Below are 72,089 nucleotides of genomic sequence, written 5' to 3'. Positions count from 1 at the left end.
TCATTTAGATTTTACACACACAGGCACACACACACACACACACACACACACCCTGCAGGCTTTATGTGAATTATATTGAATTAATGTCTTTATAATACTGAATGTTATCTCTATAATTTCTTTGAATTTTTTTTCATTTTGTTTTTAAAGATTTATTTATTTATTGAAAGTCAGAGTTACACAGAGAGAGGAGAGGTAGAGAGAGAGAGAGAGAGAGAGAGAGAGAGAGGTGTCTTCCATCTGATGGTTCACTCCCCAACTGGCCACAATGGCCGGAGCTGAGCCAATACTAAGCCAGGAGCCAGGATCTTCTTCCAGGTCTCCCATGTAGGTACAGGGGCCCAAGGACTTTGGCCATCTTCTACTGCTTTCCCAGGCCATAGCAGAGAGCTAGATCAGAAGTGGAGCAGCCAGGTCTCGAACCGGTGCCCATATGGGATGCCGGTGCTTCAGGCCAGGGCATTAACCCACTGCACCACAGCGCTGGCCCCATTTGTTTGAATTTTCATTCCACTTTCATAATATCTTACAACTTTCTGTAGAGATTTTTCTTGTATAAGTTTTTTTTTTAACTTATTCATTTGAGACATGGAGAGATGCTGGGATATGGACAAATTTTGAGAACTCCCAGTCCTTGGTTTACTCTCCAAATGTCCCAACCACCTAGGGCTGGGACAGGCTCAAGCTAGGAGCCTGGTACTCAAGCCAGGTTTACCACCTGGGTGCCAGGAACCCAGTCACTAGAGCCATCACCACTGCCTTAAGGCAACACACTTTGATGCTATTGCATGTGCTGTCTTTATGAATTTACTTCAATTGCTAATTCTAATTATTTATATGGAAAGATACATGTTGACTTCGTATCTGGCAAAAATGTTCCTTTCTTTTGTTCATAATGATCATTGTGGATTATATGGGATTCTACATAACAATTACATTATCTGAAAAATAGTACCTGTTAACTTTTCTTACCAATTGTCACAGCTTTTAGTTCTTTCTCATGTATTACTACACTGCTATTCCCACCTGTATCACGTTAAATAGCGGAGAAGAAAATGGGCATCAACCTCCCCATTACACTGCTACACAGTTAAGTAGGAAGTTGCTGTAAATTTTTGTAAATAACCTTTACCTGATTGAGAATCTCCATTATTTTAACTTACTTAAGAGATAGAGCTCTAATGCTACTTCAATCCTGAAACCAGGCCCAACAATATAGACAACAGGGACCCAACTACTTGCAGCATCATTACAGTCTCTCAGAGCGTATATTAGCAGGAGGTTAGAGTCATGAGTTTCAGCTAGGTAGCAAACTCAGGCACTGATGGGCGGAATGCTATGCCTTAACCAGAATCTTATATCACTAGCATAAATACTCAACCCAGAAATTCTTTCTTATCCTTGGACATTTTTTTGAGAGGCAGAAAGATAGAGACAGCTCCCCTTTGCTGATCCACTCCCTCAAATACCCACAACAGCCAGGACTGTGCCAGGCCAAAACTGGGAGTTGGAAACTCAATCTAAGACTCTCACATGGGCAGCAGGAGCTCAATTACTTGAGCCAGCATTGCTGCCTACGATGCTCTGTGCTGGCAGGAAACTGGAGTCAGTAGTCAAAGCAGGTACTATGGTACAGAACATGCATCTTTTTTTTTTTTTTAAGGGAAAGAGTTTATTCGGGGAAACCCAACAGACTGGAGGGAAGGGGCAAAGAAGGAAAAGAGAGAGGAGACTGTAAGAGAAACAGAGACAGAGACAGAGGTCAGGAGATGGAGAGGAAGAGAGAGAGAGACAGAGATCAGGAGATGGGGTGGGGGGAGTGTGAGAGAGAGAGCCATGTGTTCAGGAGCAGATCCTTTTAAAACTTCGCTGTGGGTGGGGGACGGGCAGGGAAGTAGGAGCAGTTAATCCCATTAGGATGAAGGTGGGACTAACACCAGTGGTTGGGCCATGTGGCTACCTGGCTTCCAGCAATGGTGGCAGGGGCTATGGCCTAGGATGGTGTCAGGGTGTAGATCGTTCCATAGATAAGACTGCACCATTTACTAACATTCTCCCCTTTTGTTTTTTATAAAGTAGGAGTTGTATGGGATTACATTAGTCCCAAAAGTTGAGGAGGGGTAGAGGGACAAGGTAGAGTACCTTGTTACATCCCTGTGACAAGGTACACTCTGCTGGCATGGGGCTATGTCTCAAGCTGCTGTCTCCTGGGTGGGGAGCCAAGTATATCCCTGTAGCAGCATTTGGTTGACCACCTGGTTGCTGAAGGCCTTGGTTTCTTCCATTATCACCTCCTGTAAACACTTAAGCAGACACAGTAGTATAAAAGGGTGAAAAATAGCAACCAATGATCATTAACCAGGTAATGAGAGGATTTCATGAGTAGAGAAAATGAGGTGGGGGGGGAGGGAGTCTCTGGACCCTTGTGAGGACTGTTTGATGGACGTGGTTTAAAGCTGATCCCAGGGGCCAGCGCCGTGGTGCAGTAGGTTGATCCTCCGCCTGCAGTGCCAGCATCCCATATGGGTGCCGGTTCTAATCCCAGCTGCTCCTCTTCCAATCCAGCTCTCTGCTGTGGCCTGGGAAATGAGTGGAAGATGGCCCAAGTCCTTGGGCCCCTGCACCCACATGGGAGACCGGGAAGAAGCACCTGGCTCTTGGCTTCGGATCAGTGCAGCTCTGGCCGATGTGGCCATTGGGGGAGTGAACCAACGGAGGGAGGCCCTTTCTCTCTGTTTCTCACTCTCACTGTCTGTAACTCTACCTCTCAAATAAATAAATAAAATCTTTAAAAAGAAAAAAAGCTGATCCAAACCAAGACCGGGAGAAAGGCCCCTCAATTTTTGCAAGTAGAGGGGTTTGTCCATGGAGAAAATCCTGAACAATAATACAACATTAAGTGGGGGAGAGGACCATCAATACATACAGCTTGGGAGTAGAGCCATTGAAGTTAGAGTAGAGGCTATGATTACAAAGGAATGAGGCCCCAAATGGGCTAGACATGGTCTAGAACAAAGGACAGAGTTATTACTAAAGGACCTAAGAAAGGTGCTATCTCAGCCAAATAGAAACAGACAGAAGGGGCCTGATAACAATCTGGTGGGCATTAAGACCTTGCCAGTTATGAGGCCCAGATCTATCTATCTCTTCACATGGGGTACATCCTAAAGGAGGTGTGACCCTCTTTGGGGAAGGGATTCTGTTGACTTCCATTATCTAGCTGGCTTGGGAGGAGAACTGGCCAGGTAAAGGCAGGTGGCAACTCTAATAGGAAATTTACAGTTCTGCCTGCAATGTTACTGACCCTACTTGGCCGTCCCCCCAGCAGCAGTGGTCACCTTGGAAGCTGGGCCAAGTGAAGAGCTTTTCAGCTTGGAGCCAGCAAGATCTGTGGCTCTGACCTGGGCATCCTTTGACTCCAGGGCAGTTCCATTTCCAGTGATCCAACTCTTGGCTGGCAGAGATGCCAGGGCTCTTCATAAGCTGACTTCTGCTGAACCCCTAGATTTTCACATCGAAAACCAATGCAGTGGACTGGCCTGTTGGGTCTCCTTGATGGCAGATCACTGTACAGAGTTGCCTTTAATAGGCCTGCCACCTATATTTACATTTCTTCTGATGCCTAGCTTTCTTTTCCTCCTGTTTTTTGTTAAAGAAGACCAAAGGATGCAAGTCAATGGGGTGCTCAAGTCTTATCTCTAATCTTTGGTGGCCTAAACCAGAAGTCTATAGTCACAGGCATGTCCTGCTAGTGGTTTTTTCTGATGTAGACAATGCCCATGAGGAAATCCATGTCCTCACTTTAAAACTTTCTCTCCCTTTGTTTGGTCTGAAAGGGAGGTTTTGCCTGTTTACTGTGCCAATGGTGAAGTACGTCTAGCTGTGAAATTATAATTTAAGCTTTCATTTTGGCTATACTATTACAGAAAATGTTAGCTACCCCTTTTATAAGATTTGAAGATTAAATGTTGCATCTTGGAGAGTCCTTCGGAATAGAATTAGTTTCCTACCTCAAAGAGGACAGAGAAATGAAAGAACAAGTTGGGCTTAGAATAGAAAAATGAGGGAGCAAGTGCCAGATTGCTTACTGACAATAGCAATATCAAATGAAAACTTAGCAAGTGATTTCAACCATTAGATAACAATTTAGGAAAACATTTACCAGGAGGTCCAATGCTTTCTATAAATTTTAAGAATACACGTATTTAGAAACATCTCTTAAATATCTAACATGGTGTAGCTTGTTTAACCAGCAAATTCAAGCACAAGAATATAAAACATTTTTAGTTTCTTTCTGCCAACAGATTTAAAACATCTGATAAAGAGATTCAGGTCACATGAATCAAAATATATCTTTGATTAATTTTAGCAGTTTAAATCGATGAGCAATCTTTTATCTATAGGCCAATTAAAATAAAACTCTTAATAAATTTTCCCATGTATACATACAATATGTATACCCATATAACATAACATACAAGATAGAACAATAAAGCAGTTTCAGTAATAGCTTTTTTAAAATTTTAACTCCTTTTTGTAAATTACCAATTGATTTGAATTACTTTCTGCTCTTAGTAATGTCATACCATACTTTCTCTCAGTTGGTACCTGTAATACATTATTGGCTTCATCTGTTTACAGAGCCATCCCAAAGTACTGAATACAATAGATGTGGCTGGAAAAAGTCTATCAGAACCTATACAAAACTGTGGATGACAAAAGACTTTAAATAGCCATATTTAAAATGATAAATTCATTAACCAACAAGAGGCATTTGCTTACTTCACAGTATTTTTAAAAGCACCTGTAGAATTTACAAATAATTTAACCCTTTTAGGCCTTTAGGGCTTTCTCATTAAGGTAACCATCATGTGTAGTAATACAAGATCATTAGACTTTTTAACTTTCAGTAAGTTCTGTCAGTAGCATTTTATATTATAAAAACTTAAAATTTAGCACCATTTCACATCTTCACAGTACTTCTAACATAATCCAAATAGCCTGATTAGTTGGTATCTCTACAAGATGAGAGACATATATCCTTTGATTTTTCCAGTTGGGCCCAAACTGGAAAAATCAAAGTCCAAATTTACTGGAAATTTCAGAGTCCAACTTGTTTGGAATTTTGATTTTTTTCGGTCAAGGATGCCAAGAAAGCTTAAAGTGTCTGGTTGAAATATGATCCCTTAACGTCATAACATAATAAGGACCAAATTTGATCATTGTTACAAGGTGATTATTCAAATGTTTTAGAATAAGCATATATTTAAATGACCCTAACTCTTAATAAAAAACTCAACTGTTTTTAAACAATCAGAATTTAACATAGACATCAAGAGAACATAATAAATTACTTTAACTTATTGCTTTAACAGAGAATCAGATTCTAATTCTATGTCATAGGGAAATAGATTAATAACTTTTGTATCCAAGATTTCTTTCTTTCATAACTTTCTGTGACTTCCACACACCCTCTTCAACTTACTTAAAACATTCCATCATTTCCATCCCAGTCTAGAATAAACTAGCCATCAGGATGAAGTCATTCTTTCAAACCATGTCCTTTCTTTATTCAAAAAAACTCATTCCTTTTTAACCTTCCTTACCAAGAACACTTTCCTTCTTAACCTTTCTTACCAAGCACACATTTCTATACTTGTGATGTTTTCCATTTGCCAATTTTCTTGATTTACATTTTGAAATAACCTGTTAAAAAATCTCCAAATTAAGACAACATTTTTAAATAAGGTAACACATCAAATTTCAGCCTGAGTTACTTTAGGCAGTGTTGAACTATTTTTATGGACAGTTATTTGTTAAACCAACCCAAATAGTTTTTCTATAGAATATAACATACTGAGAGTAGCAAAGTTTACATTTAGACACATTTATTTCATTTGCCTTTACCCAATTTAAATTAGCAGCTACATCTAAATGACTTAAGATGCTGATATTATGGGCTGGCACCGTGGCTTAATAGGCTAATCCTCCGCCTTGCGGTACTGGCACACCGGGTTTTAGTCCTGGTCGGGGTGCCGGATTCTGTCCCGGTTGCCCCTCTTCCAGGCCAGCTCTCTGCTGTAGCCAGGGAGTGCAGTGGAGGATGGCCCAAGTCCTTGGGCCCTACACCCCATGGGAGACCAGGAGAAGCACCTGGCTCCTGCCTTCGGATCAGCACGGTGTGCTGGCCGCAGCACACCAGCCGCGGCGGCCATTGGAGGGTGAACCAACGGCAAAGGAAGACCTTTCTCTCTGTTTCTCTCTCTCACTGTCCACTCTGCCTGTCAAAAAAAAAAAAAAAAGATGCTGATATTATATCTCTATCTAAATTCAATTAAAATTAAAATTTCATTCATCTAAAACAAGTACTAATTACCCATTGCTGTTTCATTGAGTACTGATTCCTCTGAAACCTGTTAAATTGCAAAATAAATTTAACAAGTTACAAAACACCAAGTACAAAAAGTGAAGGTCAAAAGACCTGATTTTCCTGTTTGCCTTGCTCATGATAAAGCAAAAGAGCCATCAGAGGGGTGGGATACCTAATTTGTCTCTCAATAAGCAGGAGCTCAAAAGGATGGGATTACCACTCCCTTGCTATTCTTATGGTAAAACTGGAACAAGAGAGGGAGGGGCAAAAGACCATTTGGAGGACAAGGGCTGGAGAGTGAAAGCATGGAGACAGCCATTCCCAAACTTGCAGAAATCACTGATAAAGACAGGGAGAGTAGACTTTGGACAAGGCCTGGCTCTAAGATAAAGTCAGAATTTCTGGGTGGGAGGGGGAGGTATAGTGAGCTGAGATAGTGAAAAGTTGGGGCCACAAACATGGAAGGCAGAGGTTTCAGCTCAGGCGTTTGACCTCTAGTGGAAACTTTGGAGGCCAATAGCACCTGGGCCAGAGAGTAGTGCACATAGAAGGTTTAGATCAAAGATAGAAAACTTGAACATGTGGGATCTCCTTCCATTTTCCCGAACACTCACAGAAGTGATAAAGATCTTGAATGATATCAGGGTCAAACCACTCTGACTTTGGGCCAATCCTTCAGGGCCAAATGTGCCACCATGGAGGGGCCACTTTGGTTGACTGTTAAGGTCATACATGGGCCATGCTCGATTACAGAGAAAGATGAGGCATCGATGTTTGAGGGCTAGAGCCAATTTGAGAGGGACTTAGGAGGCTACCAAGAGGAAAATTGGTTGGAACACGGTTAGAGAAATTTCCCATGGCAACTTGATAGATCAGATTGGTGGATGTCAAGCATCCTTGAAATCCCGGTCATCTGACTAATGAGAGGATATGGGAGCAGAGGGCAGGGTCATCACCCAAGCACCCACTAGAGCCCAGGGCTTAGCCTGTAGAAAGGAAACACCCACCATTGCCCAGACACAGCATCTGTAGAGACTAAAAGCCTTTAGGAATTGTGGTTGGCACCCAATGCTAGGACTTTCAGATGAGCAGATGAGAGTAAAACCACAACTCAAAGTAGAAGTCACCATGAGAATTTCCTATTCCGCGTCTTACCTCAGAATTTGGAAGATTGGTGTGTGGATGGAGGTCACGGAGCATTCAGTGGTGTGGAAGGAGTTCCGGGGATGTGTTCTTTGACTGGCAGAAACCCAGAACCCCAGAGCAGCTCAGGGATCCCCGAAGGGAGAGCAAAGTCACTGGGGGGCCTGGGTCCAAGTCACGGCACCAATGTAAGGCCACCACAAAACACACCAAACACCAGAGTAAGGGAAAGAGTTTATTGGGGGAAAGCCAACAGACTGAAGGGAAGGGGCAAAGAAGGAAAAGAAGGAGGAGAGCATAAGAGAAAGGGAGAGACAGAGACAGAAGTCAGGAGATGGAGAGGAAGAGAGAGAGAGCTGGAACATGCATCTTAACCACTAGGTGAAAGCCCATGCCTTATCCTGGTTTTGACTATAAGTGAATGTTCAAAATACCACAAACAGATGTCCTACTATAAATATATATATATAAACTTTTTTTCACATCTACCTAGATGATCATATTGTTTTATCCTTGTCTTTCTACAAAGCATTAAAAACAGTCTAGATCAACACTGGTACCCAGACTGCATTTTGGAGCCACTGATCCAATACAAACCTGCTCTGATATCTCAGGATATGCTCTAACATTCCTGTCCCAGTATCAATCCTCAATTCCCTCAGCATGACTGGTACTTACAGCTCTCCTCCCTCAGAAATGGAAGGATCACTTCCTCCTGGGTATTACCACACTGTTTGTGAACAAGATTATCTTCATGCCTAAATGATAATGTTCCTGTTGACATGTCTCTCATTGCAATTCTTAGAAAGAAGTTTATGAGACACAATGTTTGCTAAGCAAATACTTCCTATCTTTGTAGATTTCCACATCACCAGACACATGAATATGAGGAAATATTATTGTATACAGGACAAAGAAAATATGCAAATAAAAGTCATACTTCTTAATTATTGCACTTTTCTGTGTATAAGGTTATTTGAAAATGGATCATAGTGGAGAATGGGACTGGCAAGGGGAGAGGAAGAAGGAGTTGTGGAGTGTGGTTGGGAAGGCAGATATGGTGGGAAGAATCACTATATTCCTAAATTCGTACTTATGAAATGCATGAAGTTTGTATTCCTTAAATAAAAGGTTTCTTTGGGAAAAACAAATAAATGAATAGTTATGCTTCCTACAATAGTTTATTTTGCACTTTACTTTCCCAGATTTGGGGCACACCTTAATTCAGTGGCATACCATAGTTTGTATTTCATATTGAGAATAATAGTGCATTTTATCACTAGCATTATAGCTTCCATGAAAAATGCCAGTTCTGAAATTAGCAAAGAAATGCTACATTTGAATAGGAACTTCACACAATCATAAACATGTGAGATCAACATGTGCAATCCCCAACATCAGGGACATTGAGCAAACCACTTCATCCCTCTGAACTTCACATTTCACATCTGTAAATTGTATGTACCAAGCTCCACCTCACTAGAAAGTTGTAAGGGTAAAATGGCAACAGCAAACAAGGATTTATGCAAACATGTGCAAGGCAGGATGATCAACATGAAAACCTCAGAAACTTTGACTTCTCTTTCCAATACTGTCAGCAGCTTCCCTCAGCGGAGAAACCCAGCTCAGACAACACATAGGATCATGGTCCATATTTCTCATAAGGCCAACTGCTATGTACTGAGGGATACTAGCACACTGCATGGCATGAAAATTCGGGAGATAGTTGTTAAGGAAGGAAAGACTGTTGAAGCATCTACTATTGCAAGAATAGAATTTAAGTAGCTCTAAAACCAGAGTCCAGGGGGCTGGTGTTATGGTGTAGCAGGTAAAGACACCGCCTGGGACACCAGTGTCCCAAAAGAGCACCAGGTCATGTCCCAGCTGCTGTATCTCCAGTCCAGCTCCCTGCTAATGGCCTAAGAGAGCAGTCGAAGATGGCCCAAGTGCTTGGGCCCCGCCACCCACGTGGGAGACCCAGATGAAGCTCCTGGCTGTTAGCTTCAGCCTAGCCCGGCCCTGGCCATTATAGCCATCTGTAGAGTATACCAGCAGAAGGAAAAGGAAGATCTCTCTCTCTCTCTCTCTCTCTCTCTCTCTCTCTCTCTCTTCCTCTCTTTCTGAAACTGTGACTTTGAAATGAATAAATAAATATTTTTTAGTAAACAAAACCAGGGGCTGCTAGGGATATAGTGACTGAAATGCAACTGTTGATATTCTAGGAGATTCTGCAATGTTTCAGAGCTAAATTCCAGCGATCGGTATTTGTATGTTTTGAACTTCTCCTCTCTCTTTGGTATAGATATTCAAAGCAAGATACAAACCACGTTAAAGGTACACTTGGGATCAAGGACAGCTCCTTTGGAGAGCAAGCTTCTGACCACATCACTCCCTTTTCCAAACCCTCTCAGGGAACGTTCTTTCCTTTAAATACTCATGCACCAGCAGACCAGTGAGAGGGAGAATGTTTTCTATTGACAACTCATTGGCAGTTCACCCAGACCCAGTCTAGACTCTCGTCTACTTCCAGAGATCCCTTCTTTGGGAGATGTGGGTTAATTTGAAAAATCACGTGCTCTTGGTAAAGCCTGCAAAGCCTGTACCTTTCTCTTTTGTGGCCTTTGTTCCTGTTCTGGCCGCCCCACATCAGGACACCTTTCCTCTTTTGGAGAGATCTTTCCTACACCCCACATGATGGAAGACCTGGAGGGAGGCAGAGCCCGGCCTAGAGGAAGCTGAAGGGACCTGGTTCTCCCTCACATCCCCTCTAGCTGCCCGTAGTACAGAGAGATAGCCTGGATTTGGACAATCTGATGTTGCAGCCTGTATGCTGAACCATGAGCTGGAGAAGGCAGGTCAGAGAGTTCAGCCATTGCAACAGTAGAGGCAGCGTCAGCAGTCCATCAGCAACCTCAGAGTCTGATGGTCATGGTGGCCACAGCATCCTCCTGGCTAGGCGGGTCCTGTGGCCCATCCATGGTGACACCCCTGCTCCTCATCCTCCTGTGAGCTCCAGTCCCTTCACCAAGCCTAGGACCCCAACCTTCTCATTGGTTACAGAATACCTGGAGTTTGTTTAATAGATTCCTGTCTGCTTCAGTGGACTGTGAAGGAGGGTGGGTGCCTGCACACAGGCGCTAGAGAATGAGACACACAGAGGCAGTCAGGGAGAGATAGAAGATAGCTAAATGAGAGGGTAAAAAGTTAAGATCTCCCCATTGGACAATATTTCCAGTCAAAATTCTATGGAAAATTGGACCAAAAAAGTGAGTCTTCTGCCCAACCTGAACATCTTCATTACATAGTCATTTTCCAACATATAAACCCTGATTTTAGAGAAAGATTTTATTTTTTTGTTTTATTTTTTTCCTTCTTTTTTTTAAGATTCATTTTTATGTATTTGAAAGTGAGAGTTAGCAAGAGAGAGGTTATTTTCTATCCCCAGTCCACCCCCAAAATGGCCACAATGAAGCCAGGAACTTCATGTGGGTCTCCCACAAGGGTACAGGGGCCCAAGTGCTTGGGCCAACTTCTGCTGCTTTCCAAGGCAAATTAGCAGGGAGTTGAATTGAAAGTGGAGCAGCCGGGACTCAAACCAGGGCCCTTATGGGATGCTGGCGTTGCAGACAGCAGCTTAACCCATTATGCCATAGCGCCGGGCCTGAAAGAAGGAATCTAACAAACCTGTGGATGCCCAAAGAGCCACAGCTGGGCTTAAAATGACACAGCAAAGGGAGGTCTTCCTGTGCTGCTGACAGCTGCGGACACAGCGGCTGAGAAGAAAATCAACCAAGGATGTGTGATGCAAGTCACTACCCCATGCTTTGTTTCCTGAAGAACACACTTTTCCTGCTTGAGTCACGCCCGGTACACACCATCACTGGGCCCACATCACGGTGCCCAGTGGTGGCACAAAAGCTGACACTGTTTGCCCCCTAGATGAACTGGCAAGGACAAAATAGCAACTACATAGGATTCCCACCTTAAAAGTTTATGTTTATCGGCCGGTGCCTTGGCTCACTAGGCTAATCCTCCGCCTTGCGGCGCCGGAACACTGGGTTCTAGTCCTGGTTGGGGCGCCGGATTCTGTCCTGGTTGCCCCTCTTCCAGGCCAGCTCTCTGCTGTGGCCTGGAAGTGCAGTGGAGGATGGCCCAAGTCCTTGGGTCCTGCACCCCATGGGAAACCAGGATAAGCACCTTAATCCTGCCATCGGATCAGCGCAGCGCGCCAGCCGCGGCGGCCATTGGAGAGTGAACCAACGGCAAAGGAAGACCTTTCTGTCTCTCTCTCTCACTGTCCACTCTGCCTGTTAAAAAAAATTTTTTTTAATTTAAAAAATGAATAAAAGTTTATGTTTATCCTGTAACCTTAATGCAAAGCCCAGAAAATGCTAACTGAGAATCCTTCTGCCAAGCAACAGTCTTTCCAGACTCTTCAGCCTTGACAACAACACTGAAGACCCAAACACCTGATTTACTTTTCTAGATTAAAAGAGCTATAGGCATGTGACAAATGACTGAAAGTGTGATTCTTTATTGAATCAAAGAAAAGGCTATAAAGGGGCCGGCGCCGTGGCTCACTAGGCTAATCCTCTGTCTACAGTGCTGGCACACCAGGTTCTGCTCCTGGTTGGGGTGCCGGATTCTGTCCCGGTTGCTCCTCTTCTAGGTCAGCTCTCTGCTGTGGCCCAGGAAGGCAGTGGAGGATGGCCCAAGTGCTTGGGCCCTGCACCTGCATGGGAGACCAGGAGAAGCACCTGGCTCCTGGCTTCGGATTGGCATGGTGCGCTGGCCGCAGCACGCCGGCTGTAGCAGCCATTTGGGAGGTGAACCAACGGAAGGAAGACCTTTCTCTCTGTCTCTCTCTCTCTCTCTCTCACTAACTCTGTCAAAAAAAAAAAAGGCTATAAAGGATATCAGTGGGCTGACTCGTGGAATTTAACATGAGAAATGTATTGGAAAACAGTATTAATGTAAGGATTCCTGTGTAGTGTCTGTAGGGTACAGGAGATGCAGGTTGAAATAATTCACTGTGGGGCTGGCACTGTGGCGTAGTAGGTTAAGCCTCCACGTGCAGTGCTGGGATCCTATATGGGTTCCAGTTCATGTTCTGGCTGCTCCACTTCCTATCCAGATCTCTGCTTATGGCCTGGAAAAGCAGTGGAAGATGTCCCAAGAACTTGGTGCCCTGCACCTGTGTGGGAGACGTGGAAGAAGCTCCTGGCTTCAGATCAGCGCAACTCCAGCCATTGTGGTCAATTTGTGGAGTGAACCAGCTGATGGAAGACCTCTCCCTCTGTCTCTCCCTCTCTCTCTGACTCTACCTCTCAAATAAATAAATAAATAAATTTTTTAAATCCTCATTCCTTCAGAATTTAAAGAAAAAGAAATAATTCGAGGTAAAGTGTCACATCTGCAACTTATTCAATGAGCTAAAAATTGTGTGTGTGTGTGTGTGAGAGAGAGAGAGAGAGAGAAGGAGGGAGGAAGAGAGAGAAAAATCTGTGACAACACATCTAAGTGAAGGTACTCCTGGTCTGGTTTTTTTTTACAGGCAGAGTGGACAGTGAGAGAGAGAGAGACAGAGAGAAAGGTCTTTCTTTGCCATTGGTTCACCCTCCAATGGCCACCACGGCCAGCACGCTGCGGCCAGCGCACCGCGCTGATCCGATGGCAGGAGCCAGGAGCCAGGTGCTTTTCCTGGTCTCCCATGGGGTGCAGGGCCCAAGCTCTTGGGCCATCCTCCACTGCACTCCCTGGCCACAGCAGAGAGCTGGCCTGGAAGAGGGGCGCCGGGACAGAACCGGCGCCCCGACCAGGACTAGAACCCGGTGTGCCGGCGCCGCAAGGCGGAGGATTAGCCTGTTGAGCCACGGCGCCGGCCCCATCCTGGTCTGTTTTTTACACTTTGTTTCCTGTCCCTGATGTTAACAAACAAACCTAGGAGCTTAAAGGTAAATACAATGTCTTGCAGTTTTGCAGGGCAGAAATTCAAAATCAATCCAAAGGGCCTAAAGGGTATGTGCAGAGCTGTGCTTCTCCTTGGTACTCCAGGAAAGATGCTCCTTGCCTTTCCCAGTTTTTACTGGCTGCCCAGGTATGTTGGCTCAGGGTGTAATTCCATCTTAACTAATGACATCTACAAAAGCCCTATTTCCAAATAAGATCACGTGTATACAACCCTAGGATTAGAACTGCAACAAAGCTTCGGTGGTGCTGGGGATAAGGGGGTGTTATGGTGCAGCAGGTTGAGTCACTACTTGGGATGCCAACATCTCATATCAGAGGGACACAGCTTCCAACTAATATGCCAGGAAAGGCAGTGAAAGCCCAAGAACTTGAGCCCCTGCCACCCAAGTGGGAGACCAGGCAGAGTTCTCAGCCGGTTTCAGCCTTTCTCTCTCTCTTTCTCTCTCTCTCTCTCTCTCTCTCTCTCTCTTTTTCTCTGTCACTCTGCCTTCCATATAAGGGACCAACATTGTGGCAAAGTGGGTAAAGCCACTGCCTAAAACACTGGCATTCCATATGGATGCTGCTTTGTATCCCGGCTGCTCCACTTCTGATCCAGTTCCCTGCTAATGGCCTGGAAAAAGCAGAAGATGATGACCCAAGTACTTAGCCCCTACACCCACATGGGAAACCCACATGAAGATCCTGGCTCCTGGCTTCAGCCTAGTTCAGGTTCAGCCATTATGGCCATCTGGTGAGTGAACCAGCTGACGGAAGATCTCTCTTTCTCTTCCCCTCTGGTTCTCCCTCTCTCTCTCTGTAACTCAGGACTTTCAAATAAGTAAGCAAATAAATATTTAAATATATATATCCTCAACAAAATCCTAGCCAATCAAATCCAACAACACATCAGAAAGATCATTCACCCAAACCAAGTGGGATTTATTCCTGGTATGCAGGGATAGTTCAACATTCACAAATCAATCAATGTGATACATCACATTGACTAACTGAAGAACAAAAACCATATGATTATTTCAAGATGCAGAGAAAGCATTTGATAAAATACACCTTTCATGATGAAAACTCGAAGCAAATTGGATATGGAAGGATCCTTCCTTAACACAATCATGGCAATTTATGACAAATCCATGGCCAGTGTCCTATTGAATGGAGAAAAGTTGAAAGCATTCCCACTGAGATCTGGTACCAGACAAGGATGCCCACTTTCACCATTGCTATTCAATATAGTCCTGGAAGTTCTAGCCAGAGCCATTAGGCAAGAAAAAGAAATCAAAGATACACAAATTGGGAATTAGGAAGTCAAACTATCCCTATTTGCAGATGATATGATTTGACATACAGGGAATCCAAAAGACTCCACCAAGGGACTATTGGAACTCATAGAAGAGTTTGGAGCAGAGACTAGATCTCTTTAAAATTGAATCTTTCTATACAACTGAAAGTGTTTGGTAACCACTATTCCACTTTGAACTTCTATGAGTTTTAACTGAGATGTTTTCAGTTTGAGAAATGAAAATTTTTAGATGCTTCACTACATGGCATTTGCATATCAATTGAAATAATTGTACTTATCATTCTTGTGGACTTCATTCTTCAATTGTGCTGCTTCTATACTCTTCCGGTATTGACTCTGTGGACAAGAGGATAACAGTCATCTGCAGTGGTTCCATCCTTAGCATCACCAAAATGCTAACCTTAGTTCTCCTTTTTGGGATCTTACTTTATCTTTATATCCCAAGGGGCACAACTTTTATAGAAGTATGCCCAAGAATAAAAGTGAACTGCTTTTTGGCAAGTAATTACCTATGTTACTATGTTACTAACCTAAATATAACTATTACTCTGTGCTCAATGTATTCTGTGCTTCCATCTGTAGTTGTGTATTACCTCATTATATTTCTTACTCATATTTTGCTCTACTAATGGAAGTGAGATTTGAATGCAGTGGATGTAATTAATGGAAACCTGTGGACACCTTACTCATATCCAGATGATAGCCAGGCTTTCTGTCAAGCTGAGTGCCTCCCATGTAGCACTTTTGAATGTATTTGTAAAATACTTCCTTCCTCATTTAAATCAGACAGGTCCCAAAAATATCATCTGTGTTACCTGAATTAAACATTTATAGTTTATCTTTTGTTGAGCTCAAAAAATAATAATAAAATAAAATAAAAGAAGAGTTTGGTAAAATAGCAGGATATAAAAACAATACACAAAAATTCAACAGCCTTTGTATACACAGATAATGCCAAGGCTGAGACTGAGCTTCTAAGATCAATCTCACTCACAATAAAAATTGTAAAATTTATTACAATGAGAATTATAAAACATTACAAAAATACATAGACAATATTGAAAAATCTTCCATGCTCATGGATTGGAAGAATCAATATCATCAAAATGTCCATTCTCCCAAAAGCAATTTACATATTTAATGCAATACCAATCAAAATACCAAAGACATTCTTCTCAGATCTGGAAAAAATGATGCTGAAATTCATATGGAGACACAGGAGACCTCGAATAGCTAAAGCAATCTTATACAACAAAAACAGAGCCTGAGGCATCACAATACCAGATTTCAAGACATGCTACAGATCAGTTACAATCAAAACAGCCTGGTACTTGTACAAAAACAGATGAATAGGGCCGGCGCCGCAGCTCAACAGGCTAATCCTCCACCTAGCGGCACTGGCACACTGGGTTCTAGTCCCAGTCGGGGCGCCGGATTCTGTCCCGGTTGCCCCTCTTCCAGGCCAGCTCTCTGCTGTGGCCCAGGAAGGCAGTGGAGGATGGCCCAAGTGCTTGGGCCCTGCACCCCATGGGAGACCAGGAGAAGCACCTGGCTCCTGCCTTCGGATCAGCGCGGTGCACCGGCCGTAGCGCGCCGGCCGTGGTGGCCATTGGAGGGTGATCCAATGGCAAAGAAAGACCTTTCTCTCTGTCTCTCTCTCTCAATGTCCACTCTGCCTGGAAAAAAAAAAAAAAAAGATGGATAGACCAATGGAACAGAATAGAAACACCAGAAATCAATCCAAACATCTACAACCAACTTGTATTTGACCAAGGAACTAAAATCAATCTCTGAAGCAAGGACAGTCTCTTCAACAAATAGTGCTGGGAAAACTGGATTTCCACATGCAGAAGCATGAAGCAACACCCCTACCTTATATCTTATACTCAACATGGATTAAAAATCTAAATCTATAACCCAACACCATCAAATTATTAGAGGACTTTGGAGAAACCTGGAAGACATTTGCACAGGCAAAGACTTCTTGAGAAAGACCCCAGAGGCACAGGCAGTCAAAGCCAAAATTAACAAATGGGATTACATCAAATTGGGAAGTTTCTGTACAGAAAAAGAAGCACTCAGCAAAGTGAAGAGGCAACTGACAGAATGAGAGAAATTATTTGCAAACTATGCAACTGATAAAGGATTAATAATCAGAATATATAAAGAGATCAAGAAACTTCACCACATCAAAACAAACAACCCACTTAAGAGATGGGCAAAGGACTTAGACATTTTTCAAAAGAGGAAATCCAAATGGCCAACAGACACATAAAAAAATTGTTCAGGATAACTAGCTATCGGGAAAATGCAAATCAAAACCACAATAAGTTTCACCTCACCCCAGTTAGAATGGCTGTCATACAGAAAACAAAAAACAACAAATGGGGGGCCGGCACTGTGGTACAGCAGATTAACGCCCTGGCCTGAAACGCCAGCATCTCATGTGGCTGACGGTTTGAGACCTGGCTGCTCCACTTCTGATACAGCTCTCTGCTGTGGCCTGGGAAAGCAGTAGAAGATGGCCCACGTCCTTCATTCCCTGCATCCATGTGGGAGACCCAGAAGAAGCTCCTGGCTCCTGGCTTCAGATCAGCACAGCTCCGGCCATTGCGGCCAATTGGGGAGCGAACCATCGGATGGAAGAACTTTCTTTCTCACTCTCTCTGCCTCTCCTCTGTGTAATTCTGACTTTCAAATAAATAAATAAATCTTTTAAAAAAAAAGAGCAAAGGTTGGAGATATATTTGAGTCCCTGCGAATGCTGGCAAGGATATGGGGAACTAGGTACCCAAATCCACTGTTGGTAGGAATGTTAAACTGGTAAAACCACTAGGGAAGACAGTATGGAGATAACTCAGAAATCTGAATATAGACCTACCACATGACCCAGCCATCCCACTCCTGGGAATTTACCCACAGGAAATGAAATCAGTAAATAAAAGAGTTATCTGTACCCCCATGTTTATTGCAGCTCAATTCACAATAGCTAAGAGATGGAATCAACATAAATGCCCATCAACTGAAGACCAAATAAAGAAATGAGATATGAGATGTGTACATTATGGAATACCACACAGCAATTTAAAAAAATGAAATCTGGTCATTTGCAACACAGTGGATGAATCTAGAAAACATCATACTTAGTGAAATAATCCAGACCCATAGGGACAAATACTATGTTTTCCCTGATCTGTGAGAACTAATAGAGCACCTAAAACGAAATCTGTAGGAGCGAAATTGACACTTCAAGAAGGGATGACTTGAGTTGCCCTTGTCTTGACTGTTGAGGAACAGGTTTTTTGTCTCTTTGTTATTTTAATTTTTTTCTGCATACTATTTGTTGAACCCTTTACTTAACAGAATTATTCATATGTGTAAAGTCAATTGAGGACACATCTCTTTAAAAAATAAGAGTTGGAATAAGAGAGAGAGGAGAAAGTTTGTAACTGCAAAGCTGTATAGTTCTGCATAAATTTCTACATACTTACTTCTAAGGGTACACAATAAAACTTGCCATGGGACCCCAATCCACAACGCTTGGTGGTAAAAATGCCATCTTAAGTGTTAAAGTGATCATATTAAGTATTAAAGTGATACTAGAGATAAGATTAAGCATTAAAGGGATCATATAATTAGGGTCAAATGTCTGGTAATAATAATAGAATTAAAAAGAAGAGAATGTTCCAACATGGAAAGCAGTCCACACAGCAGACTCATAGAATGACAATTGCTTTAAGTAACACTCTGACCTCAAAATCATCACTTAAGGCTTCCTGGTCTGGCTTAAAAGCCCATGAGAGCATTTTAGGCAGGGAAAGCCAAGACTCTGTGGCAAAAAATGCTCTACATGAAGAATCTCTGTGAGTGAGATCCCAGCAGAAATAAGTGGCCATCAAAGAATGATGTACTTTTCTCTAAAGGGAGGAGAGAACTTCCACTTTGATTATGGCCTTGTCTAAATACTGATTCAGTTTGTGGATTCAAAAAGCTTCCGTAGCCTAGACAGATCATGTCAAGAGCCTTGAATGGTCACTCACATCATACATAAGAGTGTTAATTGTTAAACTAACAGCAGGGGTCACTGTGCACTAACTCCCTATGCAGGACCTCTGTCTTCAATGAGTTGTATTATGAGAATTAATTGCAAAAAAAAAAAGAAGTAGTGAAGCAGAAAGAAGAACTGACACTGTGCCCTGAATTCCTGACTCAGAATGTGTGGGTATAACAAACTGGTAGCTTTTTACCTTAGTGCTATGGATAATTTGCTTTTTATTAAAGGATAATCAGAATGATACCTTTGAATAATCAAGGAATAGTAACAAAAGACAAATATTTCTTATAAAGTGATTTAAATGACCTGAGATACATAGTACAATCAATTAGAAACTGTAAACTGTATAAAGTTGTAATAAGTAATAATAAAACCATGTCACATATAATCAAAAAAAAGAATTAATTGCAAAACTAGTTCTCAAACATTGTGTGTGTGTGTGTGTGTGTGTGTGTGTGAAAATTGTAGAAATATTTACTTAGTATAGAGTTGGTCTTCTGTGTACAGAGTTAATTGAAAATTTATCTTAATGGAGAATGGTACTGGGAAGGAGAGAGGGAGAAAGTGGAGGAGTGAGAGTGTGGGTAGAGGGCATGTATAGTGGGAAGAATAACTATATTCCTAAAACTGTACTTATGAAATAATAATTCCTTAAAAAATTAATTTAAAAAGTGGAGAGAGTGCAATCTCAGAGAAGAGTTTGGGAGAAAACTGCAGAGGGAAATCAAAGCAGGGGGCTGGCTCCATGGTGCAGTAGGTTAATCCTCTGCCTGCTTCACTGGCATCCTATACGGGTGACAGTTCTAGTTATGCCTGCTCCTCTTCTGATCCAGCTCTCTGCTGTGGCCTAGGAAAGCAGTAGAAGATGGTCCAAGTCCTTGGGCACCTGCATCCACATGGGAGACCAGGAAGAAGGTCCTGGCTCCTGGCTTCAGATCAGCACAGTTCCAGCCGTTGTGGCCATTTGGGGAGTGAACCAACAGATGGAAGACCTTTCTCTCTGTTTCTCACTCTCACTGTCTGTAACTCTACCTCTCAAATAAATAAATAAAATCTTTAAAAAAAAGAAAAATCAGCCGGCGCCGCGGCTCACTAGGCTAATCCTCCGCCTAGCGGCGCCGGCACACCGGGTTCTAGTCCCGGTCGGGGCGCCGGATTCTGTCCCGGTTGCCCCTCTTCCAGGCCAGCCCTCTGCTGTGGCCAGGGAGTGCAGTGGAGGATGGCCCAGGTGCTTGGGCCCTGCACCCCATGGGAGACCAGGAAAAGCACCTGGCTCCTGGCTCCTGCCATCGGATCAGCGCGGTGCGCCGGCCGCAGCGCGCCGGCCGCGGCGGCCATTGGAGGGTAAACCAACGGCAAAGGAAGACCTTTCTCTCTGTCTCTCTCTCTCACTGTCCACTCTGCCTGTCAAAAAAAAAAAAATCAAATCAAATCAAAGCAAATTAGAGAGACATTGTGTATCCACGTGGATGGTGTGGGTGTGCACAACTCAGAACCCCAGCAGCTAAGAGCCTCAGCCCCAGCTTTGGAGAGTGAGGTGAGATCAGACTGTCGCAGCCCAAGCCACTGGTGATAGAGCTGCAGGAAGAGGCTGGCAAGAGTCCAACTTGGAGCCCAGTAGGGGACAGCGTACCTGCCAACCTAGGGGGAACAAAAGAGGGTCACATTTCTCTCTCCCTGACAACCTGGCACCATCATCCTGTAACTAGCCAAGAGTGGGCAGGCACAATTTTGAACATACATAACAGCTGTGCCAGCTTGTGTCCATGCACACAGCAACCGAGAGATGCATGAATCTGGCCAGGAGAATTGACAGGGAGTTGGGCACTCATAACTGTGGAAGCCTTGTGTGCTGGAACAGACTGTGAAAACACTGTGGCTGCACAGGAGGGCACAGGAAAAGGCTGGGTCTCTGAGCAATCATTGTGGGCTGCTCCACATGCTCAGGGCTCCCTGATCCCCTGGTCATTGCTGAGGGATCCGTGCTCACACTGGGGACTGCACAGACCCTTTGTGTGGTTCTTGTGGCAGTGCAGATGAATATTGCACACACTGGGGCTAGCACCTGGGCATTGGTCTCCTTGGAGGAGAGGAGATGAGGGTGAGACTATGCCAACAGAGCCTATCAAACACTTCCCTCTGATAAAAAAAAAAAGAGAGAGAGATAGTGGAAAGAGACTTACCATGCCCAGCCTGGGTGCCATTTTGAACACTTCCCTCACCCTGGGGCACAGAACAGAGCTCCCTGGCCAAACCAGGAAGTGGTTCTGGGTACTCACTGAAAGAGCAGACACTCCAGTAAGCCACAGAGGCATAGTCCAAAGACAAAAGCCATCACAGGGTAAAAAAAAAAGTCTCTAGGGCCGGTGCCATGGCTCAACAGGCCAATCCTCCACCTAGCGGCGCCAGCACACCGGGTTCTAGTCCCGGTCAGGGCACCGGATTCTGTCCCAGTTGCCCCTCTTCCAGGCCAGCTCTCTGCTGTGGCCCTGGAGTACAGTGTAGGATGACCCAAGTGCTTGGGCCCTGCACCCCATGGGAGACCAGGAGAAGCACCTGGCTCCTGGCTTCAGATCAGCGTGATGCGCCAGCCGCAGTGCGCCAGCTGCAGCGGCCATTGGAGAGTGAACCAATGGCAAAAAGGAAGACCTTTCTCCCTGTCTCTCTCTCTCTCACTGTCCACTCTGCTGTCAAAAAAAAAGTCTCTATACAAATGCCTAAAAATAAATACAGAAATTTAAGAAACAAGAATAAGGAAGACAACATGACACCCCCAAAGGAACACAACAACACTTCAATAGTAGAATGTGAGGATGAAGATATTGATGAAATGCCATAAATGGAATTTAAAAGGTGATTGTAGGATTACTTAGAAGTAATTAGAAGCAAATTCTCAAATTAAAGAAATCTATACACAACATAAAAGAAAATTTTTTCCATGAAATAGAGATTTTAAAGAAATATCAAAATGAAATCTTAGAAATGAAGAATTCAATAGATTAAATAATAAATTCAGTGGAAAACCTTAAACAGACTCAGTGAGGCAGAAGAAAGAATATCAGGAATATCTAAGTAATAATACAAATCTCTAGAAATTTTAATGTCAGACCAAAAAAAAAGAAGAAGAGGAAATCAGAAAACTAAAACAGGGTGCTGGAGATTTATGGGATATTATAAAATGACCCAAATGGGTCTAAGGAGTTCCTGAAGTGATGGAAAAAGATAATGGATTAGAAGGCCTTTACAGAAAACTTCCCTAATTTGGAGAAAGAAAGAGATGTCCAAGTACAAGAAGCACATAGAACAACTAATATGCATGACCAGAAAAGATCTTCACCATGACACGTTATAGTCAAGCTCTCCACTACATAAAGAAAAGATTCTAAAATGTGCACAGAGAAATTCTAGATTACTTTCAGAGGATTTTCTATTAGACTCATGACTGACGTTTCATCAGAAACCCTACAGGCTAGGAGAGAATGGCAAGATATACTCCAAGTGTTAAGAGAAAAAACTATCAACCCAGAATATTGTACCCTGAAAAGCTCTTATTTATGAATGAAAGGGAAATAAAGGCCTTTCATAACAAACAGAAATTCAAAAAATTTGTCACCACTCATTCAGTCTTATAAAAAGATGCTTAAGAATGTGCAATACACAGAAACACAGAAACGCTCATCACTATAAAAGAAGGTGAAGGCAGAAAATTTTCCAGTGAAAGTACAAAGGAAATCCAAAGTAAACAATAGGAATATTTACGGGAAAATGGCAGGGCCTAGTCGTTACTTATCAATAGTCACCTTGAATGTAAATGGCCTCAACTCTCCAGTTAAAAGGCACAGACTTGGTGAATGGATTAAAAAACAAGACCCATCTTTTTGCTTCCCACAAAAAATATATCTCACCAACAAAGATACACGCAGACTGAAAGTGAAAGGATGGAAAAAGATAGTCCATGCTAACAGAAACAAAAAAAAGAGAGAGAGAGAGAGAGCTGGTTTAGCCATCTTAGTATCAGATAAAATAGACTTTGACACAAAAACTGGTAAAAGAAAGAAACACACTATGTAATGATTAAGGGATCAATTCAACAAGAAGATATGACTATAATGAATATATTTGTACCTAATTATAGGGCACCTGGGTATTGAGTGTTCAAAACATCCACAAAGACATGGTTTATCATGAATGGATATTGAATTGCATGTATTATCTTTTTACATCTATTAAGTTAACCAAACTGTTCTTACTTAGCACTGATTCCCAGACTGCATTTTGGAGTCCCTGATCCAGCAAAAACTTCCTCTGAGGTTTCAGGACTGCTGTAGCCTTCCTGTCCTAGTGTCAGTCCTCAATCCCAGTTACATAGTCTCCTCCTGCCTCACTGAAAGAAAGAGGTATTACATTGCCCCTTAGAAGTGTGACCTGGATGCAACAGCAGGATCATTTAACCAGTTACACCTCTCCCAGAGCATCTCTTCTGAAAAAAGTTGATGAGATATGGCTGGCGCCGTGGCTCAACAGGCTAATCCTCCACCTAGCGGCGCCAGCACACCAGGTTCTAGTCCTGGTTGGGGTGCCGGATTCTGTCCCGGTTGGCCCTCTTCCAGGCAAGCTCTCTGCTGTGGCCCGGGAGTGCGGTGGAGGATGGCCCAAGTGCTTGGGCCCTGCACCCCATGGGAGACCAGGATAAGTACCTGGCTCCTGCCTTCGGATCAGCGTGGTGCGCCAGCCGCAGCACTCCAGCTGTGGCAGCCATTGGAGGGTGAACCAACGGCAAAGGAAGACCTTTCCTCTCTGTCTCTCTCTCTCACTGTCCTCTCTGCCTGTCAAAAAAAAAAAAAAAGTTTATGAGATACTATATTTGTAAAGCCAATTCTTTCTTTTGTATATTTACATATACATATCTCTGGATCCATTAACAAACAGAAATGGAACTGTGTCCAAGGCCAAGAAAATATTCAAATAAAATTATTACTTCCTTTAATATCTTATTTGATCCCTAATATCTCTGATACTGGATGCATCTTCATTCAGTGGCACATCAGTTTGTATTTCATCCTGGGTGGTACACAAAATAATGGTGCATTATATCAGTAGTATTTATATTTGATGAAAAATGCCTGTTCTGATACTACTCTTGTTGCAAACTCAAAGACTTGAGCTCAAATCCAGAATCATGGACTAATTAGATATGTGACCCTGAGCAAACCACTTCTTCCATCTGGATCTAAAATTTTTTTTTTTTTTTGGACAGGCAGAGTGGACAGTGAGATAGAGAGACAGAGAAAAAGGTCTTCCTTTTGCCATTGGTTCACCCTCCAATGGCCGCTGGGGCCAGCGCACTGCACTGATCCGAAGGCAGGAGCCAGGTGCTTCTCCTGGTCTCCCATGGGGTGCAGGGCCCAAGCACTTGGGCCATCCTCCACTGCACTCCTTGGCCACAGCAGAGAGCTGGCCTGGAAGAGGGGCAACTGGGACAGAATCCGGCACTCCGACTGGGACTAGAACCCAGTGTGCCGGCACCACTAGGTGGAGGATTAGCCTATTGAGCTGTGGCGCTGACCCAGGATCTAAATTTTCTTACTGAAATATGAATACGAAGCTCCACCTCACAGGATTGCTGTGAGGCATGAAATAAGAAGACCAAAATGAAAAATGCATGTAAATATATGAAAAGTATGATTATTACGAAAGATGGGTTAAAAAAGAAGATGGTGGAATAGAGAGGGAGGGAGCACAGCGAAGCTCCACTAAGGGAAGGTTCAAAGAGGGATGAAAATTTGTAGTTTTTAAGCCCTTCCTCAAACTGGGGTGTTAGGGTGGACACGCGAGGAGGACGCAGACGCCTGAGACTCAGGACACCAGCAGGAGCGTGTACGCACCAGCGCTGGAAGCCGAGGTGAGACGGGGCACTCGCCCAGCACCGCGGCACAGCTGCCGCCGCCCCTCCCCCAACACATCCTGGGAGGGACACTGAGACATGCACGACTGAGTGGGGGAGGAAATAGAAAACGGAACAGAGTGAGTGGCGCCAGCGGAGAGAGTGCACGATTCAGGGACACTAACTGAGAGACTGAGTAAGCCAGTATCTCTTGGCGCCTCCCCAGAGCTCCAGCGGGCGGGAAGCAGCCATTTTGTTTGTTTACATTCAGGCTTAAAGGAGAACTATCTTTGCCTCCACACTAACCTTCGGAGGCGGAGCCCAAAGGTGGAGCTGAGGGTGCTCGAGGGAGGGCAGCCTGAAGCCCTGAGACCCGACTACTCAAGTTACTGCATAGCGCCTCCTGGTGGGGAAAAAGCACAGGATCCAGAGCTGCAGTGGGCAGAGAGCAGCCATCCTGTCTGTTTACCTGCGGGCTGTGTAGAGCAACCTGGTTACACAGGATATTGGTAGAGACTCACAGCAGCCTATAGTAGAGGGAAATCAACCCGAAAAATCACCCAGACGGAATGCCAAAAAACAAAACCAAAAACCAAAAAAACATAGAAGATAATATAAATTTGCCAATGGAGCAGGCTAAACCAACCATAACAGAGGCAGAAGAAGAAGAAGTTGAAAACATGCCAGAAAAAGAATTCAGAAAATTAATAATCAGAATACTTAGAAATAATGAGAAACAGTGTCAAGAGCTGAATGAAAAACAAGCCCAAGGATTAGAGATCTTAAAGAGAAGCCAGAATGAGATACTAGAACTGAAAAACTCAATTGACCATATAAAAAACACCGTGGAATCCCTCGGAAATCGAACAGATGAAATAGAAGACCGAATATCAGAATTCGAAGACAAACTTCCAGAAATAATACAGTCAGTTCAATCGCAGGAAGAAGAAATTAAAAAATTAAAAAACACGGTCGGAGACCTACAAGATTCAATCAAACGGTGTAATGTTCGAATAATAGGAGTCCCTGAGGGGGTGGAAAGAGAGAATGGATTAGACGGTGTCTTCAACGAAATAATATCAGAAAACTTTAAACAAAGGCAGCTGGATAACAACACACAAATACAACAGATAACCAGGACCCCAAACAGAGTAGACCAGAAGAGAAATTCACCACGACACATTGTGGCAACACTCAGTTCAGTGACACACAAAGAACAAATCCTAAAATGTGCCAGAGAAAAGCGACAAATCACATTCAGGGGTAAGTCAATCAGACTCACCCCAGGCTTCTCATCGCAAACACTACAGGCAAGGAGACAATGGCATGATATATTCCAAGTTTTAAAAGACAAACAATGCCAACCTAGAATACTATATCCTGCAAAGCTATCATTTGTGAATGAAGGGGAAATAAAGATCTTCCACGACAAACAGAAACTGAAAGAATTTGTATCCACGCGTCCAACCCTACAACACTTGCTCAAAGACGTGCTGCACACAGAAATACAAAAACAAGAACTTCACTGCAAAAAAAAGCGAATGTAGAGTAACCCACAAACAAAGTTCAAAATACATAAACAGCTCATTTCAGGAAACATGAAGGGAAAAAGACAGTACTTAACAGTAATCACATTGAATGTGAATGGTCTTAATTCCACGACAAAGAGGCACATACTAGCGGATTGGATAAAACAAGAGGATCCAACTATATGCTGCCTTCAGGAGACACACCTCATCAGCAAAGATGCACGCAGACTGAAAGTGAAAGGATGGAAAAAGATACTCCAAGCTAATGGAAATCAAAAAAGAGCTGGTGTGGCCATCCTAATATCAGACAAAATAGACTTTAACATAAAAACTATTAAAAGAGACAGAGAAGGGCACTATATAATGATTAAAGGATCTATCCAACAGGAAGACATTACTATTATAAATGTATACGCACCTAATTACAGGGCGCCTGACTACCTGAAAGAATTACTAAAGGATTTAAAGGGAGATATAGACTCAAATACAATAGTAACAGGGGACTTCAACACCCTACTCTCACCAATGGACAGATCAACCAGACAGAAATTCAACAAGGAAACAACTGAGCTAATTGACGCCATAGACCAAATAGACCTAATAGATATCTTCAGAACCCTCCACCCCACAGACACAGAGTTCACGTATTTCTCCCCAGTACATGGAACATTCTCTAGGATTGACCATATACTAGGCCATAAAGGGAGCCTCAACAAGTTCAAAAAAATTGAAACTATACCATGCAGCTTCTCAGACCATAGTGCAGTGAAACTTGAAATCAACAACCCAAGAATCTCTACACCATATGCAAATATATGGAGAATGGACAACATGATCCTAAATGAACAGTGGGTCATCGAAGAAATTAAAAGAGAAATCAAAAGATTTCTAGAAACAAATGAAAATGATAACACAACCTATCAAAACCTGTGGGACACAGCAAAAGCAGTGCTAAGAGGAAAGTTTATAGCAATTAGTGCCTACATCAAGAAGCTGGAAAGGAACCAAACAAATGAACTCTCCATGCACCTCAAGGAACTAGAAAAACAGCAGCAAATCAAGCCCAAATCCAAAAGGAGGAAAGAAATACTAAAGATCAGAGAAGAAATAAACAGAATTGAAACCAAAAAAAAACAATACAAAAGATCAACAAAACCAGGAGCTGGTTCTTTGAAAAAATAAACAAAATTGACACACCATTGGCCCAACTAACCAAAAAAAGGAGAGAGAAGACCCAAATCTGTAAAATCAAAGATAGTAATGGAAATGTAACAACTGACACAATAGAAATAAAAAGAATCATCAGAAACTACTACAAAGAAATGTATGCTAACAAATTGGGGAACCTGGAAGAAATGGATAGATTCCTGGACAAATGCAACCTTCCTAAACTGAGCCGTGAAGATATAGAAAATCTAAACAGACCCATAACCATGGAAGAAATTGAATCAGTAATAAACGCACTACCGAAAAAGAAGAGCCCAGGACTGGATGGCTTCACTGCCGAATTTTACCAGGCATTTAGAGAACAACTAACCCCAGTTCTTCTCAAATTATTCCAAACGATTGAAAGAGAGGGAATCCTCCCAAATTCCTTCTACAAAGCCAATATCACCTTAATTCCTAAGCCCGGAAAAGACACAGCAGAGAAAGAAAACTACAGACCTAACTCCCTGATGAACATAGATCCAAAAATACTCAATAAAATTCTGGCAAACCGAATCCAACTACACATCAGAAAGATCATTCACCCGGACCAAGTGGGATTTATCCCTGGTATGCAGGGATGGTTCAATATTCGAAAGTCAATCAACGTAATCCAGCACATTAACAAATTGAGAAACAAAAATCATATGGTTATCTCAATAGATGCAGAGAAAGCATTTGACAAAATACAACACCCCTTCATGATGAAAACCCTAAGCAAATTGGGGTTAGAAGGAACATTCCTCAACACAATTAAGGCAATCTATGATAAACCAAAGGCCAGCATCATATTGAATGGGGAAAAGTTGGAGGCATTTCCATTGAGAACTGGCACCAGACAGGGATGCCCACTCTCACCATTGCTATTCAATATAGTCCTAGAAGTCTTAGCCAGAGCCATCAGGCAAGAAAAAGAAATTAAAGGGATACAAATGGGAAAGGAGGAAGTCAAACTATTCCTGTTTGCAGATGACATGATACTGTATATAGAGGACCCAATAAACTCCTATAAGAGGCTACTGGAACTCATAGAAGAGTTTGGTAAAGTAGCAGGATACAAAGTCAACGCTCAGAAATCAACAGCCTTTGTATACACAGACAATGCCAGGGCCGAGGAAGAACTACTAAGATCAATCCCATTCACAATAGCCACAAAAACAATAAAGTACCTTGGAATAAATTTAACCAAGGAGGTCAAAGACCTCTATGATGAAAATTACAAAACACTAAAGAAAGAAATAGAAGATGACACAAAAAAATGGAAAAACCTGCCATGCTCATGGATTGGAAGAATCAATATCATCAAAATGTCCATTCTCCCAAAAGCAATTTACAGGTTCAATGCAATACCAATCAAAATACCAAAGTCATTCTTCAAAGACCTAGAAAAAACGATGCTGAAATTCATATGGAGAAACAGGAGACCCAGAATAGCTAAAGCAATCCTTTACAATAAAAACAAGGCCGGAGGCATCACAATTCCAGACTTCAAAGCATACTACAGGGCAGTTATAATCAAAACAGCCTGGTACTGGTACAAAAACAGATGGATAGACCAATGGAACAGAATAGAAACACCGGAGATCAATCCAAACATCTATAACCAACTCATATTTGACAAAGGACCTAAAACCAACCCCTGGAACAAGGACAGCCTCTTCAACAAATGGTGCTGGGAAAACTGGATGTCCACATGCCGCAGTATGAAGCAAGACCCCTACCTTACACCTTATACAAAAATCCACTCAACATGGATCAAAGAACTAGAGTTGCGCCACGACACCATGAAACTAATTGAGAGCATAGGGGAAACCCTTCAAGATATCGGAATAGGCGAAGAATTCCTGGAGAAGACCCCACAGGCACGGGTAATCAAAGATAAAATAAACAAATGGGATTACCTAAAATTGAAGAGTTTCTTAACAGCAAAGGAAACAGTCAGGAAAGCGAAGAGGCAACCAACAGAATGGGAGACGTTATTCGCAAACTACACAACAGATAAAGGATTAACAACTAGAATCTACACAATGATCAAAAAACACCACAGAATCAAAACAAACAACCCAATAAAAAAATGGGCTAAGGACCTTAACAGGCATTTTTCAAAAGAGGAAATCCAAATGGCCAACAGACACATGAAAAAATGCTCAGGATCCCTAGCCATCAGGGAAATGCAGATCAAAACCACAATGAGATACCACCTCACTCCGGTTAGATTGGCTTACATACAGAAATCAACCAACAACAGATGCTGGTGAGGATGTGGGGAAAAAGGGACACTAACCCACTGGTGGTGGGAATGCAAACTGGTAAAGCCACTATGGAAGACAGTCTGGAGAGTCCTCAGAAACCTGAACATAGCACTACCACAGGACCCAGCCATCCCACTCCTTGGAATATACCCAAATGGAACTAAAGGGGTGAAAAAAGCCATTTGCACCTCAATATTTGTTGCAGCTCAATTCACAATAGCTAAGACATGGAATCAACCTAAATGTCCATCAACGGATGACTGGATAAAGAAACTATGGGATATGTACTCTATGGAACACTATACAGCAGTAAAAAACAACGAAATCCGGGCATTCACAACAAAATGGAGGAAGCTGGAAAACATCATGCTGAGTGAAATAAGCCAGTCCAAAAGGGATAAATATCACATGTTCTCCCTGATTGATGGCAACTAAACGAGCACCTAAAATGATACCCATTGAAGTGAAATGGACACTATGAGAGACAATGACATGAGCAGCCCTTGTCTAGACTGTTGAGGAAAAACTTACTATTTTGTTCCTTTAGTATTTTTGTTGTTGTTGTTGTTGCTCGGTATGCTCTACACAAGACCACTGGTTGAACTCTGCAATCAATGCACAACCATTCTTAAGCGTTTAAAAATTAATAGGAAATTGATCTCTGTGGAACATGGGAGTGGGAATAAGAGAGGGAGGAGATATATAGGACGGCACATACTCAATCAGACCTACCTCCAATGGTGGAACTGGAAATGTGCCAGGGGATTTCAACTCAATCTTACCAAGGAGGCAGGTACCAATGCCAGCACACTTGGTAAAGAGACAAATATAAATACACAACTGATCCAAAAGATAGGGTAAGTGTCGAAGAGATTACACAAATAAGACCAGTGTAAGCAAATAATGAAAGATAGAATCAAAAGGGTTGAGAATGATCCTGTGGGGGAAGCAGGTCACACAGCAGACTCATAGAATGGCAAATGCCCAAAACAGCACTCCTGCCTCAGAATCAACCCTTGGGACATTCGGATCTGACTAAAAGGTCCATGAGAGTCTCGCAGGCATGGAAAGCCATGACACGGTGGCAAAAAAACAATCTAAATGAAGGATCCTGGTGAACAACACTCCAGCAGAAGGATCAGGCCATCAAGGAGAGAGGCGCCTTTCTCTGAAGGGAGGAAGGAACCTCCACTGTGATATGGCCTTGACTAAACAAATTCAGAGTTGGTGAACTCAAGGGGCTTCCATAGCCTAGACAGCTCATAGCAAGAGTCTCGGGTGATTGCTGACGTCATAAATAAGAGTGCCAATTGTTAAATCAACAACGGGAATCACTGGGTTCATGCTCCCCTAGCAGGATCTCTGTCCTTAATATGTTTATCTATGAAACTCAAAAACAACACTACTAGTCGAACAATACCCTATACCTGGTTCGGTTGTGTGAGTGCAACCTGTTGAAATCCCTGCTTAGAATATACTAAATTGATCTTCGGTATATGAAGGTAACCGAAAATGAAACGTGATGAAGGGGGGAGAGGGGAGAGGAAGTGGGTGAGGGGAAGGCCACGGGAGGGAGGGAGGTTGGGGGGAAGCCACAACAATGCAAAAGATGCATTTTATATTCTACTTAAAACTATTGGTTGAGCTCTGTAATTAATACACAATTACTCTTAGGTGTTTAATTAATGCTATAACTAGTACTCAAATAGTATTTTACACTTTATGTTTCTGTGTGGGAGCAAAATGTGGTAATCTTTACTTAACATATGCTAAATTGATCTTCTGTATATAAAGATAATTGAAAATTAATTGTGATGTGAAGGGGAAGGGGAGAGGGAGTGGGAGAGGGGAGCGTTGTGGATGGGAGGGAAGACACAGGGGGGGGAGGGGATTGTGGTCCATAAGCTGTACTTTGGAAATTTATGCTCATTAAATAAATTAAAAAAAAAAGAAAGATGGTATCAGAAACCTTGGTTTCTCTTTCCAACACTGCCATCTTCAGCCCACCTCAACTGGGAAACCCAAAACCCAGTCAGCAGATGGGTTCCTCCTTTCCCCCTCCAGCTAACAAGCTGCAGTCCAACCCCAAGTGAAAAGAAAGTTATCAGCAATGAGGAGCCCTCTGAGTATTGTGAGAATAAGTATCCTAATTTTATTCCAAATTGTTGCCCCCAGAGAGATAAGAATTCAAATCTGGTACACAAGTGAGAGCAGGATTTATTTAAAAGAGACGGAGAGAATACACATTCACCCAAGAGTCTGAGCCACCCCACACCAAGAGATACCTTTTGTGGGAGTGGCCTATGAGGGCAGAGTGGGGAGGTAGCCAGAAAAGGAGCCAGAAAGAAGATCCAGAAGCTACAAAGCAAACGTGTATCAATCCCTTTTATGAGGTGGGGGTGGTGCCTAACTGAATATATACATGGAGTGGAGCTTGGGTGCAGCTTATTGTAGATGAGGTTTTCTGGGAGTTTCATCTTAGCTCCATGTGGACCTGAACATCCACATGACCATCATGGTCTATCCTCCTTCCTGGTCCAGGATGAGATGCAGTGCATCATGGGAAAGTGGTGACAGGGGAGGGTTGGCAGAAACTGTGACTCCAGATTACTTCTGCCTAATCTTCCTACCTAGTTTCCCCCATCAAGGGGACCACCGGATCATTTCTTCCAGTAGCCAGTTATGCACAACCAGTGAGCCTTCCTCCAGCATTGGCTGACCTCGATAAGCTGTCAGAGGTATTTTCAACAGGAAGTCTGTTTAGGCTTGGTGATGTGGCAATAAAGCCATGCAGTTGCATGGAATTCTCAGCATCTGGTTCAGTGACCAGTAAATAACCAGCAAAGTCAGTGAGGCCTTGGGACCAAATACAAATAATGTGACTATAATCTGACTTTTGCTGAAAGATGGAACTCCAGGAACACTCTGGGAACAGACCTGGGTGGCAACTGGAGACCAAAGTACTCAAGGTGTGCCATAGACATTTGATCCTCTGTTCTCACCAAACACAAGAAAGAAAAGTGGAACACGATCTTGTAAAGAGGGCCTCTATCAACCTTGGTTGTGCTGGGCCTTTGATTTTGCTGGACCTGCAGTCCAGGGTTCAGTTGTTTGTGGACAAGAGGGCTGGCTTACAGGGTAGATACCAGATGACCTTTGACAGTGTCAATTGATTCCATTCTACAGAATTGAAACAATGCTCGCTATGCTTTCTCAGCACTCAGCTATTGACATTTCAGATCACATCATTCTCAGTCGTGGGGAGGGGATGCCCTGTGCAGTGTCAGGTGTTTCTCAGCTCTTCTGACCTCTCTTCACTGCTAGCCAATAACATTCCTGCCAGGACAAGACATACATACTACATTGGTGACAATGTCATCAGACAATGCCAAATGTTCCCTAAAGTAAGCAGAGTTACCAGAGAAAATATTGCATGAAACACATATATGCCAAAACCACAGTTCATTGTTTGTTTGCAACTCAGCTGGACGTTGGCCTTCTACAACTTTACTTCCTTACTCTGGGAACCCTACCTGAGAGACAAACTCACCTCTCCCTCTCACACTGCCTATCTCATTTGAGATCCAGTGCTCTTGTCCCTGGGGTGCAGTGGAGAAAATTGTACTGATGGGGCTTGGAGAACGTTATGATCAGATTTGTGTTTTGAGCAAAACAGTGTAACTTGCATCTGAGTTGTATTCCCAAGTCAGTGCAGCTGTGGTCAGCATCTGATTAGCACCGATGCAGCATTTACACCTGATTGAAACCCTCGCTCTCTTGCTGAGTAAGCAAATTAAGATGGGGCTCCAGATGAAGCCAACCACATCCACCCCCGGGGAGACTGCAGGCTGCTAAAACTGGAGGAATAAACGCAGAGGGTGCTTTGCCCTGTGCTTCCCATTTCCCCACTGAATCTAAGTATTTTCCTTTTCTTCCTTAAGATGTTTAAGAGTTTAATTAGCCAACAAGGATGTGTTAGGAAGAACTAAGATGAAATGTTTTCACCTGCTCCCAAATCTAATTCAGGGTCTCCTAGAAACAGGGCATGCTCCTGTTCTGGCATCACTGGGACTTGAAATTCCAAACCCAGGATGTCTGTGCTGGAATTCACCAGAACAGCGTGTGTTCTTTCACATATCTCTCAAGTTATTAGCCGACTTACACAAAGAACTCAAAGAAGCAGATAGCCACAAATTGATGTCATTTATTCTCTCCTTATTCCATTCCAGATCCCCTGTCTCTGACGGTCTGGGGTTTGGAGATGGCTTCCTGGTCCCACACCACAGAGCTCTCATCTGTAGAACAACAGCACAGCTGCCTCGGTGATCTCCCGGCTGCTGCTAGAACCCTGATGAGTTCCGTATCCACTCCAGTCAAAGGAGGAGAAATCCCCACACTGCTTGGGATTGCTCTCCGGGAAGAATCCTCCTCCACCGATGCAGTGCTGGGAACACAAAGAAGGGACACAGGGAGGGCTCGGATTGGCTGCTGACACCAGCGGGCTCTTAGTGGCCCACTCCCCCAGAATCGTCCACCACTCCCTCCCATGAAGCTCTTTTCTCCACTGGACTCCATGATGGGTTCCTGCCACCCACATGGGAGACTCAGATGGAGTTTCTGGTACCTGGCTTCAGCTCGATACAGCCCCAGCTATTGCAAGCATTTGTGGAGTGAGCCAGCAAATGAAAAATCAAGCTCACTTGCTTGCTCGCTCACTCTCTCTCTCTCTTTCTCTGACTCTTCCTCTTTCTTTGTTACTCTGCCTTTCAAATAAATAAATATTATGAAATATATTTACAAAGGAAATGAAATCAGCCTTTGAAAGAGTTATCTGTACCCCCATGTTTATTGCAGCTCAATTCACAATAGCTATAGATATGGAATCAACCCAGATGTCCATCAAGTGAAGACTGGGTAAAGAAATTATGGGATACATACACCATGGGATACTACACAGCAGCAAAAATAAAAATTAAATCCTGTCATTTACAACAAAATGGATGAAACTGGAAAACATTATACTTAGAGAAATAAGTCAATCCCAAAAAGACAAATACAATATGTTCTCCCTGATCTGTGGTAACTAATGGAGTATCTAAAAGGTAATCTATAGAAGTGAAACTGACACTTTGAGATGTGACTTTGAACAGCCCTTGTTTAGACTTGTGCAACATTTTTTTTTAAACTATTTGTTGAACTCTTTACTTAGTGTAGGGTTAATCCTATGTGTATAAAGTTCATTGAAATTAGATCATAGTAAAATATAGAATGGGAATAGGAGAGGGAGGAGGAAGAAGGGTGGGAGAGCAGGAAGAGCACAGAGTGGGAAGAATCACTATATTCCTAAATTTGCATTTATGAAATCCATGAAGTTTGTATGCCTTAAATTAAAAAAAATTTAAATATATTGATAAGGGCAAGTGCTGCTGCACAGTGGGTTAAAGCTACTACTTGTGGTGCCAGCATCCTATATCAGGGTGCTGACTTGAATTCTCATTACTCGGCTTCCTATCCAGCTTCCTGCTAATGCACCTGGGAATGCAAAATTAAATGACCCAAGTACCTGGGCCCCTGCCACACATGTGGGAGATCAGGACAGAGTTCCTGGCTCTTGGCTTCAGACTGGCCCAGACCTGGCTACTGTGGCCATTTGGGGAATGAACCAGTGGATAGAAGACATCTCTTTTTTAAAAAAGATTTATTCCTTTATTTGAAAGGCAGAGTTAGAGAGAGGCATTTGGTTCACTCGCCAAATGACGACAACAACCAGAGCCAGACTGATCCAAAACCAAGAGCCAGGAGCTTCTTATAGATCTCCACACGGGTGCAGGGGCCTAAGCACTTGAGCCATCTTCTGCTGCTTTCCCAGACCATAGCAGGGAGCTGGATCAGTGGTTTTACCCACTACAACATAGCACCAGCCCCAGACGATGTCTCTTTCTCTCTGTCTCTTCCTCTCTCCCTGTCACTCTACCTTCCAATAAATCATTCTTTTAAAAAAAATGCAGAGGGCCAACATTGTGGTACAGTGGGTTAATCCATTGCCTGTGACACCTTCATCGCATATGAATGCAGGTTTGAGTCCCAGCTGCTCCACTTCCAATCCAGCTCCCAGCTAATATGTCTGGGAAAGGAGTAAAAGATGATCCAAGTACCTAAACCAGTGCCACTCACATGGAAGATCTTGATGGAGTTCCTGGCTCCTGGCTCCTGGCTCCTGCCTCCTGGCTTTGGCCTTGCCCAGCCCCAGCCATTGTGGCCATTGTAGCTAGTTGGAGAGTGAACCAATGGATGGATGGTATCGCTCTCCTTCTCTCTATATAACTCTGCTTTTCAAATAAATAATCTTTAAATAAATACATGAGTAAATAAGATATATTGATAAGCAAGATTCTAACAAAATGAATTATGTTCCTGTGACATCATCAACAGTCAATAGAGTGAGAGCAAGTGAGCATCCACAGAGACACACACTGATGGAGCCACTCAAGCACAGACACACACACAAACTCACACAGGCATTCACAGATACACAGACACATGTCCGGGCATACACAGGCACATATATACATATAATCACATACACATACACATACACATATATACACACATAGACACACTCACACAGAGACACACACCCACAGGGCACTGAACTCCTAAAATACTCACATGCTCAGTGTTACAGCCAGTAACTCTTATCCCAGCACACAGTGCGTTGGCTGCTCTCTCATTGTTAAACACCCTGAACTGGACAAATCCGGCAACAAATTCCACTGAAAAAGAAGAAAGTAAAGTCAAGTATTCAAACAGAGGGCTGCAAATAGCTTCTCTCTGACCTGCCCGGGGAGACTCTAAGCCCAGAGCCCAGGCTATAGCCATACCCCATGCCATTGGGGGTGTAGCCCACTGCCTCTATTTGTTGCCCGTGGCTTGTGCATCCCTAGCCTGAATTTGTCCTGGTGAGAACTTCTGTCTATCTGGGAGGAGACAGATAACACCAGGGTTTACAAAAGGATGTTCCTCTGCCTAGGACTTGGAAGAGAAATTAGACTCAACAGAAAGACCACTAAGAAAACCTCCAAAGATCTGGGAGGAGCAGCAGTGAGCAGATGTGGCCCCTGCTGCTCTTCCCATGGCTCTATTTGCCAGGTGTGGGTTCTCCCAATCATTGCCTGCCCCCCCTCCACACAGAAAATGCCAACAGTAATGGCTTTGACTTTGCCATATAAGACTTACTCCTGCCATTTTATTATACTGAAAAATATCTGTTTAAGATAATTAACAGGGGCTGGCACTGTGGCATAGTGGGCTAAGACTGCCTGCAGCACTGACATCCCATATGGCCACCAATTCATGTCCTGGCTGCTCCTCTTCTGATCCAGCTCTCTGCTGTGGCCTGGGAAAGCAGTAGAAGGCGGCCCAAGTCCTTGGACCCCTGCAGCCGTGCAGGAGACCTGGAAGAAGCTCCTGACTCCTGGCTTCAGATCAGCCCAGCTCCAGCTGTTGCAGCTGTTTGGGGAGTTAACCAGAAAATAGAAGACCTCTCTCTCCCTCGGTCTGTAACTCTACCTCTCAAATAAATAAATAAATTCTTTTTTTAAAAAAGATGATTAATAGTTATCCTTCACAACAAAAATGAATCTTTCCCACCACTTTGCTAGCTGTTCTTCCTGAGAACATGAGCCTGACTGAGCCTTTCCTTAACTATTGTAAGAAGTCAGGGTAAGTGGGTGAGAAACCTGGGCTTGTGTCCTCTAAAATGGAAATAACAGGAATCCTGAATTCATCATTTTCTCATGATGAGTAAAGGACTCAGGTTATGTCAAGAGCCCTGTCAAGAAAACAGACTGGCATGCTGTAAATGCTTAGTAAATACCAGCGATTATGAATAGTTGTTAGCAATTTCCCCAAAGGTATGCAGGAGGCCAATGATGGGACTCACACTGGCTGTCAGGTGAGTAATAAGATGCAGTTTTCTGGGCATTGCCAAAGTCATAGAGCACAGGAATCGCCGGGCCGTTGTTAGTCCAACACTTCCCTGATCCGTATTTCACTGGGTATTTCTGCAGGGGCCGGGAAGAGAGGTTATGTGAGGAGACTAGACAGGCTGGCAAACCATGGAGACAGAAATTCCTTTTAGTTTGCTCATTATGCAGACACCAGTCTCAGTAACAGTGATTCCTTTCTCCCCAGTGGTCCCAAGTCCCTTGTCCCTCTCCATCTGCCTTTGCCTGGCTCAGACCTTCTGGGAGAGAGGCAGGACATGGGTTCACAGTGAACTAGAAGTAAGAGAAACAACCAAGCACAGGTTCTCAGGAGTGATGTCAGAACCACAGAGCAGATCTGCTCCACCCCAAACATGTGAATCTCTATTCACCAAAGAAAGTACCCACAACTGGACCCAGCATTGTGGCACAGTGGATTAAACCACCATCTGAGAGGCCAGCATCTCATATGAGTACCAGTTCAAGTCCTGGTTTCTCCACTCCCAGTCCAGCTCCCTGATCCCTTTTAATGTGCCTGGGAAAGCAGTCAAAGATGACCCAAGTACTTGGGTTCTGCCACCCACATGGGAGACCCAGATGGAGTTCCAAGTTCTTGGTTTCGGTCTGCCCCAACCCTGGCTGTTGTGGTCATGCTGCTCTTCCCATGTCTCTATTTGCCAGGTGTGGGTTCTCCCGATCATCGCCTGCCCTCCTAACACAGTCAATGCAAACAGTGAACCAGGAAAAGTGCCCACATCCAGTAGCCCTGTGTACCTGGTAGAGGCCAAACAGATTGTGTCCCAAGTTCTGGAAGAAGCCAGTGTTGGTGCGGTACCTCAGCAGGGACCTCTTCCTCCAGTGCTGCAGGGGCGTCTTGTTGGGCACGTGCCAGATTTCCAGGTCCTGGGCCTGGATGTCGTAGTAGCCGGGGTTCTGGGGGGCAGCACATACTGAGACAACCAGCCCAGGAGGTCCCATCTGGCAGAAGACCCCCATGGGCAGCCCTGGTTGAGCTGGTGGCTCGGGGCTCAGGTGGGACATGGACAGCAGCCTCAGACAACCCCACGTTCAGCAAACAATGACTCCCCACCACTACTCCAGTCCATCATGGTCTTTCTTGTAGGGGGAAGATGTGGTCAAGACATCTAAGCCTTCTTCTCCAACCCTACTCCATGTCCCTACCCGAGAACCCTCCCTCCTGCCTGCATGTGGCCCTGCAAACTCAACTCCTCACCTTGCCCAAGGTGGGAAAGAGGCATGGTACCAACCTTGTAGTCATCACTTGTGGCTGCCTCCGCAGACCCAAATGTGTTGTAATTGGCCCAGTTGCCGTCCCCCTCGGGGTAGTCTGCTCTGTTGCCCTGCTGACTGGACCAGCGATCACCCGACGTGCACTTTCCAGCCATGTAGTTCTCGTGCACACTGGCCACCAGGGTCCAGCCACCACCCCCTGAGGTCATGTCACAGAAGGTCTGGTAGATGACCCCATTCTCAGTGCGGAGGAAATACAGGCCATCTGTAGAGAGTACCAGACAGAACTTTCTGTCTGCAAGCTCATGGTACAGCTCAGCCCCATTCCCAGAACAGCCCTGGGAAGTCCACAGTGTACTCTGAAGACTCCCACACAAAATCACTTGTTAGAAGATAATTCTCTCTTGATGTGAATGGAAGGGGAGAGGGAGTGGGAAAGGAGAGGTTTGCGGGTGGGAGGGACAGTATGGGGGGGGGGGAAGCCATTGTAATCCATAAGCCGTACTTTGGAAATTTATATTCATTAAATAAAAGTTAAAAAAAAAAAAAAAGAAGATAATTCTCGGGCTGGCGCTGTGGAGTAGTAGTTTAAGTTTCTGCCTGCGGTGCGGGCATCCCATATTGGGCGCCTGTTCAAGTCCTAGATATTCCAGTTTCAATCCAGCTCTCTGTTAACAGCCTGGTAAAACAGTGAAAGATGGCCCAAATTCTTGGGCTCCTGCACCCACGTGGGAGACCCAGAAAAAGCTCCTGGCTCCTGGCTTCAGATCAGACCGGCTCTGGCCATTGTGGCCATTTGGGGAGTGAACCAGTAGATGGAAGAACTGTCTCTCTCTCTCTCTTTCTCTCTCTCTCTCTCTGTCTTTTCCTCTCTCTGTCTATAATTGTGCCTCTCAAGTAAATAAATAAATCGTCGGAAAAATATGAGACAATTCTCTGTGGGTGACACGGCTGTGCACACCTATAAGCAGAGGTACTGTCTGTCTTCATTCCACACGATCTTCAGTGTGTAGAAAGCAAGTAGTCTTGAGAGAGAGAGAGAGTCTCTCCTTCTGCACAGTGCTCTTTTTGGCCAGGAGAGGCCAGATATGAGCAGCCACAACGGCATCTACACCAGAAGATGGCCTCTGTGCGTCTCAGAAGTGATTGGTCCCTGCCCACCAAATAAGATTTTTTTTTAAGATTTATTTATTTGAAAGTCAGAGTTACACAGAGAGAGGAGAGGCAGAGAGAGAGAGAGGTGTTCTGTCTGATGGTTCACTCCCCAGATGGCCACAACAGCCAGAGCTGCGCCAATCCAAAGCCAGGAGCCAGGAACTTCTTCCGAGTCTCCCACGTGGACGCAGGGGCCCAAGGACTTGGGCCCTCTTTTACTGCTTTCCCAGGCCAACCATATACGATTTAGTTCTCTAAGCTCAGAGTTCCTCTCCTGTCCATAACCCTACAGAAGGCTAGCCCCGCTGTGGCACCCTGGTGACCTTTCCCATTTCCACATGAGCTACGCAACTATCAGAAGCCTCAGCAGAAAGCCTGTGATTCTCCTGAAGCAAGGAAACACGGCAAACTTGGGAGGAGCTGTTCCAAGGTCATTTCTCACCTCCTCCCCACCCCCACCACCATCTTTCACAGACACTCTCCCAAGGCTGTCATCATGACGTTTCTCATCACCTCCCAGGTTCTGATGAGGAATGAGATTTCTTGCCTTGCCCAACCCCCACCCCTTAGGGGACTGCTTAGCTGCAGCCTAGGCTAGCTCCTCATCCACAGAGCACCCTACTACCCATGCTGCCTGATCAGCTGGACTCTTCCATTCCTGCTCCGTCCGGTGGAACAAGGAATAGGAGATCATGCTGATCTTCATGTTTCTGTCCATGTGAGTAGTAAACTAATGCTAAAACAGACTTGTTGTTTCTTAACACGCGTTTTTGTCAACCTGCTTGACAAACCCACTGCATGTGTTGGCATCATCGGGCCAGCACAAGAAAATGCTGGTACTCTCGCTCCTGCTGCTACTGCTGCTGAAGTCTCTGGCTCAAGAGTCCCACATTTTCTACCAGCATCATGAGACAGTGGCAGGCTAAGCCACAAGCTTACAAGTAGGGGGAAATCATAGACTCTCCACAGTTCTCGCCGCCAGCATGAGCGTCACCAGGATCACTGCATTCTCCCTGTGTTCAGAAGATGGTGTGACTGGAGCAAGATGCAAAACCTCAAAATTCCCCCTGGAGAGCTCCTTGGGCAGAGCTGGAGCCAGACAGAACATTCCCCCTGGTTTCCAGCTGTTACCAGGCTTCCAGGAGACAATGCTAGACTGGTTCATTACTTACCATCTGCTCTCTGGCAACTTTGTTTGATTTCCTTGCAGCTTCTAGGCAGGGAAGAAAAGGAAGATGCACAGAGTTTGTCCTGCCAGAACATCTCAAGAGAATGGTTCACAGCTGGAGGATGTGAGAATAATTCTCATTAATGTCTGGCACCATGGAAGTTAGCTTTCCTGGCCATTAGTTCTCAGTCCCTGCCCACTGCGTTAGTTCATCACCATGTTCTGAAGTCCCAAGAGGTCAAGGGTTCTCTTCACTAATACCATCTAATCTCACAACTAATACAAGCTGAACACACAGAAACTACCCCTCAACTAATTTCAATTATATCCCAGCAATGGGAGCTTCCTAAACACTGGGCATTCAAAGACGCTGTGATGCACTCTTTCGAGAGATCACATGGGGAAGAGTCATAGAGAGGAACACAGCCGAGAATGGATAGAGAGTCCCACCTATAGGGGCAGGGATGTGAACCTGATGGGGAAGGAACCAGAGGTAATTTAGAGCAGGTTGATTGTGATCGTATGAATAGGAGTTGGACATGAGACAGGAGGGAGAGAGAACACTCCGGGGGGGGGGGGGTGGTTGTGAGGAGAAAGCATGCAAGATGAGCTGAAGAGACAATGGAGTACAGTCCAGTCTGCTGAATCCCACAGGTCGGTCACTTACTACAGCTGGAACACAGCTGATATGGGGAAGAGTAAAAGCTAAAGGCAAGAAATGACCAGAAGGCAGCAGATGAAGAGCCTAGTATATTAGTCTAAAAGGCTGCAAATCATCCTGGAAGCCTGGCAGAGTGAGGGGGAGTGGGGTGGGAAGAGGAGTGCATTTTGAAAGAAAGACCCCCAAGTTAAAGTCTACGGTCATACCACCCTGAACGTGCTTGATCTCATCTGATCTTGGAAGCTAAGTAGGGTTGAGCTGGGTTAGTACTTGGATGGGAGAACTCAGGTTAAAACCCCAGACAAGGGCCAGTGCTGTGGCGTAGCAGGTAAAGCCACCGCCTGCAGTGCCAGCATCCCATATGGGTGCCAGTTCAAGACCCGGCTGCTTGAGGGTGGCTCAAGTCCTTGGGCCCCTGCACCTCTGTGGGAGACCTGGAGGAAGCTCCTGGCTCCTGGCTTCAGATCAGCACAGCTCTGGCCCTTGCAGCCAATTGGGGAGTGAAGCAGTGGATAGAAGACCTCTCTCTCCCCCCCTCTCTCTAAATCTCCTCTCTCTGTGTAACTGTGACTTTCAAGTAAAATAAATAAATCTTTAAAAAGAAAAATGCCAGACCAGCTCTGATTGCAGAGGTTTCTGGGGTAGACCCTTAATATCACTGATCCTCCTTTTCTTCAGCTTTAAGACGTCATTCCTAAGTTCTTACTCATGGAGATCAAGTGAGATGACTGCAAATGTGCTTGTTAATTGATGAATTGAAATAAATAACAGAACCCAGGAAGAATGGAAAACACCACTGGATGCCCATTATGAGAAGTGGAATAGTAAGAATGCTGAGTAGAGAAAGACTGGATGTGGTGGACACTGACCGCCCAGCTCCCACTTCAGACCCTGGGAGAGGATGCAGTCCTCACTCACCCTGGAGCCCCCTTGCAGCCTCAAAGGCACAGGAACAGGGCCTCAGAACCTGCCATAGCTACTGTCCAAACTGCTCCCAGACCCCAGGACAGGACAGAAATCGGCACTGAGTCTACTCTGCAAGTTGGCCTCCAACTGTGGGTTCTGGTCATCTCCACGACTTCCCTTCTTGCCCTGGACTTCAGAACTCAGCCCAGCTCTGTGTCCCCCACTGCCCTCTATACCCCAGAGTGATTTACCTGCACTGCATTCTTTGGTGGCCACAGAGAGGAACAGCAGGAGGCAGAGTCTGGTCATTGTTCTCTAAGGGGAAACAAGATGCACAAGGTCATTGCCTGGGCCATCCCTTGTCTTCCTCCATTCTTACTCCCTGACCTTTCAGAGTCAGGAACCCTCCAAAGGTAAGGGATGGGCTTCTGAGCATTCTGGAACCTCCTGGAATAGCCCTCACCCCTACCCAGCCCTACAAATATCCCAGGGGTATGACCCTTTTTCCTGAACTCTGAATCCCTGGGACTGAGACTGAGACCTGGGCTGGCGTCATTGTTCCACATACACACAGGTCTTATCTCAAATTCAAAAACACCTTCTCACCAGCACAGACAGCTCCCTCCTTCCTTCCTTACAGGTGCCAGAAGCCGTTAGTTCCCTGCTGGGTGGAGACTCAGAGCTCCCTCCACAGAAGGTCCTGATGTGGAGTGAAGGGCTGAGCCTTTTATGGGAAAAGCCAAACCAGTAAGGCCCGCCCAGCCCAGCCCTCCCCTCCCTCTGAGCCCCTCCCTTTGAGGGTACCTGAGCCTGGGCCCTGGGAATGAGGCGGGCCTTGGCACTGCTGGAGGGAACAGGGTGCTGGGCTCTTGTTCACCCATGTGAGGAGGGGCACCTGCTTCATCAGCGCACACCTCACAGTGTCATCAGACTGAGGATCCATCAGACCCTGCAGAACCTCCCTGCCTCCTACCCATCCCATCCCGATCAGATGCTCCTGCACCCTGTACACCTCTCTGTCAACAAATCACCTTCCAGTCTCTCCTCACACCCCTCTGTGAGCCCTTCTCTGACACCTCCACCCCAGCCAAGGTGATGGCTTCGTCCTTTGTCCTATGGCTGTACACTGCCCGAACACTAATGGTCACATATGTCACACTATAATTTCATTGTTTTAGCTTTTTTTCAGAAATAATTTAAAATTTACAAATTGCTGCAAAAATAAAATAGTGCCAAAACACACATATACCCTTTATCTATTTATTGTTGTAAATATTTTAAGCCATTTACTTTATTATTGATGCTCTCTATATACTTGTATACACGCACAAATTTTCATACTCACACTTTCTGAACTCTTTGAGGGGAAGTTACAGGTACCATGGCCTCTGCCCCTAAATAGGTATGTGTTTTCTAACATTGAGCATAGTCTCACATATAACCATGTACAACTATCAACTTCATGTCATTAACTGTTTTTAAATAACAGATACTTCCCTAGGGTATACAAGCTTGGGGGTCATGCTGAGTTGGCATCAATGGCACTGAAATTTCTCTGGTTTCCAGCTCCTTCCATTGTAAAAAGATTTCCAAGGGTCAGTGCTCTGGAATCGCAGGCAAAGTCATTGCCTGCAATGCTGACATCCCATATGGGTGCAGTGCTGGCTGCTGCACTTCCTGTCCAGCTCTCTGCTATGGCCTGGGAAAGTCGTGGAAGATGGCCCAAGTGCTTGGGCCCCTGCACCCATGTGGGAGACCCGGAAGAAGCTCCTGGCTCCTGGTTTCAGATCAGCCCAGCTCCAGCCATTTAGCCACTTGGGAAGTGAAACAGCAGAGGGAAGACCTCTCTCTCTCTCTCTCTCTCTCTCTCTGCCTCTCAAATAAATAAATCTTTAAAAAATAAAAATAAAAGATTTCCAATCTCCTTGAGGTCTATAAGCCCCAGGGGAAGTACTGTGTGTGTGGCAACCAAGACTTTTCCATTTCACACCTACTCCCAGCACCCCTGATTCCTCTCAACACTGCCACCGCTGCAGCCTTGCTCGCCCCTTTGATTTGGCATTCCTGATGGCTCCTATGCTGAGCCTGGTGTCTGGAGCAAGTTGCTGATGTTCAGGGCACTGTTTGCCCTTTCTCCCAGGCCTCCAGGGCACCTCGCTGGCAGAGGACCCATCCACCTTGTTCAGTGATGAAGATGGGAAACACCTCACTGCCCTTCCGCTGGGCACCTAAGCCAGATTTTTCTCTGGGTGTGTCAGTGACCGCCATAAACCTTCTCTCTTGGTGCTCCCTGCAGCTCGCTCGCTCGCTCTCTCCCTCACTCAGACCCAGGGGATGAGGCTAGAGGAAAAGTCTGAAGGACAACAGGCTATATTTGATTGACTTTTGTTTTGGGAGGATTATATAGGTTCCTTATCAAAAAACTTCTGAATCCCCTTATTCAACAATGACTATGTGTGTGGCCATCCACCATATCTCCAGGGTTGCACAAAATACCTGGTACAACTAAGGTCCTCAGTAGGCATTTGGGGAACAAAAGCAATTGACCCCAGGGGTTACAAAAAGGCATACTGCTACCCGCAGGCTCAATAAATTTCTCAGAACATTAATGTCCAATGCAAAATTTAGAAGTTTTCTTATCTATGCTACCATTCCAACCATCAGATACCCAATGAAAGTCCTAACACACACAACAGCCTGGTGTTTATTGCTGCTTTGGGAGAACAAAGGAAGACATGTGATGTCCTATTTGGCCAAGCCAGAGAAAACCGCGGGCAGCCACCATCAGACAGATAGGAACACAGACAGATGTTGAAAGCCAAGGAACCAGCTGGAAAGCAGATTCACATGGGAGAGAGGTTTCCCTGGGACTGCTCAGTCGACGGGGAAAGTGCAGGTCGATGCTCCTTAGGACCAGCACTCCTGTCCTACAGGCAATTCAAGGAACATGTGGCTCCAAGAGAGTGGATGAAAGAGACCTGGTGCTAACATTACATATTTCCAGATGTCTCTTATCCACTTGGTGTATTTATTTGCAATGCCTGAAATGTTTAAATCTCAATTTTTAATCTCTGGAGTTAATCTTCATGCATGATGGCAGTGAAGTTCTAAATTGACTTTTCAATCTGCAAATTTGTTTTTCCAAAATTATTTCTGAATTTCCTTCAGTCACAATTAATGCCTGCACTAGGAACTACATGCATTCTTTTTTGTTTAATTATTTTATTTATTTGAAAGACACAGTTACAGAGAGAGGTAGAACCAGAAGGAGGTCTTCTGTTCCACCGGTTCAATCCCCAGATGACTGCAACGGCCAAAGCTGAGCTGATCTGAAACCAGGAGCCAGGAGCTTCTTTCAGGTCTCCCACATGGGTGCAGGAGCCCAAGGAGCCCATGGAGCTGGCATTGTAGCATAGCAGGTTAAGCAGCTGCCTATGATCACTGCCTTTGATGCCAGTATCCTATATAGGTGCTGGTTCCAGTTCCCACTGCTCCACTTCCCATCCAGCTCCCTGTTAATGGACCTGGAAGAAGTGGAGGATGGCCCAAGTAGTTGGACCCCTTCTGCCCATGTAGGAGACCCTGATGAAGCTCCTAGTGCCTAGCTTTGGTCTGGCCCAGCCATGACCATTGTGGCCATGTGGGGAGTGAACCAGCCGATGGAAAGTCTCTCTCTTTCTGTCTCTTCTTCTCTCTGTAATTCTGCCTTCCAAATAAATAAATATTATAAATAATAATAAAATATAATATTATTTAAAAACAAGACTTTAATGTTTATTTATTTATTTGTGTGTTTGAAAGGCAGAGACAGGGGCCAGCGTTGTGGCATAGCAGGTAAAGCCGCAGCCTGCAGAACTGATATCCAATATGGGCGCTGGTTCAAGTCCCTGCTAATGAAAAAGCAGTGAAAGATGGCCCAAGTGCTTGGGCCCCTGCACCAGCATGGGAGACCCAGAAGAAGCTCCTGGCTCCTGGCTTCAGACCCACCCAGCTCTGGCTGTTGCAGTCATTTGGTGAATGAACCAGCAGACAGAAGGCCTCTCTCTCCCTCTCTTTTTCTGTCTCTCCCCCTCTCTCTCTGTAACTCTGCCTTTCAAACTGATAAATAAATCTTAAAAAAAAAAAAAAAAAAAGGCAGTGACAGATAGAGGGAAGGATTTAGAGAGAATCCATACAACTGGTTTACTCCCCAAATAGCTACAACACCTGGGGTTGGAATAGACTGAAGGAGCCAGAAACTCCATTTGGGTCTCCCACATGGAGTCAAGAACCCAACTAATTGAGCCATCATCTGGTGCCTCACGGGACACATTAGCAGGAAGTGACTCAGAAGCAGAGGCAGGACTCAATCCCAGGTATTCTGATTTGAGCTGCAGGCATCCCAAATTGTAGCTTAATCAACTGTACCTCGATGCCCACCCCATTAACAAGATTTCTAATCACCAAATATTCAGTTACATAATTTTTTTTTTTTTGCATGGCAATCCAAATTTATTGAACTACTGATGCTAAGTTATACAAAATTGCACCACTTTAATTAAGGCTTTTAGTTTACATTTGGCCACCTCAAAGTAGTTGTAACATTAGGTTGGTCAATTTAAATACTGTGGCTCCCTGTTGGATAGACACACAATCTTTACACCCAAACGTTAATGCATACAAAGCAACAAGGCATTGTTAAATAAAACAGCAATAATTACTGCAAATTAGGCCTTGTGACCAATTACACATGATTAAAATTACTTCCCACATTCACATCCACAGTACTCGTCCACCATTTAACATCTCAACCAAAACGTTACACATGTGAAACAATCACTAACAGGCAAAAGTACTAAACCTGTATATTTGGTATTGCAAATACACTTATGCATGAGCAAGCAAGGGATTCACAGTGAGAATCTACAGCTGCAGAAGCCTGAAAATGATTTACAAAAACTGTTAAATCATTAAAAAACTGTTTGAAAATATACACTTCTTGTTGTAGACCCCCACTGTACACACAACTATAAACATTGTTCCCTATGTAAACAAAAAAGGAAACATATAATAAGGAGATTTGAAAAGTCTGGACATTTCCTTCCCAACAGATATTAAAGGCAACGTCTTTAATCTAAGACATTATACTGAAAGGACTATCATATTTTAAAGACAAGATCACTGTCTCCACAGGTTTTTTAAAAATTAAAAAAACTATATAGCTGTGTTAATCAAAGCGCTTATTTTGTACAATACAATGATAATGACCTTGAATTTCTTAAAAAAAATTACAATAAGCTACAAGTATCAAAGAAGCGAAGTTATCTGGAGTAGTCTATATAGGAGCTCTTTGGACTTTCTTTTATTATGCTAAAATAGTGGTGCTTTTAGGATTTACATTATTGTACTCTCCAATACAAAGTATGGGGCGTGTTAAAGTATACAGTACACCATTTTCATACATGTACAACATTGGTGGATGAAGAATGTCTCTTAGAAGTAATACTGGATGTAGCCTCTGGTTTTACCAGCTGCATACTCTAGGGCTATTATATAAGTAAAAATCTCTCTTGTGATACTGGAAAGTGATTAGAATGTGCAAACTGATAGAGTAGCTTTCATCCGCCTTTTAAAGGGTACCACCACAGGAAAGTCCATTTAAGATGTTGGTAGGTTTTAACAAAGTTGGAATGCTGGCACTGTTGAATTGGGCAACAGTTCTTCAGACCTGGCTCAGAGCTACAGCACATTTAGTATATTAAAGCAGCTGACATGATGACTTTTTGCGGGCCTTCCCAGGCACTGGGGTTTTTCTGTTAATTTGCCGCACTAGGTCATAAAAGATCTCATTAACATTTATTTTTGATTTTGCAGAAGATTCTAAGAATGCACAGTTGTTCCATTGTCTTGCTAGATTTTGACCTTGTTCCTTTCCTACAACTCTTTCATCTTCCAAGTCACACTTATTACCAACCAGAATCATTGGAACATCATCAGTGTCTTTAACTCGAAGAATCTGTTCTCTCAGATCTTGTAAATCATTAAATGTGGACTGTGCTGTGATGGAATAAACTAATGCAAATCCTTGTCCATTTTTCATGTACAAATCCCTCATTGCTGTAAATTGTTCCGTTCCTGCAGTATCCAAGATTTCAAGCATACATTGCTGTGCATCTACTTCAACTTGCTTTCTGTAAGAATCTTCTATCGTAGGATCATATTTTTCAACAAAAATTCCTTGAACAAACTGTACAGTCAGAGCAGACTTTCCAACACCTCCTGAACCAAGAACGACTAGTTTATATTCACGCATGATGCAACCTTTCTAAAATTTAGTACCCTCTCACGCTGTCACCGGGTCCTCGCAGCCGGCGTCGCCCTGCGCTCCCTCCGGGTCACTGCTCCAGGCGCCACGGCGGTACTGCCGCTGCTGCCAGTTACATAATTTTTTTAAAAATTATCTACTTCTTGTTGGACACTTAAGCTATTTTCAAATTTCCATAACAATAAACACTGCAAGCATCCTAATACATATGTCTTTATTTATATCTATAATTATTTCCTAGAGGTGAAATTTCTGAACACTTCTGAAATAGTGTGAACACTTCTGAAGTTATCTATATTGTCCTCCTGATAACTTGTGCCAATTTTTATTAGTAGTGAAGACATGAGTCCATTTCTTTCCCCTTTTTTAAGATTTTATTTATTTATTTATTTGACAGGTAAGGTCTTCCATCTGCCGTTTCACTCCTCAAATGTCCCCAGTGGTCAGAGCTGAGCTGATCCAAAGCCAGGAACCAGGAGCTTCTTCTGGGTTTCCCACATGGGTGCAGCCAGGACATGCCCATATGGGATGCCAGTACTACAGGCAGAGGCTTAGTCTACTACACCACAGTGCCAAACCCCAATTTGATTTTTTTAAATAAACTTATAATCTTCATTTCCTTCATGATTAATGAAGTTGACATTGATGATGGGGGTGTGGATTTTGATCTGAGTTGCATTAAATCTGGAAAATAATTAAGGAATAATAGTCATTTTCAAATGTTTAACCTAACAAGAAATTTGGTTTGTCTATTTCTCCAATTGCTATATAAAATTTTTCTTTGTATACTTTAGATCTGATTATGTGTTTATGTGTCTAATTTTCTCATTAGATAAATCATCTTGAACAGTGGCAACACTTCTCTTCCAAGAAGCCCTATAGGATGGAGCCTGCTCCTTTGAGGTTCTTCAGTTTCCTCGTGGGTCAGATAGAGGTAGCAACTCAAACCCATAGTTCCTCGTCCCAGATAGCACCGGACGAGTTTGACTTCAAAAATGCGAAGATCCTCAAAAGAAATAGGTTGGATATTCTATATTTAGACTAATTTATTTCCAGCAGAATCAAAGGCAACCCTCATAATCAAACATGGTATTGCATTTCTTTGGAATTGTGGCCTTAACCAACCTCGTCCAATTACCATCAGGTCAAATGGAGATAATTCATGGCCATTCCCTTTGTATATTCTAAAACACTGAGAAAACATTAGGTCATATTCAATTACTTTATAATTGCTGAGCTCACCATCTGCTCCCTAATGGCTGCTCTCCAGGTAGTGTGGTATCACAGGGAAGTCAACATAAGCCTTCCTAAATGTGCCTTTTGTGTCAAATGGTCTGTGGGCCTAAACAAAGGGAGCAGGGCTGGCATTGTGGCATAACGGATTAAGCTGCCATCTGCAATGCCAGCATCCCATATGGGCACTGGTTCAAGTCCTGGCTGCTCCACTTCCAAGCCAGCTCCCTGTTAATGCACCTGAGAGAGAAGCAGAAGATGGCCCAAGTACATGGGCCCCTAAACCCATATGGGAGACCTGGATGAAGCTCCCAGCTCCTGGCTTCAGCCTGGCCTGAGTGAACCAGCAGATGGAAGATATATCTCTCTTTCTCTCCCTCTCTCTCTGTAACTCTGCCTTTCAAATACATAAAAGAAATCTTAAAAATATAAATAAATAAAATAGATGAAAGGAAAAAGGTAAAATAGCAACAGAGTCTGAGGGAAGCCACTGTTGGCCCAAGATCCATCCTGTTCCCAGGAATCACCAATTGGTCCCTAAAGTGCATGAAGTCAATGCCTCACATCACTGTAAATTATCATGGTGATACCAGTTCAAATTTCTAGATATTTATATAACATTTAAACAAAAATTTTAACAGGACCCAAAATTCCACAGAGTTGTACTGAAATACAAAATATTCTTAAAAATTAAAGTGATAATAACTGCATGATAAATAACTCAAAGTGATTAAAGCACGCAAATAATTTTTTTTTTTTTTTTGGACAGGCAGAGTGGACAGTGAGAGAGAGAGACAGAGAGAGGGGTCTTCCTTTTGCCGTTGGTTCACCCTCCAATGGCCGCTGCGGCCGGCGCACCGCACTGATCCGATGGCAGGAGCCAGGTACTTATCCTGGTCTCCCATGGGGTGCAGGGCCCAAGCACTTGGGCCATCCTCCACTGCACTCCCTGGCCACAGCAGAGAGCTGGCCTGGAAGAGAGGCAACCGGGACAGAATCCGGTGCCCCGACCGAGACTAGAACCCCGTGTGCCGGCACCGCAAGGCAGAGGATTAGCCTAGTGAGCCGCGGCGCCGGCCAATAAATTTTAATTAAATGTATTCATTAGTATGTTCTAATATCACCCTAGTACTATTTACTTGTTTACCTGTGACAAAAACTGGGAAATCGTGCTAAGTTACAAAATGTGCCTGAAAGATGTAGAAAAAAGAACCCAATCCATTTCCCTTAGAATAGAATCCCAGGAGATTTCATTCTGCCTCTAATGTTTGATTTGACTAGAAACAGAAGCCTTGAGAAAAATATTCATACCCCCCTCTAGCTAATTGTATGAAATCAGATTGGCCATTGGGGCCACCGCCATGACTCATTTGGTTAATCCTTCACTTGTGGCGCCAGCATCCCACATGGGCACCAGGTTCTAGTCCTGGTTGCTCCTCTTCCTCTACTGTGGCCCAGGAAGGCAGTGGAGGATGGCCCAAGTGCTTGGGCCCCTGCACTCGCATGGGAGACCAGGAGAAACACTTGGCTCCTGGCTTCGGATCAGCATAGCTCCACCCATAGCGGCCATTTGGGGGGTGAACCAATGAAAGAAAGACCTTTCTCTCTGTCTCTGTCTCTCTCTCTTTCTCTCTCTCTCACCATCTAACTCTAGCTGTCAGATAAAAAGAAAGAAAGAAAGAAAGAAAGAAAGAAAGAAAGAAAGAAAGAAAGAAAGAAAGAAAGGAAGGAAGGAAGGAAGGAAGGAAGGAAGGAAGGAAGGAAGGAAGGAAGGAAGGAAGGAAGGAAGGAAGGAAGGAAGGAAGGAAGGAAGGAGGGAAGGAAAGAAAGAAAGAAAGAAAGAAAGAAAGAAAGAAAGAAAGAAAGAAAGAAAGAAAGAAAGAAAGAAAGAAAGAAAGAAAGAAAGAAAGAAATAGAGAGAGAGAAAATCAGACTGGTCACCTTACTTCTCTAGGTATCACTATTCTCACCTGTAAAGGAGGCCCTGATCCAGCAGCAGGGGCTGGAATGACAGCTGAAGCGCCCAGATTCCTAGGCTAACAAGCAAAGGAAGACAGATACAGGAGGGTCCTCTCAGCAAACACCCAGGGGAAAATAAAGAACAGGAATAAGGATTCAGAAGCAAGAAGTGGAAGGAGACAGTACAGCAGCCCAGCTGGGAGAGCAAACCCTTACCATTCCCTTGGGGAAGCTCCATTTCCTCAATTGGGGAGTGAGGCGATTATCACCTCTCACGGGCATTATCATGAGAATCAAAAGGGATGGTTTATGTGTAACACTTTGTAAACTGCAAAACACTGCACAAGCACTAGATAACATGAACTTCTTTGGAACTGTGGTGCCTACCATCTGCTCCCTAGTGCCTAGTCCCCGGATAAGGTGGCATCAAAGGGAATTCGAACTTGCCTGAATGAGCCTGTTGTGTCAATCGGTCCTCAGATTCTGGAGGAAGGAAAGGGAGGGCACAGGTGAGAAGCTGGAGCCAGGGCCTGGGATCTCCTTTGCAGTTCAGAAAAGTCCCTGCCTCCAGAAACCACTTATTGAACTCTGCGTTTGGTAATTAACGTCAGACCCTCACCAAACTGAGGCTGAAATAAAATATTTCAGTAAATCATTTTTACAGAGATTGATTGATTGCTCTAAAAAGCGGGGTGGCAGAGAACACAAGATCTTATATCCACTGGTTCATTTCCCAAATGCCCACAAAGCCAGGGATGGAAGCCAAGAACTCCATTGGGGTCTCGCATGGGGGTGACAGGAAGCCACGCACTTGAGCCATCATCTGCTGCCTCCCAGGTCCATCAGCAGAAAGCTGGATCAGAAGTGCTGAACAGCCAGGACTCAAACCAGGCACCCGAAAATGAGATGCAGGCATTCCAAGTGCACCACAACACTGACAGCAATAACAACTACTTTATGTAAAATTTGGCTTCAAAATCATTTGCAAGGGCAGGCATTTGGACTAGTAGTTAAGATGCCAGTTGGTGTGCCCATGAGCTATATCAGACTATCTGGGTTCAATTCCCACTTCCAGCCCCTGGCTCCTGCTAATGATGACCCTGAGAGACAAAGGTGATAGCTGTAATATTTAGGTTCTTGCCACCCACATAGGAGATCTGGATTGAGTTCCTGGCTCCCACCTTTGACCTCGGCCTAGCACAGTCATTGTGGGAGTTTGGGAGTGAGCCAGTAAAGGATAGGAGTTATTTATCTGTTTCTTTCTCTTTGTCTCTCAAAAAAATTTTTTAAATAAATTACAATGTATGATTATGACCATGTATGTTTTTGACACCCCAACATTTTATTTCTTCTTAGGTAAAAACCTTGCAATCCTAATCAATATTCTGATTTATACAGACCACTCAGGTAATTCAGAACAAGAAAATAGGACCCATCCATTATCCTTGGACCAAGAATCCCCCTGAAACATCTAATTGGTGCCACTCCATGAAGTGGTGGGTACAGTAGGGAAAGAACCAGTTCTATACATGCACTGTTTTGCTGGGACAAGGTAGACCTCTCTGAATCCGAGAGTTTTACCTGCTAAACAGATAATGAGGTTTGCTTTGTACAAGTTTTGTGTGTTTATGAAATTGCAACTCTCCACAACCAGGCGCACTTTGAATAGCAAACATCCCATTTGCAATTGTCCAGAAGGGCTCATTGGTGTAACTGATAAGCACTTTGGTGCACATGTGAAATCTATTTCACATTTATTCTCGTCAAAAGATCCTTAAAATATTTCACTGGAGAACCAGCACAATCAGTGATTCCTACAATCAGAGAGACTTAGAAGGCCCAGAACTTTAGAATAAAAAGCCAGAATGAGGGCACCACACAGCCTCGCCTACTGGGTAAGGAGCAGAGAAACTCAAAATCCTGAATGAAGGCTGAACAAATGCTCAGTGCAGACAAAGACTCGGTCGCCAGGGCCTGAAGCCAGGGGTCGTCACTTCAGCCTGCCAGGCAGGAGTGCCACCTCTGGAGCCAGAACCTCAGGCTCTCACCCCTTGCCGCCTGAGTGACCTTGGGTAAATTTTTTACAGAATATGTGTTATTGTTATTTATTTGAAAGACAGAGACCTCCCATCCACTGGTTCATTCTCCAAATGCCTTCAACAACAGAGCTAGGCCAGGCCAAAGCTAGGAGCCAGAAACTCCATCTGGGTCTCCCACGTGGGTAGCAGGTGCACATGTACTCAAGCCTTGCTGCCTCCCAGGGTGCACCTTAACAGGAAGCTGGAATGGAGAGCAGGACCAAGACTTGAACCAGGCACTCTGATATGGGCTGTGGGTGACCAAGTGGCATTTTAACCCCTGCATCAGACACCCAAACATTGGGTAATTTAATTATTCTCTTTGTACTCCAAGTGTAAAAAAAGATAATGAAATTATTTACCTTATAGAAAAATCTGTGTAAACATGTCACATTCTCAGACTCACAAGGCTGTATATAGTCAAACAAGTGATTAATTTTTTCTGTAACATAAAAAGACTTAATGATGAACATTTTTTTAATTAAAAATATTTCCTGTGGCTGTAGTTATGTGAGAGTTGCATAATCAGTTATAGTGCTTTTGGTGGAATTTTTATTATTTATCATTTTAGGAGACTGCTATCAGCTGGTTTCAATCTACAATATTATGTTTTCCATTGTACTTTCATCTCAAGAATAAGACTGGTTTAACGGACATAATGTCAGATACAAATATACAAGAATCAAACTGTCATTTAAAAAGAAAACCAAATAGCATTTCCCAATTTTTCGCCTTTAAGAAAAAAGTTCCCAATAAAAAAATTTAAAAGTTTTTAAAAATTACTGACCTTATAGAATGCTGTGAGCACCGGATATGAAGAACAAACACACAAAGCAGTAAAAACAGTGCCGGGCACAGAACAAGTGCTGACCCTCGTCATTCCCAGTCAATTTAGTTACCAAGCACACATCAAAGTTCTAATAAAATTTACATGCAGGAATATGTCCTAGGTAGCCAATTCAAAGATTCCTTTTCTGTAGGAAGATTTGGTAGAAAATGAGAATTCTGGGGCTGGCGCTATGGTGTAGCAGGTAAAGTCACTGCCAGCATCCCATATGGGTGCCAGTTTGAGTCCCGGCTGCTCCACTTCTGATCCAGCTCTCTGCTATAGCCTGGGAAAGCAGTAGAAGATGGCCCAAGTCCTTGTGCCCCTGTACCCTCATGGAAAACCCAGAAGAAGTTTCTGGCTCCTGGCTTTGCTGGCTCCTGGCTTTGGATCTGCCCAGCTCCAAGGTTGCAGCCATCTGGGGAGTGAACCAGCAGATGAAAGACCTCTCTCTCTCTCTCTCTCCTTTCAAATAAATAAATAAATATTTTTCAAAAAATGTCACTAGATTCTTGACCGACAGTTGCCAGGTCATCTGGGGACAAGGAAGACACTTTCCCAAAATAAACCTTAATCCCATTGAAGTTTATCAGAAGCTCATTTAAACATGTTATAAGGAATGCTGACTTTTTCCCAAAAGGAAGTTGTGAATTATGTCGCACAAAAAGGTTCTATTCCAGAACAGGTTTGCAGCAGTTTTAGTCTTACTCAGCACAGAATAGACTGCCAAGGGCCAGAGCAACAGGTGGCATCCCACTGCCATCATATGGAGAGTGGTCACCAGCACCCACTGCCCGTCCCATCTGTAATTCTCTTTCCTTTTATTGAGTGACAGGGAGGGCTTCCCTCTCCTGGTTCACTCTTCAAATGCTCATGACAGCCTGGGACGGGCTGAGTAGAAGCCAGGAGCCAGGAACTCAATCCAGGTCTATCACATGGTGTCAAGAACCCAATTCCTTGCACCACCACCATTGCCTCCCAGGGTCTGCACTGACAGGAAGCTGGAGGAAGGAGCTGGGAATCGAATCCAGGTACTTCCATGTGGAATGAGGGCATCTTTACTACGAGGCTAAACACCTCTCACTCCTGTAATTCACTTTAATATACTTCAGCTTAGACAGCGTGAGGTATGTCAGCTTCAGTCTACATTCTAGGGATGGTTGGTCAATGCTGGAAATGCCCTAATCCAGGATGGTGGGTCAGTATTTGAAAGACCCTACCCCGGGGTCTACACTCTGGATGTGCACAAGGGCATCGCCACAAGTTTCAATTGGCCTTCTCTACATCAGCTCAGGAGGAGTTTTTAGTTGGCATATGACACAACACATGCAATGCTTTCTTCAGTGAAGTGAGTGGAGTTCCAACGGGGGGAAGGGCTAGGTGCTGTACAGGCCTTGTCCCAGGTATGACGATCTGATAAACGGAAGGCCCAGTGCTTGATGGTACGCCCTCAGTAGGGAACTCTGAATTCCGCCACTTAAAGGAGGGCTCTGGGGGCTGGCGCTGTGGCTCAGAGGGTTAAAGCCCTGGCAGAGACCCAGCTGCTCCACTTCTGAACCAGCTCTCTGCCAGTGTGCCTAGGAGGGCAGCAGAAGATGGTTCCTGCATCCATGCGGGAGACCCAAAGGAAATTCCTGGCTTCTGGCATTAGCCTCTCTCTCTCTCTCTCTTTCTCTCTCATTCTGTAACTCTGCCTTCCAAATAAATAAATAAAGGAGGGCTCTGATTCTGATCCAGCCAAAAGTAAAGCTTAGTCCTGCAATAGAATGCTGTCACCTTCAAGGCTTCGGATGGAGGACCTGAATGCAGAATATTCCCACTTTACTGAACTTCAAAAGACACGCTGCATGATTGGTTTGCAGCTGCTCACTAATAAATATGCAAGCTAGGTTTCAAAGATGTGCTTGCTTTTTTTTTTTTTTTTTTTTTTTTTTTTTTGTGACAGAGTGGACAGTGAGAGAGAGAGACAGAGAGAGGGGTCTTCCTTTTGCCGTTGGTTCACCCTCCAATGGCCGCCGCGGCCGGCGCACCGCGCTGATCCGATGGCAGGAGCCAGGTACTTATCCTGGTCTCCCATGGGGTGCAGGGCCCAAGCACTTGGGCCATCCTCCACTGCACTCCCTGGCCACAGCAGAGAGCTGGCCTGGAAGAGGGGCAACCGGGACAGAATCCGGCGCCCCGACCGGGACTAGAACCTGGTGTGCCAGTGCCGCAAGGTAGAGGATTAGCCTAGTGAGCCACGGCGCCGGCCAGATGTGCTTTCATTGTAATGCAGTTGACCCTCTAGATCTGCGGGTTCCACATCTATGGGTTGAACAATCTTAGAACTAAACTATTCACATGTACAAATTGAACCATAGCTTCTGAGAGGAGAGGCATGTCACACCAAGGTCAGTGGGGAAAACTTAGGCTAGAGTCTTTATTGTGGCTTCTACAGGAAGGAACAGGAGTGCAGCATAAGCAGACTTAGGATAGCTGGTTTGAATACTTTCAGTTGGGTACAGGGTGTAGGGGCTGTCTCTAGTGATCTGATAACTGGTCATAGGTGATGAAGGCAGGTGGATAGTGGCCCAGAGTTTCAGCCTAATAGAGGAGGTGGCAGGGCACTGGACTGATTGGTTTGTATATGAAAGGCATGAGCGCAGACAAGTTACTTGCTCTCGGTAAGAATTGGCTAACCCAGGGACAGCCAGTCTGTCTACGATCAGCAAAGCCCTAAGATGTCAAGATATCAGAAAAGAAAAGGAAAGGTTAATGATGCCACAGACTTGGTTAGGTAAACCCTAAATATACTTCTACCACCAGATTTATTAAACTCCATTGCGATAATTGCTTTTGCTGGTCTTTCACCTGTTTGATTTAATTCTGGTAGAGAGGGGTCTGTTCATCCCTGTACTCTCAGCTCACAGTACAACGCCGGGCCCAGAGTTTCCAAACTCATGTAGCATACCACCCTGCTAAGGCTAAACAGTTTACAAGATTCCCAGGAGATGCTGATAATTATAAATACTTTATAGTGGAACAAAACCCAAAGCTCTGGGGGCCGGCACTGTGACACAGCGGGTTAAGCCCACTTCTCATGTCGGAGGCCTGAATCACGTCCAAGCTGCTCCAATTCCTGCTAATGTGCTTTAGAAGCAGCAGATGAGGACTTAAGCACCTGAGTCCCCACCACCCATGTGGAGGTCCAGATGGAGCTCCTGTCTCCTGGCTTCAGCCTGGCCCAGTCTTGACTGTTGCAGCCATCTGGGGAGTGAACCAGCAGATAGAAGATTATCTCTTTCTCCCCACTCCCTTCTCTCTGTCTCACCACCTTTCAGACAAGTAATTTAAAAAAAAAAAACTGTTTTCACAACCATTTACATTTTTACTTCAGTTAAAATTATGTTTGAACCCCCATTTGTATCCTCCCTCTATACACGTCCTAGAGCTGGTTCTTATTACCTTGGCAAAAGACTAGGCATAGCCACCACCAGCAGTGAGTGGTGCCACACCAGGGATCACCTCCCCCAGAAGCATCAAAGATTACCCTTCTATGTATGTTCCGTGAAGCGAAGGTTTGGCAGCACTAGTCTATCAGACTTCAGGAAAGGACCATAAATTAAACAAGATCGCATGGGTAAATTGATGAATGAGATCAAAGCACTTGCTTTGTCTCTTAGTAACTGTAAATCATCAGCCTCCCCAAGCCTTGATTTTCAAGCTACAGAGAACAATGCTTACTTGGAAGATTAATAAGGAATGCTATAAATGAAATTTCAGCTATAAAGTATTACACAAATGCAACTATCACCACCTTTGGCACGAACAGGCACACTACCATCTCCCTAACTAATCATTCTTCCTCCAACCCCGCCCTCTGCCACTTATCCTACTCTCATCAGCAAATTATTCTTCAAACACCTTTTTGTTTTTCCAGATCCCTCCCTGAATTAAAAGCGTTTGGCAGCTTCCCTTTGCCTACTCAGCCACAAGAACCTATAATCACCTGGCTGCAACTTCCCTCTGTTCTCTCTGACAGCTCTGGGGACAGTCCAAGGCCTACTTGGCAGGCACACCAGCCACTAGGGATATAAGGTTCCAGGGCCAAGTTATATTAAGGAAAAGTTTACATGGGGAAGTCAGAAGCAACAGCATAAAGGGGCAAGTTTCACTGATGAGGCAGGAACCCAGAAGTCAGAGCTGCAGAAGCAGATCAGTGTCCAGTTTAAGGACAAGGTGAGCATAGAAGCTATGTGTTTTAGCCACAGGATGGGCTTCAAAACTCCACTGGCTTAACACAACAAAGGTTTGCTTCTTGCAAAGTCTGCTGCAGGTGACCCTAGAGGGTAACTTCTCTTTAGAGAAGCTGAACAGGGAGTGATACATTCTACAGATCATGCACCTTCTTAGCCTCAGCAGAGAAGTGAAATACGTCATTTTTCCATTCTCCATTGTCCAAATGATGCTGCCTCATTGCACGAAGTCTGGTAAATCTGTGTACAGTAGACAGAATCCAAAGATGTTCCCCACACCTCTTCCCTCCTTATCTACACCTGCCGCCATTCTCAGTAAGAAGTGGAACCTGTTTCCCCTTCCCTAAAGCTGGGTTTGGCACTATGATTTCCTCTGACCAGCAGAGTGTAGTGGAAATGATGTAGGTGCCACCTAGCCCTAAATAAGTGGTACTCTTGGGCCCAGCATTGTGGCATAGCAAGTAAACCCACAGCCTGTGATGCCAGCATCCCATATAGGCACTGGTTCGTGTTCCTGTTGCTCCACTTCTGATCCAGCTCCCTGCTAATAGCCTGGGAAAATAGTGGAAGATGGCCCAACTGTTTGGGCCCCTGCCATCCACTTGGGAGACATGGATAAAGCTCCTTGCTCCTGACTTCAGCCTGGCCTAGTGCTGGCTATTGTGGCCATCTGGCGAGTGAACCAGAGGATGGAAGATCTCTCCCTTCCCTCTCTCTCTGCCTCTGCCTCTCTGTAACTCTGCATTTCAAATAAATACATAAATCTTTTTAAAATAAATAAATCGGCCAGCACCATGGCTCACTTGGCTAATCCTCCGCCTGCAGCGCTGGCACCCCAGGTTCTAGTCCCGGTTGGTGCGCTGGGTACTAGTCCCGGTTGCTCCTCTTCCAGTCCAGCTCTCTGCTGTGTCCCAGAAGAGCCCAAGTGCTTGGGTCCCTGCACCCGCATGGGAGACCAGGAGGAGGCACCTGGCTCCTGGCTTCGGATCGGCTCAGCGCCGACTGTGGTGGCCATTAGAGGAGTGAACCAACAGAAGGAAGACCTTTCTCTCTGTCTCTCTCTCATTTGTTTAATTAAAAATAAAATAAAATAAATCTTTTTTAAAATAAATAAATAAATCTTTTAAAAAATACCTTAAAAGCAGAAAAGAAGTGGTACTCCCGGGTAGCCATATTGCAAGTTCTTCCCTCCATCAGTGAAAGAATTCAGAGGTAAAGGCGTGAAATTGTACAGCCAAAACAAAAGTACACACCAAAGAATCAAGCCATGTATGAACAAATCGCCAAAAATGCAAATAGTCCCCAAAGAAAATCCCTCACTGCGGGGAAACTTCCAACAGTGAGAAAGCCCCAACAAAGAAAAAGCCCCATCGACAAGGTTAGGGCTTCCCTTTAAACCCTCCAGAGGGGATGCTGGTGATGTCTGGGGTGGAGCTCAGTTGAATATTCAGAAGGGAGCAGGGTAAGGAGAAACAACATCCACTTCCTGCCCTCTTCGGGAAATATCGCGAGTGTCATGGAGTCCACCTGATGGCATGGTCTGTGCCCACATTGACCTGAAGATCATCAGAGTGGACACATCTAGAAGCCATATTTGCAGCACTGTGGAACCTGTAGTTTCTGCTACCCGAAAAGCGGTAGGGGTTTGTTGGTGCTTGGGGTTGGCTTACACAGTGCACAGAAAGGGAGGCTTGGGTAGTGCACAGATAGGGAGGGGAGTTTTGATGACCCACGGAAGGGGAGCAGTCGCGTGGGCAGGGCAGGCTGTCCTGTGGCTATCAGCCATGACTGTGGAAATGTGAATCACTGGAGCTGTTGATCACTGCCCCCGTACATCAGTGAGGAGCTGGCAACAGCAGTTTGACTGAAGCTGCAACAGTACCTTCTGCCTTGCTGTCTTGGAACCCAGCTTCCGCGCTATAAGGAAATGCACGCTATTCTGCAGAGAGAGGGGCCTGTGTGACACAGTGCTGGGAGCTGAGAGAGGGAGGCAGGTGGAAGAGATCTACGGAGCCTCACTGTGGGCAGCTGACTGCAGGCGCATCATTGGCCTGACCACAGCTAACAATATTTGTTGCTCAGTTAACACAGAATCCAGAGAAATAACCTTGGCAACTAAGCATGGATACATACAACTAAATGGAGGAGCCATGAACACGAAATATCCAGAGTGGATAATTCTATAGTGAAAGAAACATTAATGGTTGCCTAAGGCTGAAGTGGGGAGAAGAAATGGGATTTGACAGCTAATGAGTATGGCATCTCTGTTTAGAATAAGAAATATTCTAAAATTGATTGTGCGATGATTATATAACTCAGAATATACTACAAAACATTTTGTTGTTAGTCTCCCTTCATCTGTGGTCACACTCCTCATGGTCTCAGTTACCACGGTCCAAAAATATTACATGGAGAACTGCAGAAATGAAGGAACAAATCCTAAGTTGTAAACGGCATGTCGCTCTGAGTAGAGTGATGAGATCTGTGCTGTCCATTCCTGCCTGCCCGGGAAGTGAACCAGGCACAGAGTATCCACTGTGGGACACTGCTTGCCATGTTACTCACTTAGTGGTCGTCTTGGTTATCAGATCAACTGCAATATCACAGTGCTGGTCTTAACCAGCTCTTGTTTTACTAAAAAGGCCCTAAAGCACAAAAATAGAGATGGTGGCGATTGGGATACACTCAAGACAAACACTTCCTTTCGAGTGAGAAGCGGAAAGTACAATGATTTATATTGAGAGAGAGAAACCAAAGTCACAAAGCCTTTATGGTAATGTAGTGTTGGGGCTGACACTGCAGTGTAGCAGGTAAAGCCACCACCTGCAGTGCCAGCATCCCATATGGGCACTGGTTCAAGTTCTGGCTGCTCCACTTCCAATCTAGCTCTCTGCTGTGGCCTGGGAAAGCAGTAGAAAATGGCCCAAGTCCTTGGGCCCCTGCACCCATGTGGGAGAACCGGATCTGCTCCTGGCTTCAGATCAGCCCAGCTCCAGCAGTTGCGGCCAACTGGGGAGTGAACCAGCAGATGGAAGACCTCTCTCTCTCTCTCTCTCTCTCTCTCTCTCTCTCTGCCTCTCCTCTCTGTGTAACTCTGACTTTCAAATAAATAAGTAAATCTTTAAAAAATTCTTTAAAAATGGTAATGTAGTATTATAATTATGCTATTTTATTATTAAGTGTCACTGTCAATCTCTTACTGTGCCTAATTTTTTGAAAGATTGATTGACAGATTGATTTAAAAGGCATAGTTATAGACAGAAAGGGGACAGAGATAAAGAGATATCTTCCATCCACTGGTTCAACCCCTCTCCCCAAATAGTTGCAAATGCCTGGAACTCCATCTGAGTCTCCCACATGGGTGGCAGAGGCGCAAGCACTTGAACCATTCTCCACTGCTTTCTCGGGCATATTAGCAGGGAGATGGATTGGAAGTGGAGCAGCTGGGACTGGAACCAGAGCCCACAGGAGATGCCAGTATTGCTGGCAGGAGTTTAACTTGCTGTGCCACAACACTGGCGCCCTAATTTATGAATTGAACTTTATTATTGGAAAATGTTGTAACTATACATGGTTTTAAGTATCCACTAGGTGTCTTGGAAGTTTTGCCCCTACGATGGGGGCCAGGAGGGCTGCTATTCTGTGTGTTAATAAACTTCCATTTATTTTTCTCTTGCTCTTCTGTCTTTAGTTACAGGGACCCCACGGAGCACTGTGCAGGTGCTGTGGTTTGACACAGGTGCATGTGTTGAGAGCTTGGTCCCCGGCATGGTGGTGCTGGGGTGTGGCCTGACACACGGTGGGACCTTTCAGAGTGAGACCTATTGGGAGGTCCTTAGGTCACTGGTGGAGCTGCCCTTTGAAGGGATCAAGGTCCCTCTCAGGAGAGCAAGTTTTGAGAGCAAGCCCCGCCCCTGAGTCAGTCTCTGGCTTCGGCTTTGGCAGTGTGATCTCTGTCTCACACCTGCTCCCACTGTGATACTGCTAGGCCCTCAATAGCGGCCAAACCAATAAGGCCACCGATCTCAGACTTCCAGCTTCCAAAACTGTGAGCTCAATAAACCTCTTGTCTTTGTAGAGTTAGCCTGCTGCTATTTCATCCCAGCAACAGAAAACTAACGCTAAAGGGGACAGAGAAAATTCTTTGTCTTCTCTAAACTCAAATGTTTATGAAGTCAGCTTTTCTATCTGCCAGTTCCCTCATTAATGAGTTAAATAAACCTGTGCTCACCTCACAGATGTATGGGAGTTGTGTCTTTAACCTTTTTAAAATTGACAGAGCCCACCAGAATGGTCCCACATAGTCTGGTCATTTCTGTTAATATCATAATTACAATATAATACATTCTTCAAATGAAATAGGTTTTAAATATTTATTATTTATTTGAAAGGCAGAGAAAGAGACGGGGTGGAGGGTTTTTCCATTTGCTGGTTTACTACCCAAATGGCTGCAACAGCCACGTCTAGGCCAGGTCAAAGCCAGGAGCCAAGAATTCCATCTGGGTCTTCCACATGGGCAGCAGGGGCTCAGGTACTTGGCCATCAACTACTGTCTTCCCAGGCACATTAGCAGGCAGATGGATAAGAAACAGAGCAGGGGCTGGCACTACGGCATAGCAGGTAAAAGCCTCTGCCTGCAGTGCCAGCATCCCATATGGGAGCTGGTTCAAGTCCTGGCTGCTCCACTTCCAATCCAGCTCCCTGCAATGGCCTGGGGGAAGCAGTGGAAGATGGCCCAAATCCTTGGGCCCCTGCACCCACATGGAAGACCTGGAAGAAGCTCCTGGCTCGTGGCTTGGGATCGTTACAGCTCTGACCGTTGAGGCCATTTAGGGAGTGAACCAGCAGATGGAAGATTTCTCTCTCTCTCTCTCTCTCTCTCTCTCTCTGCCTCTCCTTCTCTCTCTGTGTAACTCTGACTTCCAAATAAATAAATGTCTTTAAGAAAGAAAGAAAGAGAGAGAGGGAGGGAGGGAGGGAGGGAGGGAGGGAGAAACAGAGCAACCTGGACTCTAACCAGCACTCGGATAAGGGATGCTGGCATTGCAAGCAGTAGCTTAACCCACTGCTCCATAATGCTGGCTCTTTAAATTAACTTTCTACAAACATAATTTATAGGGGCGGATCCAGCTTCCTTCTAATGTGTCTGGGAAGGCAGCATATGATGACCCAAGTACTTGAGTTCCTGCCACCCACATAGGAGATCCAGGTGGAGTTCCTGGCTCCTGGCTTCAGGCTGGTCCAGCCCCAATGATTGTGATTATATGGGGAGTGAATCACCAGACAGAAGATATCTCTCTCTCTCTCTCTCTTTCTGCCTCTGTCTCTGTCTCTCTCTCTCTCTGCCCCAACCCTGTCATTCTGCCTTTCAAATAAATGAATAGATCTTTTCAAAAATAATAAATAAAACATAATTTCACATTGTTCTTTTTATCCCCTATCCACTTTGGCCTATATATTTTTTCACATAGATGTAATCATAAAATGGATATGATTATGCATTCTCCTTTTTCTTAATAGGTATATGCCCAAAATTTATAAGCATTTTTCATGTTTCTACATGTTCATCATAATTACTGTTTTAATAGCTATATAATATTCCATTGGCCTACATGCTGTAACGCAACAATTTGTTTATTGTTGAGAATTTGGTTTCTTTCCAGTGTTTTACTCTTATAACTTGTGCTACAAAGAACATCTTTCACCTGTATATGTATCTGACCCTTGGCTTCTGTTTAATTTTCTCCTTAGGGCTTATTCCCATGTGAGGGACTACTGAAGTTCAGGGTGTGAACAATTTTATGACCATTAAAATATGCTGCTGTAATGTGCTCCAAAAATGATTGTGGTAGTTAGTACCACCACCAGCAATCCGTCCATCTACCAGTTTTGCAAAAGCTTCCTGCCTCAGTGATAGTTTTTATGTTTGGGTTTGATTTTGAATTTTTGCTATAAATTAACAAATGGACTTGCCATTTAAATATTGCTTATAATTTCCTCCTTTGGCTTTTGTCAAAAGAAAAGCAGGCACTCTGGAGCGCCCAACATAAGAACAACTCCCAACAGAGAGCTGCCACGTCGCCCTCAACTGCGCCGAGACCAAGCTAGTGAAATACGCTGCAGGGGCTGGCGTTGTGGCGACTGGCCGAGCCACAAGCTTGTGGATTAAACCCGCTCCGACGACCGGCCTAAACACCGCTAGGGGTCTCCGTTTGCCTCACCCAGAGTACTGTGGCGCTTGGCCAGACGCCAACGTGTTGGTGTTCATTCAGTTTTCGCTGGGGCTCCGGGATTGTGCAACAGGCTTAACCCAGCAGAGGCAAATTAGGGGAGCTCGTCTCCAGCCAGAGGCCTGCGCGAGGTCCGTGAGCTGGGCCCCAGCCGGGGCAGAAAAACGCACTTTGAATGCACTTGCCGCAGCCTCCACTGTGGTCGTGTCTTCTGGGAAAGAAGTCTCCCCCGGGCTCCCAAGAACACACACACATGCAGACAAAGCGGGTAGTCTCAAGATAGTGTAGAAAAGAACTTCTATTCCCATGCATTTTCTACATCCTTCCAGGTCATCAGACGATAGCTTTTCCTCCTTTGAATAACTTCGTAAAAAATTTATTTATTTAAAAGCCAGAGTTACAGAGAGAAAGAGGGAGAGATAGAGAGAAAGAGGTCTTCCATCTGCTGATTCACTCTCTAGATGACTACAGCAACCAGAGCCAGGCTGATCCAAAGCCAGGAGCCAGGAGCTTCTTCCAGAGTCCCCAGGTGGGAGGCAGGGGCCCAAATACTAGGGCCATCTTCTACTGCTTTCCCAGGCATATCAGCAGAGAGCTGGATCGGAAGTGGAGCAGCAGGGACTTGAACCAGTGCCCGTATGGGATGCTGGTGTTTCAGATGCTGCAGATGGAGGCTTCACCAACTATACAACAATGCCAGTCCAAAGTAATTTCTTTATTTATTTTAAGATTTATTTATTTACTTAAGAGACAGAATTACAGACAGAGAAAGGAAGAGACAGAGAGAAAGGTCTTCCATCCACTGGTTCACTCCCCAAAAGGCCACAATGCCAGAGCTGGGTCAATCTGAAGCCAGGAAGCAGGAGCTTCTTCCAGGTCTCCCATGCAAGTGCAGGGGCCCAAGCACTTGGGCTATCTTCTACTGCTTTCCCAGGCCATCAGCAGGGAGCTGGATCGAAAGTGGAGCAGCCGGGACTCAAACCGGCGCCAATATGGGATGCAGGATCCACAGGCAGATGCTTAACCTACTATGCCACAGTGCAGAGCAACAGAATGTGTGTATGAGAGAGAGAAACAGAGATAGAGATTCTCCATCTGCTGATTCACACTCCAAATGCCCCCAACAGCAGGGGTTGGGCCAGGCTGAAGCCAGGAGCCAAGAACTCCAACTGGGTTAGCAGAGGCCCAAGTACCTGAGCCATTATCCACTGCCTCACAGGTGCATCAGCAGGAAGCTGTACCCTAAGTGGAGATTCGGGGACCCAATACGGGATGCAGGTGTCCCAAGCCGGGGCTCAACCAGCTATGCCACAATGCTAGCCCTGGAGTAAGTTTAACTTGCAAGTGGCTGATGACACCTAAATTTTTCTACTAATGTAAATCCCATCACTTCCTACTATGCTTCCACTGAAAAACCAAGTCTTGCCTCCATTGGAAACAGTTCATTTCACTATCAGTTTACCCTCCATATAATTTTTTTTTTGACAGGCAGAGTGGACAGTGAGAGAGAGAAAGAGAGAAAGGTCTTCCTTTGCCATTGGTTCACCCTCCAATGGCCGCCGCGGCTGGCACACTGCAGCCGGCGCACCGCGCTGTTCCGAAGGCAGAAGCCAGGTGCTTCTCCTGGTCTCCCATGGGGTACAGGGCCCAAGCACTTGGGCCATCCTCCACTGCACTCCCTGGCCACAGCAGAGAGCTGGCCTGGAAGAGGGGCAACCGGGACAGAATCCGGCGCCCCGACCGGGACTAGAACCCAGTGTGCCGGCGCCGCAAGGTAGAGGATTAGCCTATTGAGCCGCAGCGCCGGCCACCCTCCATATAAATTAATGTTTCTTTCTATTCTCATTCAAACTGACTATAACATTTACTTAGTTCTCTCAGGAGTAAGATAAAGTCTTTGACTACGGTCATTTTTATGTAAGTTTCATCATTTTAGTTTTTTCTCAAAATTGTCTTTTTTTTAAAGAATGCCTCTTTTGGTGGTGGGAGGAGTGTTTTGTGGGTTTTTGTTTGATTTGTTTTGCTTTATTCTGTTTGAAATCCAGAGAGACGGACAAAGAACGACCTTCCATGCATTGGTTCACTCCTCAAATGCCCTCAACAACCAGGGCTGGCGGGAACTCAGTCTGGGTCTCCCTCCTGGGTGGCAGACACCCAACTGATGGATGTGTCAGTTAGCTGTTCTGATCACCCCACAGTGTGCTCATGTATCAAAACATTATACATCAAAAATATATACAATTAGTATCAACGGCAGATAAAAAAACATTTGAAAGGGTAAAATCATGACTCCCATACAAATATAAGATGAATGCAATCTGTGTTAATAATTAATTAGCTCATTAACTATAGAGCAAAAGTTTAATTTCTGGAAGCACCTTACTTTCCAGAGAAAAGCAAGTGTATCTCTACCTGGCAAAATTCATTCATGTTTCTATAAACCTGGGTCAACTGCATCCTTAGCAGGCTTCCAGGAGCTAATTTCTCTACAGTTGCAAAATAGAGACAAAGACGGACACAGATCCCCTAGAAAATCGGGAAATCCTCTAGACTAAGAAAATCCTAGTCCTCCAATTAAAGGGTGCTGTATTTGTCTATTTCAAAATTTTGAAAGAATCCTCACAATTCCTTCTTCACTAACAGCAGGAATTTGGGTAGCAAAAAAGTCACACATTATTTATTGTTTCCCACGGAGCCTCCTTCCCTCAATCCCAGTGGCCAGCAAGCTGTGAAAATTCTTCCCAAGGCATGTAAAAGCAACTCTCGCTGTTGTGAGTCATGGATTGGGCACACGAGTCATCATCGCTGTCCACCCCACCACTCACCTCTTTGAAGGCTCGGCTCACCTGCTGAGCTGAGCCAGCACCGCCCTGAAGGGCCAGGTGTAAGGAGAAGAGTGCCGGCTGGTGCTTCCTCACATGGGGCACCAAATGTAAGCAAAGGGGCACAGAACAGAGGAAACAAAACACAAACTGGCAGCCAGACCATAGAAGATGGCCCAAGTCTTTGGGCCCCTGCACCTACATGGGAGACCGGGAAGAAGCTACTGGCTCCTGGCTTCAGATAGGCGCAGCTCCGGCCATTGTGGCCATCTTGGGAGTGAACAGCAGATGGAAGACTTCTCTCTCTGCCTCTCCCCCTCTCAGAAGAGGAGCAGCCAGGGATGGAACCGATTGATCCTAGGATGTGACTGTGACTTTCAAGTAAAATAAATTTTAAAAAAAAAGAAGAAAGAAAAGAAAGGAGAGGAGAGGAGAGGAGAGGAGAGGAGAGGAGAGGAGAGGAGAGGAGAGGAGAGGAGAGGAGAGGAGAGGAAAAGAAAGAAAGAAAGAAGAAAGAAAGAAAGAAAGAAAGAAAGAAAGAAAGAAAGAAAGAAAGAAAGAAAGAAAGAAAGAAAGAAAGAAAGAAAGAAAGAAAGAGTAACAAGAACCTAAAATGGCTGAGGCGTATGTCCTTGTTCCATCACCAGGAAGCAGACTCTCTCCTTGATCAAACTCCAGGATGGCTTCTAGCAACTTATGCTTACACTCCTAGGATGACCCCCACCCCCTTCAAACGCCTGCCTGAATCAGTGCTGCCAGGAATATTTACTGTTTTCTCCAGCCAATACGTAGTAATGAACATAGACTCCTAAGCCCCTCTTACAATTACTTTAGAAAGTTTACAAGTGGGGCCAACGCTATGGCATAACGGGTACAGTCACCACCTGCAATGCCAGCATTCCATATGGGTTCGATCCCTGGCTGCTCCTCTTCCAATCCCGCTCTCTGCTATGGCCTGGGAAAGCAGTGGAAGATAGCCCAAGTACTTGGGACCCTGCACCAACGTGGGAGAACTAGAAGAAGCTCCTGCTTCCTGGCTCCAGATCCACCCAGCTCTGGCCATTGTGGCCATTTGGGGAATGAACCAGCCGATGGAAGACATCTTCTCTCTGTCTCTAGCTTTGCTTCTCTGTGACTTGGCCTTCCAAATAAATACATCTTTAAAAAAAAAAAAGTTTGCAATTAAAAATCCTTTATTTGCCTCTGAGATGTAGATCTTCTACCATCCAGAGCTGCCACTCAGAGCTGGGGGCGGGGAAAGCCACCTTTGACATCCACACGCTTCCGGAAATAACTCTCACTCTAGCCTCAACTCTTACTCTAACCCCTGAACCACTGCCTCGGGGCATCAGAGTAAGAGATGTTTATTTCTCATCTACGGAAGCACCAATTCACAAACCTAGATGGCCCGGTCACGTGGGCCGGCCTGCCTACCACACCTCCTACCTTTCCCTTAGTCTTCTAAGTGTCACGGCTCAATCATGACCAACCCCCATTTCTTCGTTGGCGTTTTTAACGTGCAAAGCTCTAACACGACTCCAAAAGTCGGAAACTAGACAAAATGATACATCCTCCCGCTGCCCCGCCTGCCGCAATGCCTTCACGCATCCCGCATCCCGGCTGGTCGCGTAAGCACCTGGCGGCCCAGCAGCGATCCGCGCTGGCACTGCACCTGGGCCGGCTAGGGCTTCGGCAGCACCTTCGGCCTGAAGAAGCCCCGCCTGGTGCTCACAGCCTCGGGCCTCGGGCGCCTGGGGCAGGGGAGGGTACCTTGCCCGGGCGGGATGCCACACCAATCGGATGCCCCTTACCGGGCTGCCGGGGCTGCTGTCCACCCTAGCCTTCAGAACTGTAGACACACCAGCCGCTTCAGGCCCTGGGCTCTACAAACTCAAAAGGGAAGCATCCTCATCCCCTCATCACTGCCTGATGCTCGGTCAGCCATCCCCTGGGCCGCCGGCATTCCGCCCCCGGTAAGCTTTGGCCGGCATGGGGTGCACTGCCCGCCCCTTTCCTTTGCACTCTGGGGGACGGTGGGATCTGAGCACACTGGGGAGAGCACAGGGAGGCTGGGTGCTCTTTGGGGTTGCGCGGTGGGGGCGGGGTGCAGAAGAGGTGTGTACAGAGTGGAGAATAATAAATCTTATCGACAAAAAAACTGTAAAAATAGTACATTCAGAGAAATAGGAATCATTGTGTATCTCTTTCACCCAACACCTTCCTACTTCTTGTAAATAATTATTTCATCGCTTATTTATTTATGTATTCTTTCTGATTTTTGTCTTTTTTAAATTTTTTTCAACTTTTATTTAATGAATATAAATTTCCAAAGTACAGCTTATGGATTACAATGGCTTCCCCCTCCCCATAACTTCCCTCCCACCCACAACTCTACCCTCTCCCGCTCCCTGTCTTTTTTTTTTTTCTAAAAACAAATTAGCCTCTTTTTTTCCCATTTAACAAAGTATCCTAGAAAATCCTTGTTTGTAGAAATCTTCCTCATTATTTTTGCTGTTGCATAGTCTGTGGATTTGCTTTATTGAACCAATGTCTCATATTTGAACACTTTTAATTTCTAACCTGGTATAGTAATAATACTGCAGTCAAATACTTTGTGGCTTTGTGGTTTTACACTGTTAGAGGTATATCTTCAAGGAGAACTTCAAGACGTGGGCGGGGGGGGGGGGGGTGCTAGGTCAAATACTGAATGCCTGCGTAGTTTTGTTAAAATATTGCCAAACTGCCTCCTCTCGGCGTTACACCTTTTTTATTCCCACAAATAATTTATGAGCGTGTTGGTCTCCACCACAGCCAGCCCTGCCAAGAGACCGCATGGGCAAGCTGTTGAATTTTTACCAATCGATAACTATTTTTAACCACTCTCTCCAGCAAATCAAGTCCATGAGCTAGTCACTGATAGGAAGAAATGCCCATGCCACGTGCGTCTAGCTCCACCTGGTGGTAGCATGTCTAGTTGCAAGAAAGGTTCCTTCACTTCATTGTTCCTCGCACTTCTAATTACCTAAAAAATGTCCCGTCCCTTCTTCCATAATGATCAAAGCTTGCATCCTAAACCCTTCCCTTGGGGCTGCAGCACATGCCACACTCCCAGCATCCTTAATTAGGTGAGGACTAAAGCAATCCCTACCCACACCATCTACTATCAATGGTGAGGCAGGGAGGCCTGCATTGACAAGCTTTTTCATCCTAAGAAACTCCAGCAAATAACTAGACAGCCCTACAAAGTCGGCATCACTAGAGGAAAATGGCTCATTGAACAAGAGTAGCTTCACAACCCTGCCTTCACTGTTTTCTGCTAGTTCTAAAATACTTTGCAACAAATCATCCCCAATGACGCACCCTCTGCGTCTCCCCACAACATTGAAAGATAAATGAATTCCCAAAAGCTCATAAATATCCTGCCTTCTCCCTCCTCTTCTCCAAAATGCTACTAAGACTTTGCGAAGGCATTTCTCTCCCTTACGACAGAAAACAGCAAACTCAGCCTCACTAATGAGTTAGTTCCGTGGTATTTTGGGGAAATGAGAATTCAACACAGGGCAGAGGGCAG

The 72,089-nt window shown here is 44.7% G+C and overlaps 2 protein-coding genes across 3 annotated transcripts; both read right to left on the bottom strand.

Annotated features, from left to right (window-relative positions):
* Positions 1-33,996: 33,996 nt before the first annotated feature.
* Positions 33,997-43,527, bottom strand: LOC100340925 (intelectin-2). 2 transcript variants are annotated; one of them, XM_070077465.2, is made up of 8 exons: positions 43,438-43,527; positions 43,083-43,146; positions 41,269-41,379; positions 38,959-39,206; positions 38,465-38,623; positions 37,648-37,768; positions 36,375-36,478; positions 33,997-34,149 (listed from the first exon to the last, which is right to left on the bottom strand). In XM_070077465.2, the coding sequence occupies exons 2-8, from the start codon at positions 43,138-43,140 to the stop codon at positions 33,997-33,999; spliced, it is 954 nt and encodes a 317-aa protein (XP_069933566.1). In that variant the 5' UTR covers positions 43,141-43,146; positions 43,438-43,527. The 2 variants fall into 2 exon arrangements, with proteins under 2 accessions (XP_069933566.1, XP_089155834.1); XM_089299708.1 differs by having other exon boundaries at positions 43,470-43,524.
* A 3,766-nt stretch (positions 43,528-47,293) lies between these two features.
* LOC100348218 (ras-related protein Rap-1b) lies at positions 47,294-49,245 on the bottom strand. Its single transcript, XM_070077464.2, has one exon. It carries the CDS (start codon positions 49,121-49,123, stop codon positions 48,569-48,571), a length of 555 nt encoding a protein of 184 aa, XP_069933565.1. The 5' UTR covers positions 49,124-49,245; the 3' UTR covers positions 47,294-48,568.
* Positions 49,246-72,089: the final 22,844 nt, after the last annotated feature.

Source organism: Oryctolagus cuniculus, chromosome 7 (genome assembly GCF_051225735.1).
Source record: "Oryctolagus cuniculus isolate XC-2025 breed Fujian yellow rabbit chromosome 7, ASM5122573v1, whole genome shotgun sequence".
Taxonomy (NCBI): domain Eukaryota; kingdom Metazoa; phylum Chordata; class Mammalia; order Lagomorpha; family Leporidae; genus Oryctolagus; species Oryctolagus cuniculus.
This window is presented reverse-complemented; position numbering and strand designations above follow the sequence as displayed.

Bases quoted from the DNA above. Each gene is read 5' to 3' on its own strand.
- LOC100340925 (XM_070077465.2), bottom strand. From the start codon at position 43,140: ATGACCAGACTCTGCCTCCTGCTGTTCCTCTCTGTGGCCACCAAAGAA. The intron at 41,380-43,082 runs GTAAATCACTCT...CACATCCTCCAG, and splicing joins CACCAAAGAATGCAGTGCAG to CTGTGAACCATTCTCTTGAG. The intron at 37,769-38,464 runs GTACACAGGGCT...CGGCCCCTGCAG, and splicing joins ATCTGTTTGGCCTCTACCAG to AAATACCCAGTGAAATACGG.
- LOC100348218 (XM_070077464.2), bottom strand. From the start codon at position 49,123: ATGCGTGAATATAAACTAGTCGTTCTTGGTTCAGGAGGTGTTGGAAAG.